The sequence below is a fragment of the Hemitrygon akajei genome, chromosome 1 (assembly GCF_048418815.1).
Source record: "Hemitrygon akajei chromosome 1, sHemAka1.3, whole genome shotgun sequence".
NCBI classification, from domain to species: Eukaryota; Metazoa; Chordata; class Chondrichthyes; order Myliobatiformes; family Dasyatidae; genus Hemitrygon; species Hemitrygon akajei.
Genome location: NC_133124.1, coordinates 167,465,061 through 167,537,149, shown reverse-complemented (window position 1 = coordinate 167,537,149; position 72,089 = coordinate 167,465,061). Strand labels below are relative to the sequence as shown.

Here is a 72,089-nt window from a genome sequence, read left to right as displayed (position 1 = left end):
GACATGTATGGACATATCCGAATGGGAATGTGAAGGAGAGTTGAAGTGGCTGGCATCAGGGAGATCCTGTCTGTTGTGGTGGGCGGAGTGGAGGTGCTCTATGAAGTGGTCCCCCAGTCTGCGTTGGGTCTCGCCGATGTAGAGGAGGCTGCACCGGGAGCACCGGATGCAATAGATGACCCCAGCAGACTGACAGGTGAAGTGCTGCCTCACCTGGAAGGTCTGTTTGGGGCCCTGAATGGTGGTAAGAGAGGAGGCGTAGGGACAGGTGTAGAACTTACGCTTGCAGGGATAAGTGCCAGGTGGGAGATCTGTGGGGAGGGACGTGTGGACCAGGCAGTCATGGAGGGAACGATTCATGCGAAAAGCGGAGAGGGGTAGAGAGGGAAAGGTGTGCTTAGTGGTGGGGTCCTGTTGAAAATAGCGTAAGTTGTAGAGGATAAAATGCTGGATCCGGAGGCTGGTGAAGTGGTAGGTGAGGACAAGGGGAACACGGTCCCTGTTGTAGTGACGGGAGGATGGGGTGAGGGTCAAAGTGCGGGAAATGGAGTAGATGCGGGTGAGGGCATCATTGATGATGGCAGAAGGGAAACCATGGTTCTTAAAGAAAGACGACATTTGAGATGTCCTGAAATGGAAAGACTCATCCTGGGAACAGATGCGGCAGAGACGGAGGGACTGGGAATAGGGAATAGCATTTTTACATTTGGCAGGGTGGGAAGACTGGTATGTCTCTGGATAAAGGATAGGGTACCAGTAGTACACTGTATATCACTAGGGCACAGCACCCATGAAATGCACCTGACACTGTACAACACTGTGGAAAAGTATCTGTGAGGATGTATCTGTCACTGTATAAAATGAGCATACACTAGCCATGGCAACTAGTCTGTTTCTGCTTAACAATTGATGTACAGTACTGGTGGGAATGTTTCTAGCACTACTTAACACCAGGATAGAGCAACGGTTAGGATGAACCTGTCAATGTATAATATTGGGGTATGGTACCAGAGGGGACTTGTTTGTCACTGAGTCATACTGGATGGGTTACACACTCTATAATACAAGGATAAAGTACTGTTGGAGATCTGTCTGCCACGGTGTACAACACCACGGTATGGTACCGATGGGTGCTGGTCTGTCGATGTACAACACCGCGGTATGGTACCGATGGGTGCGGGTCTGTCCATGTACAACACCGCAACACCGCGGTATGGTACCGATGGGTGCGGGTCTGTCCATGTACAACACCGCGGTATGGTGCCGATGGGTGTGGGTCTATCCATGTACAACACCGTGGTATGGTGCCGATGGGTGCAGGTCTATCCATGTACAACACCGCGGTATGGAGCCGATGGGTGCGGGTTTGTCGATGTACAACACTGCGGTATGGTGCCGATGGGTACGGGTCTATTGATGTACAACACCGCGGTATGGTGCCGATGGGTACGGGTCTGTCGATGTACAACACCGCGGTATGGTGCCGATGGGTACGGGTCTGTCGATGTACAACACCGCGGTATGGTGCCAATGGGTGCGGGTCTGTCGATGTACAACACCGCGGTATGGTACCGATGGGTGCGGGTCTGTCGATGTACAACACCGCGGTATGGTACCGATGGGTGCGGGTCTGTCGATGTACAACACCGCGGTATGGTACCGATGGGTGCGGGTCTGTCGATGTACAACACCGCGGTATGGTACCGATGGGTGCGGGTCTGTCCATGTACAACACCGCGGTATGGTGCCGATGGGGGTGGGTATCACGATGTACAACACTGTGGTATGGTACCGATGGGTGCGGGTCTGTCAATGTACAACACCGCGGTATGGTACCGATGGGTGCGGGTCTGTCGATGTACAACACCGCGGTATGGTACCGATGGGTGCGGGTCTGTCGATGTACAACACCGCGGTATGGTGCCGATGGGTGCGGGTCTGTCGATGTAGAACACCGCGGTATGGTACCGATGGGTGCGGGTCTGTCCATGTACAACACCGCGGTATGGTGCCGATGGGGGTGGGTATCACGATGTACAACACCGCGATATGGTGCCGATGGGTACGGGTCTGTCGATGTACAATACCGCGGTATGGTACCGATGGGTGTGTGTCTGTCGATGTACAACACCGCGGTATGGTGCCGATGGGTGCGGGTCTGTCGATGTAGAACACCGCGTTATGGTACCGATGGGTGTGTGTCTGTCGATGTACAACACCGCGGTTTGGTGCCGATCGGTGTGGGTCTGTCCATGTACAACACCGCAGTATGGTACCGATGGGTGCGGGACTGTCGATGTACAACATCGCGGTATGGTGCCGATGGGTGCGGGTCTGTCAATGTACTACACCGCGGTATGGTGCCGATGGGTGCGGGTCTGTCCATGTACAACACCGAGGTATGGTGCCGATGGGTGCGTGTCTGTCGATGTACAACACCGCGGTATGGTACCGATGGGTGCGTGTCTGTCGATGTACAACACCGCGGTATGGTACCGATGGGTGCGGGTCTGTCGATGTACAACACCGCGGTATGGTGCCGATGGGTGCGGGTCTGTCCATGTACAACACCGCGGTATGTGCCGATGGATGTGTGTCTGTCGATGTACAGCACCGCGGTATGGTGCCGATGGGTGCGGGTCTGTCCATGTACAACACCGCGGTATGGTGCCGATGGGTGCGGGTCTGTCCATGTACAACACCGTGGTATGGTGCCGATGGGTGCGTGTCTGTCGATGTACAACACCGCGGTATGGTGTCGATGGGTGCGTGTCTGTCGATGTACATCACCGCGGTATGGTGCCGATGGGTGCGTGTCTGTCGATGTACAACACCGTGGTATGGTGCCGATGGGTGCGGGTCTGTCGATGTACAACACCGCGGTATGGTGCCGATGGGTGCGTGTCTGTCGATGTACAACACCGCGGTATGGTGCCGATGGGTGCGGGTCTGTCCATGTACACCAGGGTACATCAGAAGAGAAATGTCTATCAATGTATACCCTGGGTGCAGTACCAGTAGGAATATGTCTATATTCATATACACCAGTATACTGTACCATTGTGATGTGTATATTGCGGAATAACTCTGTGGTACAAAATCAGAGGGATTAGTCAGTCACTGTTCAACCCTATGTATGGTAATAGTGTGTGCAGATCTGTCACTGTAGAGAACTGGGGAACAATTCCAAAGGGGATGGGTCTGTCACCATAAAATGACAGATGGTATACACCAGTGTACAGTACCAGTAGGGATGTGTATATCATTGTATTACTCTGTGGTAAAAGATCAGAGGGAACAGGTATGTTACTGTGCAACATCATGGTAATGGTTGGTATGAGTTTGGTAGAGATCTGTCTCTCACTGTGTAAACCAGGGTACGGGACCAGTAGGGACATGTGTATCACTGTATAGTTCTGTCAAATGTGCAGAGTCGGAGCTCATCTTGAACTTCTCTGTCACTCATGTGCTGGGCCCTTGGTAAGCATGAATGCCCACACCACCTTCTGAACGGCGCTCACAATCCACCTCAAACAAACGGCTCTCCCACCGGATCGTCTGCTATGACCGGTTGTCCCCTGCATCTTCTCCCTTCATCTCCTGCCAAACATGCAAAAAAAACCCAAGCTTAACCTTATTGTCCCTGGCCTAGAAGACCTCCCGCTAATTGGATGGTACACATTCCACATCATCCCTCATCTTCAACAGTAACCCAAACAAGCTGCTCTGATAGAACTACCAAAATGAAATACATACAGCATAATAGTAAAAATATAAGGCATGGCATTACACTTGTGTAAATGGGAATGTCATGGTATATATATTAGGTACAGTACCGAGGGGGACATGTCTGTGACTGTATAATATCCTGCTACAGTACAAATTGGGACTTTTCCATCTCGATCTAATACTGGGCTGCAGGGTCAGAGGGGATATGTCTGTCACTGTAGGACATCAGGATACAGTATCAATGGGGATAGGTCTTTTGCTGTATAACTCCATGGTACAGTGGGGCTATCACTATTTAATACCTGGAACACCAGTTTCCGTATAACAGCAAGGTACAGTACATGTGGCAATGGATCTGTCATTGTGTATCACTGCAGCAGAATACTGCAGGGACTGGGTCTGCCCTGTATAACACCAGGGTGCTGTAAAGCTGTGGGTGAGCCTGTCACAGTGTTACTGTAGGGACAGTACCAGTAGGGACGTGTCTGGCACTGTGTACCACTGGGTAGAGTACCGGACAGGATGCCTATCACTGTAAAACTCTGTGGTACAGCACTGGAGGCAATGGTTCTGTCACTATATAACGCTGGGAAGCAATCCTGAAAGAGATGGGTCTTTCAGTATAAAACACATATACACAAGGCAGAATACCAGTGGAGGTGGATCTGTCACTGTGTAAAATCTGTGTATATTACCAGTGGGGATATGCCTGTCACTTTGTAAAACCGTGGTACAGTGGCAGTGGGGACAGGTTTGTCAAAGTTTAAAACCAAGGTATGATAATGGTAGGGTGTGTCTGTCACTGTATGACAACAGGATAGAGTTACAGTGAGGAGAAGTCTCTCACTGTGTAACTCTGCGGTACAGTATCAAAGAGGTGGGCTATCACTGAATACCCCAGGGTACAGTACCAGTAGGGATGTTTCTATCACCATACGTACTAAGCTGCAGTATCAGTAGGAAGGTGTCTATGACTATATCCACCAGGTACATTATCAGTAGGACCGTGACTATCACTGTATACCCCAGGGTTCAGTACCACTAGGGACGTGTCTATAATCATATACCCCCAGGTACAGTACCAGCAGAGAGGTGTCTCTCACCTGATAAACCAGGGCATGGTACCAGTAAAAACGTGTTTATTACTGTAAAGACCAGGGTATAGAAACAGTAGGGACCATGTCCATAATCATATTCCCCAGGGTACAGTACCAATTGGGACTTGTCTATAATCGTAGACACCAGGGTACTGTATCAGCAGGGGTGTGTCTTTCACATTATACACCAGCATACAGTAGAAGTAGGGATATGTCTATCACTGTATACACTGGGTACAGTACCAGTAGGAACATGTCTATATTCATGTTGTTATGTACCCTGTAACGGGTTAAAAAGAACCAGCAGAAATGGACACACCTGGAGTCTGAGTCTTCCGTTATAAACTCTATTTTATTAGTAACTACATTAATAAAGTAATATAAAACAAGATAAACAGATTAGCCAAGTATATGCATATATATAGATGAGTAAATAAAGTTCCCAACCTTCCCCTGCTCAGGTGATTGGGTGATACAGTCTTACGGTGGTATGGTAAGTAATCAGTTCAGTTCTGGAATTTGGTTTCAGTCGAGTTGGAGAGAGAGAGAGAGAATTGGTTTGCCTTCCCAATGCCAATGCCGATACCAATCCTCCATGTTGTCCTCCTGCTCCAGAAACTTACAGTTACCGACTGTGACCACAAAAAGAGGATGCCATCTTCTGTGGTGGAGTTATCAACCCAGACCAGGGTTAAACACACCAATAGCATTCCACAGGTCACCCCTTTGTCCACACTGTGAGCAAAACCCCACCCTTGTCGTCGGTACACAAAGCTCACCGGTGTCCTCCTTGACTCTGGATATCAGACTCCAGTTAAGTAACCTGTTATTCTTATCCTTCATTTTCCTCAGAAACATTAATGGATTATGGTCCATGTAAACCACAAGTGGTTTCTGCACAGGATGTATGAAGACATCAAAGTGTTGCAATGCGAAAATGAGTGCTAGCAGCTCCTTTTCAAAAGTGGCATAATCCTTCTGATGCACATCAAATTTCTTTGCGAAATAAGCTACTGGATGTTCAATTTCATCATCATCCTTTTGCAACAATACTGCCCCAGTAGCTTCATCACGAGCATCTACTGCGATTGACAATGGTTTATTGAAATCAGGCGCTTTGAGCACAGGGTGATAACACAGAATGGCTTTCAGGCAGTCAAATGCCTCTTGGTAAAGGTCATTCCACACAAATCTTTCACTCTTCCCTAGGAGTTTTGTTAGGGGGAAGAGCGATGTCTGCGAAGTTCTTACAAGACTTATTGTAATACCCAACCATTCCCAAAAACATTCGTAATGCTTTCAATAGCCTGAACCTTGGCCTGCACAGGTGCCAGTTGGTCCTGGCCCACTACATAACCAAGATACGTGACAGTGGCATGGCCAAATTCACTTTTAGCAATGTTTGCAGTGAGATTTGCCTTGGACAGCCTTTCAAACAATTTCTCTACTGCTGACTCCATACAACAAAGTCATCAATATAAGCTCCTGTATTTTCTAAACCTTTAATCACTGAATTCATCATCCTTTGGAGTGTCCCTGGAGCATTTTTCATCCCAAAGGGTAAAACATTGTACTCATACAACCCAGATGGTGTCACAAATGCAGATATTTCTTTAGCCCTTTCTGTCAAAGGAACACACCAGTAACCTTTCAACAGGTCAATCTTTGTAAGATATTTAGCCTTCCCCACTCTGTCAATACAGTCATTCACTCTTGGGATGGGATATGCATCTGTCTTAGTTACTGCATTAACTTTCCTGTAATCAGTACAGAATCTCATACCTCCATCCAACGTAGGGACAATCACGCACGGTGACGCCCAGTCTGAAGTGGTTGGCCTGATTATGCCGGCTGTTAGCATGTATTCAATTTCCTGTTCAACCATTTTATTTTTGTCTTGGTTCATTCTGTAAGGGTGCTGCTTAATGGGATCAACTTCATCTACAATTAAATCATGCACAGCAGCTGTGCACAGTCTTGGAATGTCAGTGAATAAATCTTTATACTTTTTAATTTAGCTCTTCAGTTGTTTTTCAGGCATCCCAGTACCAGACACCACAATCTCCTCCGTTGTCATAACAGTACTCACAGGTGCAGGTTCGGGGTCATGGTAGCACTTGATCATATTTACATGGACGAGCTGTGTAGCCTTTCTCCATCGGTCAGGAGTTCTAATAACATGTCAGAGAATCAATTTTCTTAATTATTTCATTTGGTCCACTAAATCTCACTTGAAGGGGGTTGGTAAGGAGAGGGAACAGCTTCATCGTTATCTGAGAGTGCTGTAAATTCTGCTTTACAAGGTCACACGCCTTGTTATGTGTGTCTCTGGATTCCAAAACATAACTAAGCATGTTCATACTCACATTCTGATCTGACCATTGCTCTCTGAGTAGTGTAAAAGGTCTCAGAATATGCTTAGCTCTCAACCCTTTAACCCTGGAATGTTTCCAAAGTAAAGTTACTACCCTGGTCAGATCAGATTTCTTTAGGTAGACCTACCAGTGTGAAAAATATTTATAATGGCTTTTACCACAGTCTTGCAAAATTTCATAACATCCTTTCTTAAATTCCTTCATAATCCTGATCATAGACTTTGTCACTCCAAAGTGTCCACCTAAAGGCATACTATGAGCCATGTTTAAAATCTCAGCCCTGTAAACTTTTGGGACCACAACTTGATATTCAATGGCCCAATCCTCACTCGCGGGCACAGTAGGTGGTCTCCACTTCCTCATTAACACCCCATCTTTAAGATAATATCCTACTGACTCTCTCTGAACCTCCTCTTCTGTGAGAGTTGTCTCCTTTAATGCATCAATTTCAGAATCTCGACTTTGTTCCGCTATAAATTCATCCCTGGACAAGGACAAACCTTTCTCATCCTCCTTACTACCCAAATTCTGATGTAACATGGAAGGTAGAAAAGTCTCTCACAAATTCTTATAAGTTAAACCCCATCTTTCATAACTGTGTCAGCAGCCTTATTAGACATGCTTTGGGTCATTGTGCATGCAGTGTACACATCAGTATCTCTGTGTGTGCCATCAGCCACAAGCTTGCTTGTTCGCTGTACTGCTGAACAAATTTCACCCGGGATAGGTGGCAGCCTATCACTTATGTTTACCAAACTCAGTACCATCACTTAGCTTACAAAGACCATGTTAACATTATGAAAATTTCCAGACAATCCATCTATTCTGTTCCTATGACTATTAGCTCAACTCGTCTCCATAGTAATGCAGACAGGTGGCTTCTCAAAACCAAAACAATCCTTTTCCTTCACATCGCAATCGTGAGAAACAACCCTACAACCTTGAAGTTGTTTACTTCCAAAATATAACAAGCTTGCACATATTTCTACAGGCCATTTTCTTGAAAGCAGGGTCAAAGTTCATGAAACCAGTCCAAACTTCACAAGTTCTTTATTTAAAAAATCCAAAAACAGCACCTTTCTCAATATTTTCAATAACATTTACCTCACCAGCTTTCAACTCATCACCAACTCTTAGAACACCGTCTAACACAAGTGACTGAGAATCCTCACTTTCCACTGGCAGCAAGGTTAACCCTTCAATCACAGAACCAAGTCCGCCTGACTCAAAAAGACTGCTTTCCTTTTCAACTGAGTCAGACACCTCAGACCTTGACTGAGTTTCAACACAAGGTTCAGCACCCTGGACATTCACAGGTGCTTCAACAACCTGAACACAGGCAATCGGGACAGCTGCCTCTTCTAGGCTTTCAATACCAGTCCCATTTTCAAATTCCAAGTTCCCCTGATCCTTCCCAGCTACTCTCTGGGAAACTCCCATCCGGAGTAAACTGAAACTTGTGGGTTAAAGCAACCACGTCTGCTAACCTAACAGACTCCCGCAAGGTAGAGGCATCCTTTTCACCTCGGTATGCCCTTACGTCATCGGGAACACACTTCTTAAGTTCCTCAATTACAAACAGCTGGTTCAAGCTGTCCTAACCCTCAATTACCTCTTCTGAGGTATACAAGCGATTGAAGTACACCCGTTTTCCATGGGGAAAATTCCTCATAAGTTTGGCTCCCGGACTTCCTTAAATCTCTGAACTTTTGTCTATACGCCTCCAGAACCAACTCATGGACTTTAAGCACAGCATCCTTAACTGTGGCATAATTCTTTGACTGTTCAAGGGTCAGGGCAGAAAACGCCTGCTGAGCCTTCCCCTTCAACACACTTTGCAACATGACAGCCCATTCATCCCTCGGCCATTTCCGAGTCTGGGCCACCTTTTCGAAGTGTAGGAAATACTGGTCGACTTCAGCTTCATCAAATGGTGGTACTAACTTAATTTCTTGGCTGATATTAAACAGTACCACCAGCTCATTACCACTCCCTAACGCTTGATCCTGTCACTGCCATTTCTCTCTCTCGAACTGTTTCTGTCTTTTTGCTTCTGCTCTCTGCTTTTCTGCTTCTTCGGCCTCTAATTTAACTTTCTCTAACCTCATTTGTTCCAGTTGCAACTGGATCTCCTCTGTACCAAGAGGGAACATTTTTAACTCCTCCTCACTAAAGTACATCGTAGAAATATAGTGCTCGACTATTACCCTTTGGATTTCCCCCTTCTTCATACCCTTCTTAGAGAGGCTAAGTTTCAATGCATCAACAACTTCCCACAAATCAGCCTTTTTAGCTCTCTTCAAAGTCACAAGGTCTGGCCCTGCCAGATTTTCTTCAACATCCATTTCTGCTGTTAATCCACTTACACAAATCGAAAGGGTATTTCCCCAATCAAATCAACTAGTCAATCAAGCCCCCAAAAACTTTTATAGCTCCCACCAATTTTTGTTCATATCCGAGATGAGACCCCAATTTTGCTACGTACCCTGTAATGGGTTAAAAAGAACCAGCAGAAATGGACACACCTGGAGTCGGAGTTTTCCGTTATAAACACTAATTTGTTAGTAACTACGTGAATAAAGTAATATAAAGCAAACCGATTAGGAAAGGATATGCATATACTGTATATACGTAAGTAAATAAAGTTCCTGAGCTTCCCCAGCTCAGGTGATTAGGTGATACAGTCTTACGGTGGTATGGTAAGTAATCAGTTCAGTTCTGGAATTTGGTTTGGTTTGGGGAGAGAGGGGAGAGAGAGAGAGAGAGGGAGAGGGAGAGGGAGAGGGAGAGGGAGAGGGAGAGGGAGAGGGAGAGGGAAGAGGGAGAGAGAGAGAGAGAGAGAGAGAGAGAGAGACAGAGAGAGAGAGAGAGAGAGAGAGAGAGAGAGAGAGAGAGAGAGAGAGAGAGAGAGAGAGCGAGAGAGAGGAGAGAGAGAGAGATGGTTTTTCTGCCCAATGCCAATGCCGATGTCCATCCTCAACGTCGTCTCCTGCTCCCGAAACTTAGTCACCGACTGTGAACACAAAAAGAGGATGCCGTCTTCTGTGCTGGAGTTCTCAACCCAGACCAGGGTTAAACACACCGATAGCTCCCCACCGGTCACCCCTTTGTCCACACTGTGAGCAAAACCCCACCCTTGTCGTGGGTACACAAAGCCCACTGGTGTCCTCCTTGCCTCTGGAGTTGTGTGTCTGATTAAAAAGTCGATTGACCTTGCATATCTCTCAATAGTGCAGAACACCAGCTGTCCATCATATAGCTCCGCCTTTCAGTTTCCAAGGCAACTGGCAACTTTTTTTTTTAAAAGCTATTATTAATGCTTTTTGAGTTAGTGATTTAGATGCATATCATATTATTACTGAGTTAAGTATTGTATGTAAGGAGTTTTTGCTACAACAAGTGTATGGGACATTGGAAAAAATGTTGAATTTCCCCATGGGGATGAATAAAGTATCTATCTATCTATCTATCTATCTATCTCACAGACTCACTCTCTCCCTGCTGCTGAAATAGCACACAAGCTGTTCCCCGCCTTCTCTCTCTTGTTAAAGGAACAGTCCACTAGAATAATCCTTCAGATCTCGTCACAATTCCACTAGTGTACAGTACCAGTAGGTAATTGCGTATTGCACGATGTACGCTCTGATGTACGAATACAGAGGGGATTGGTCTGTCACTGTACAAACCATGGTATGGTAATGCTGGATGCGAGTCTGCCACTGCAGAAAACTGGGAAACAATCCCAAAAGGGATGATGCGTCTCTCACCGTATAATGCCCGGTGGAATATCACTGCAGTTGGGAAAGTCATGGAATAAATAATGGGTTCGGGTACCAGTGGGGTCATGTGTCAATGTGTAATATCCTGCTACAGTGCCAGTAGTGACGGTTCAATCATTGTTTAATATTAGGCTACAGTGTGGATGGGGATGTGTCTGTCACTGTTTAACTTTGGGATATAGTAACGGTGGAGACAGGTCTCTCTATATAACTCCGCGATACAGTGGGGCTATCACTATCTAATACCATGGAACACCAGTTTCCGTATAACAGCAGAGTACTGTACACTGTATATCACTGTCACTGTATATCACTGGGGCCCCTTCCTCCTGATCCCTCCCACGGTGCAAATATCTGCAGCACTGATCACCTGAGGGCAACGGTCAGCGGTGAAGCAGCTGGTCAGGGTCTCTATCCTGGGACTGAGGCACTGATCTGCCAAACGCCATCCTTTGCCCATTCTGCGCCTCTACCGCCATCTACTGGCCAGTCGTCACAATTAAGGTGACGAGTATGCATTATTTGAGAGGGAGAGAGGGAGTGAAAGAAAAGGGAAGGGAGGGGAAGAGGCAGAGAAAACGAGAGGATAGAATCAGAAATCTGTTTATTATCACTGACCTTTGTTGTGACTTTTTTTGTTTTATGACAGTAGTACAGTGCAAGGCATAAATATATTTAGTTTTCATCGGCAATGTGGTAAAAAAATATAAATTAACAATGCAAAAAGATTGCAAAATTCTGAGTAAGCATTCATGAGTTAATGGGATATTCAGAAATTTCAAGGCAGGGGGAAGAGCTGTCCGTGAAGTATTAAGTGTGGGTCTTCGGGTTCCTGTACTTCATCCCTGATGGCAGCAATGAGAGTCTCGGATAGTGAGAGTTCTTAAGGGTGAAGGGAGTGATAGAGAACAAAGGGGGAGAGAGAGAAAATAATAGAGGGAGAAGACAGAAAGGGAGAAGGAGAAAGTGAGTGGGACAGAAAAACGGGAAGTGAAGAGTAAGAAAGAGGGGGTGGAGAGAGGGTGATGGAAAGGGGACAGAGTGTTAAGAAGGAGGGAGAGGAGAAAGCAGAGGGAGAGGGATGGATGGGGTTGGAGAGTGGACAAGGAGAAAAGAAGGGAAAGAGAATGGGAGAGAGAGGAGTGGGTTAAGATGGAGATAGAACAATGGAGTAGAGAGATGGCCAGGGAGAGAGAGTTAGCGGGAGGAGGTGAGAACAGAGAGGAAGAGAGAGTGATGGGTTGGTAGAGAGGAAAAAGGACCGAGAGAGAATGTGGAGTGAAGGTGGTGGGAAGCTTGAGTGATGGAGAGAGAAAATAAGGGGGAGGGATGGAGAGGAAGAGAGACGAATAAATGGAGGGAAAGCCAAAACTGAAGTGAGAGGGGACAGAGAGAGGAGGGATTGGGAGGAACAGGTAGAGAAAATAAGTCAGAAAGAACGTGGGAAGAGGGTGAGGGAGAGTGTAGAGAGAAGTGATAGAAAATGAGAACGAAAAACAGCAAAACAAAGAGAGCGTGAGTGAGAGTGACAGAAGGTGAGATACAAATGACAGACAGACAGACAGTCTGTCTGATCAATATTTTATTGATCCCAAGGGAAACTGGCTTTCGTTACAGCTGCACCAACCAAGAATAGTGAAGAAATATAGCAATATAAGACCATAAATAATTAAATGATAATAAGTTAATCATGCCAGTGGAAATAAGTCCAGGACCAGCCTATTGGCTCAGGATGTGTGACACTCCTAGGGAGGAGTTGTAAAGTTTGATGGCCACAGGTAGGAATGACTTCCTATGACGCTCAGTGTTACATCTCGGTGGAATGAGTCTCTGGCTGAATGTACTCCTGAGCCTAACCAGTACATTATAGGAAATGATTTATTTATGCCTCCCTCTCTCTCTGCTCACTCATTCTCTCTCTCTCTCTCTCTCTCTCTCTCTCTCTCTCTCTCTCTCTCTCTCTCTCTCTCTCTCTCTCTCTCTCTCTCTCTCTCTCTCTCATTTTTACTATACCTACCTGTACCTCCCTTCTCCCTGTTAGTCTCTTTCCCTCTCTCATTCTCACTTTCTCACTCTCTGTCCCTCCCTCCCTATCCTCCTATTCACTCACTCTCTCTCTCACACTTAGCCTCGAACACTCTCTCTTATTCTGTCTCTCTGTCGCTCTCTCCATTGTCATATCTGACACACATACCTGTACAGTGTACAGCATTCATGGGGATGCACCTGTCACAGTAAAACACCAGGATACAGTATCAAGTAGAGATGGATCTGTCACTGTACCACCAGGGTAGGGGTACCAGGGAATGGATCTGTCAAGAATAATACTGGTTACAGTACCATTTGGCATGGCTCTGTCACTGCTTACTCCTGTGGTGCAGAAACAATGGGGATTGGTATGTCACTGTTCAAATGATAGGATACCAGTCGTCCGCAGTATACAACTAGGGCACTGTACCCATTGAATGCGCCTGTCATATAACAATGCAGAAAAGTATCAGTGAAGGTGTGTCAGTTATTGTATAACATAATGTACAGTAGCCGTGGCAATTGGTCTGTTACTGCAAAACAACCATTGATGTACAGTACTGGTGGGAATGGTTCTAGCGCTGCTTAACACCAGGATAGAACACCAGTGGGGACAGTTCTGTATAATACTGGTAGGAACTTGTCACCAGTATTGGAACCTGGTGGCAATGTGTCATTGTATAACACCAGGGTACAGTACTGGTATATCACAAGGGTACAGTACCAGTTACTAGTTCTATATATCTATATTCATATGAACCAGGGTACAGTACTAGTAGGTGTCAATCGCTGTATACACTCGGTACTGTACCAGTAGGAATCTGTGTATCACTGCATACACCAGGATACAGTACCAGTATGGACATGTCTATCACTGTGTACCAAGGGTACAGTGCCATAGGGACATGTCTATCTCTACATTCACAGGGTAGGGTACTAGTAGAGATGTGCCTATAATCATATACACCAGGTACAAGCAGTAAGGATGTGTCTGTCACTGTATACAATATGGTACTGAACAAGTAGGGATGTGTCTGGTTCTGTATACTACATGGTACACTACCAGTAGGGAACATGTGTATCACTGTATAGATCTGTAGTACAAACTCAAAGCTTAGAAACAGGACCTCAAGGGTAGTAATCTCAGGATTTCTGCCAGTGACACATGACAACGAGGATGGGAATAGAATAAGGTGGCAGATAAAGGTGAGGCTGAAGAATTGGAGCACAGGGCCAGGATTCAGATTTCTCAATAATTCAGAGCCCTTCTGGGGCAGGTGTGACCTGTACAAAAGGGATGGGTTGCACTTGAATCAGAGGAGGAGCAATATTCTTGCAGACAGGTTTACTAGAGGTGTTGGGATTGGTTTAAACTAATATAGCAGGGAGATGAGAAGCAGTATGATAGAGCTGGGGATAACCCAGCAGGTTTACGAGTAGTGAGAGGTATAACATGAATGCAAGAAAGGGCAGACCAATAACTGGGTACAAATACAGACAGAGCAAAGAGTTAAATTGTACCACAAAGGCAAACTTCAAAGAGCGAAGAATGCAGGACTGAAGGTACTGTATTTCAGTGCGTGTAGCATTCAAAATAAGCTGGAAGAACTTGTGGCACAATTAGAGATTGGACAGTATGACACTGTGTGCATCACTGAGTCGTGGGCTGAAAGAAGGCCGTACTTAACATCAAAGTAACTATATTATATTAAAAGGACAGGCAGTGGTGTGGCTCTGTTGGTAAGAGATGGAGTTACATCTTTAGAAAGAGGTGACATAGAGTCAGAGAATACTGAATCCTTTGTGGGGGGAGTTAAGAAACTGAAAGGATTAAAAAAATTATAATAATCATACTTGGGCCTCCAAATGGTAACGAAGATGTGGGATAGAGATTGCAAAGGGAGCTAGAAAAGGCATGTAATAAGGGTAATGTCACAATTATAATGGAGGACCTCAATATGCAAGGAGACTGGAAAAATCATGTTGTCAGATCGCAAGAGAGGGAATTCGTTGAATGTCTATGAGATGGCTTTTTATAGCAGCTTGTACTTGAGCCTACTTGGGAAAAGGTTATCTTAGATTGGATGTTGTGTAATCACCCACATCTTATCAGGGAGATTAATGTAAATGATCCTTAGGAAGCAGTGATCATATGACTGAATTCATACTGCAGTTTGAGAGGGAGAAGCATAAGTCACAGGTGACAGTATGTCAATAGAATAAAGGGAATTACAGAGGCATGTGAGAGGATCTGTCCAGGTGGATTGGAGGAGGATACTGGCAAGGATGATGGCAAAGCAGAGATGGCTCAAGTTTCTGGGAATAGCTCACAAGGTGTTGAATAACATGTCCCACAGAAGAAGTAGTTCTCAGATAGCAGGGATAGGCAACAGTGGCTGACAAGGGAAGTTAGGGACTGCATAAAAGCCAAGGAAAGGGCATATAAGGTAGTAAAAGTGAATGGGAAAATGGATGAGTAGAAAGCTTTAAAATCTAACAAAAGGTAAATAAAAAAGCTATAAGAAGGGCAAAATGAAATATGAGGGCAAACTAGCTAGTAATATAAAGTAGGATGCTGGAAGATTTTCAATTATATGAAGATCAAAAAGGAGTGAGAGTTGATTTTGGAGCACTGGAAAATGATGCTGCTGAGATAGTGATGGGGGCAAAGAAATGGCAGATGAACTTAATGGATATTTTGCATCTGTCTTCACTGTAGAAGGCACTAGCAGTGTGCCAGAGGTCTGTGAGTGTCTGGGAGCCTGAGAAGGTGCCATTGCTATTACAAACAAAAAAGTGCAAGGCAAGCTCAATGGTCCTGAGGTGGATAAGTCTCCTGGACCAGATGGACTACATCCCAGAGTCCTGAGAGAGGTTGCTGAAGACATAATGGATGCATTCAAAACATATAGAAACATAGAAAACTTACAGCACAATACAGGCCCTTCGGCCCACAAAGTTGTGCTAACGATGTCCCTACCTTAGAAATGACTAGGCTTACCTATAGCCCTCTATTTTACTAAGCTCCATGTACCTATCTAAAAGTCTCTTAAAAGACCCTATTGTTCCACCTCCACCACCGTTGCCGGCAGCCCATTCCACGCACTCACCATTTTCTCATAAAAATCCTACCCCTGACATCTCCTCTGTACCTACTCCCCAGCACCAAAAAGCTGTGTCCTCTTCAGGCAATCATTTCAGCCCTGGGAAAAAGCCACTGACTATCCACACAATCAATTCCTCTCATCATCTTAGACACCTCTATTGTTCATAATCTTTCAAGAATCACTTGATTCTGGCATGGTCCTAGAGTACAGTTTGCAAATGGTACTCCACTCTTTAAGAAGGGAAGAAAACAAAAGAAAAGAAATTTTAAGCCAGTTAGCCTAACCTCGAAAGTTGGGAAAGTGTTTGAGTTTATTATTAAGGATGAGGTTTTTTGGGTACTTGGAGACTAATGATAAAATAAGTCAAAGTCAGCATGGTTTTTTAAGGGGAAATCTTGCCTGGCAAATCTGTTTGAGTTCTTTGAGGGATTAACAAGCAGGCTGGATAAAGGAGAGGTAGTTTATGTCATTTGCTTGGATTTTTAGAAGGCGTTTGGTAATGTGCCATATGTGAGACTGCTTGCATGAATATGACATGCATCTTTCCTATAGCATTACAGGAAAAATGTAGGCATGAATAGAGGAATGGCAGACCGGCTGGACGCAGGGAGTAAGAATAAAAGGGGCTTTTTCCGGTTGGCTGTCGGTGACTTGTGTTGTTTCTCAGTGGTCAGTATTTGGAATGTTACTTTTCACATTGTTTGTAAGTGATTTGGATAATGCAATTGATGGCTTTGTGGCAAATATTGCAGATGGTACAAAGATAGGTGGAGGGGTAGGTAGTGCTGAGGAAGTGATGCAATTGCAGCAGAACTTAGACAAATTAGAAGAATGGGCAAAAATGTGGTAGATGGAATACAGTGGTGGGAAATGAATGATTATGCATTTTGGTAGATTGATGTCTTTTGAACAATTAGTCGATTAATATTCTCTCTCATATTCACACTTTTTACAATATCTTCAAGTTAGACATTTTTCACAAAAATATTTAAGTAATTTTCCTTACATATTGGAGGCTGACTTGTTAGATTCTGTTATGAATGTAAACCCTTCGATGAAAGGTTCTATTGGAAGAATTTATAATTTATTATTACAATGGGATAAGCGTCCTTTATTTAAGACTAAACAGGATTGGGAGAAGGAACTCAATTTGACTTTTATATGGGAGGATTGAACGCGGATTCTGAAGCTGGTTAACTCTTCTTTGATCTGTGCTAGTCATTCACTATTTCAATTTAAAATTGTACATCATTACCATTTGATGAAGGAGAGACCTTCTAAAATATTTTCCAATGTTGACAAGTATTGTGATAGATGTAAAACTGAGATAGCTACACTGACACATATGTTCTGGTCATGTTCTATACTAAAACAGTTTTGGAAGACAGTCTTCTTGACAATTTCTAAAGCACTCAGAATCAACTTACAACCTAATAAGTCGACTGTGCATTTTGGAATAAATCCTCAAAATATTCATGGTATTTCTGTGTCTGACCAACATGTTATTGCGTTTGTTAAATTGATAGCTAGGAGGGCCATCTTGTTGAAATGGAAGGATATATCAGCTCCTACTTTGTCACAATGGTTCTCTCAAGTGATGTTGTGTCTCAGCTTGGAGAAAATTGCAAGTCGATCCTTTGAACCTTTATTTGATTTTGAGAAGAGTTGGGGCTCATTTGCTCGTTATTATCATTTCAGTTAACTGATAGATTTCCTCCACGATCTAAGTGTAAATTTTTTTTGATATATCTTTCTTTCTTGTTGGTGGTTTGATGTTTATTTTTAGAAGCTTTTTGTATGACACATGGCTCCGGGGTTGTACCTCCAATGGGTTTCTTCTTTTTTCTCACTTTTCTTGCTTAGTAGGGATTTGTTAATTCACAAAAATTTTCAATCTTTAAGATAATTTCTTTTGTTTTGAGGCTTTGTAAGTGTTGTTACTTTGACGTACCTGCATTATTTTTGAATAATAATAATAAAAAGATTTGAAAAGAAAGGAATAGGTCAGTCATTGTACGTATAACACCAGGGTATAGTACCAGTGTGGGTGGGGCTGTCACTGTATTACATCAGGGAACAGTATCAGTGGGGATGGGTCAGTTACTGCAAATCACCAGGGTAAAAGACCAATGCGGACAAGTCTGTCACTGTATAGCACCAGAGTACATTACCACTGAGTATGGATTTTTCACTATAACAGCAGACTACAGTATTGGTGGGAGCTGGTCTGTCACCTTATAACAGCATTGAACGGTAACAGTGGGGAGAGGTCTGTTACAATATAACACTTTTGAATGGTGCTGGTGCAGACAGTTCTGTCATTGTATAACACCAACATACAGTTCCAGTGGGGGCGTGTATGTCACAGTCTAACACCAGGATACAATACATGTGGGGGCAGGCCTATCACTCTGTGGTACTGTATCAAAGTGGATGTGTTGTCCACAGTGTAAAACTAAGGAAGAGTACTGTGGGGACAGGTGTGTCACTGTATAACAGCAGTGTACAGTACTCCTGTGGATGAATCTGTGACATTTTAACATCAATGTAGAGGACTGTCACAGCATAACAATGGGATACAGTACTGGAGAGAATGTGTTTGTCACTGTAGAACGCTGTGGTGTTGTATTCGCGGGATTGTGTCTGTCACTGTAGAATAGTGAGGTACAGTACCGGTGAGGACACTGTCCAACACTAGGGTACAGTACCAGAGGGCTTGAGTCTATCACTGTATAACAACGTTATATGTCCCAGGATATCCATGAGTTTGTATCTGCCTGTCCCACCTGCGCTTGGAACAAGACATCATGCCAGCATCCTGCGGGTCTGTTATGTCCATTGCCTGTACACCCCACCCCCCCACCCCGGTCCCACCTCTCAGTAGGTTACATCACTGGCCTGCCCCATCTGAAGGAAACAGCACCATTTTGGTCGTTGTGAATAGATTTTCCAAAGCTGCCCACTTCATTGCCCTCCCCAAGCTCCCAACAGCTTGAGAGACTGCCACACTCACGGCTCAACATGTGCTCAGGCCCTGTGGCTTTCCTCAAGACATAGTGTCTGATCGTGGACCACAGTTCACCTCCCGCTTTTGGAAAGCTTTCTGCTCTTTTGTAGGAGCCACGGCCAGCCACTTGTCTGGCTTCCACCTCCAATCTAATGGCCAGACAGAGAGAGTGAGCCAGGAGTTGGAGACAACCCTGCACTGCCTTGCCTCTTCCAAACCCATGTCCTGGAGCTGCCAATAGGTTTGGGCAGAGATCACCCAAAATAACCTCCAGTCGTCCTCCACCGGTATGTCTCCCTTTGAATGCCAGAAGGGATTCCAGCTCCTGCTCTTCCCTGATCAGGAGATCGACGCAGGATTTACTGCTGCTGAACAGCTGGTCCAGTGCTACAAGTGCACCTGGAGACGAGCCAGGGCTTCTCTGATGCGCGCCCAGAAACAACGTTCCTGGCAAGCTCATCAGCTCTGTCGACAGGTAAGGCCATTCAAGCCAGGACACGAGGTCTGGTTGGCATCAAGGAATCTTCCCCTGAAAGTCAAGAGCCAGAAATTGGCACTGCGCTACATGGGACCATTTGTAGTGGAAAAGGCTGGCAACAAGGTGTCCTATAGCAACAAGGTGTCCTATAGATTACATCTACCAGCATCACTGAAGATCCACCCTGTGTTCCATGTTTCCCAGCTCAAGCCGGTTACTACTTCTCCCCTGGCCCCAGTCACCCAACTCCCCCTCCTCCCTGCCTGGTAGATGATTTGTCTATACAGTGCGGTGCCTCCTGGCATCTCACCGGGTATGTGGTAGGGTCCAGTACCTTGTGGAATGGGAAAGGTATGGCTCAGAAGAATGTACTTCAAACCCAGTGGAGGACATCTTGGACAAGTCACTGATCCAAGACTTCCAGCGGACACAGGTCTACTGCGCTTCAGGGGCTGCGCCTAGAGACATAACCATGGATTTGGCAGCAGGGTAGATATGGCAATTGTGCTTGTGAATATCAATGCGTCCACTAATTATTACTTAATGGTGACAGTATTTAATGCCATAAGTGTCATCATATTGATGGACGAGACTAGAATACAGCACAGCAATGCTTTGCTGCCCGTCTGCTTTCGGCCATGCCTGAGGAATTGGACGGTCGAGTCAACGGACTCTGAAGACTAGTGGTAATTGTTTTATATTTAGTTGTACTTTTCAGCCCCAGGATAGGTTACATTTTCCATTTAAGAGTTTTAATTAACGGCTCTGTTTGGCCTAGCATTTATTGTTTTCTTTTTCCTTCAACACCATTCGCATTAAAGTCTGTGAACTATTGACCAGTGTCAGTGTCTCTCACTTCACACTTAGGCCATATCTGAACCTGGTGACAGTGGGGACATGTCTATAACAGTATAATACCATGATACAGTATTGGTGAGGCAGGTCTTTCGCTGTATAACACCGGGGTATATTACTCATGGGGATGGGTCTATCACTGTATAGCACAGGGTTAAAGTGATGGTGTGGATGGGTCTGTCTCTGTCTAACACCAGGGTATGGTAGCAGTGGGGGCAGGTTTATTAGTGTATTGCACTTGGTGCAGTGCCAGTGGGGATGATTCTGTCATCGTATAACAGTGTGGTAGGGACAGGTCTGTCAGAGTATTACACAGGGGTGCGGTGCCAGTAGAGTTGTGTCTTGCATGATATAACTTTGTGGTACAGTACCAGTGGAGATGAGTCTGTTGCCGTAAAGCACCGGGGTACAGTACTGGATCTGTCATTGAAATCATATGATTGCATATGATAAAATGGGACAAAGTCAGCATGGTTTCCTTACAGGAAAATATTGCCTGACAAATCTGTTAGAGTTCTTTGAGGAAATAACAAGCAGGCTAGACAAAGGTGAATTGGTGGATATTTGCACTTGGATTTTTAAGAAACCGTTGACAAACCATGAGACTGCTTAGCAGGATAACAGCCCATGGTATTACAGGAAAAATACCAGCAAGGATAGCTTTGGCTGATTTGGTCTGAAAGATGGTGCCCATGTATATCGGCGACTCTACCGGGCTGCTTGAAATGTACCAGTTTCCCTCTTACGTAAACTCATTTTGAACTACTTTCTCTGCGAGCCGCAGCATGTAAATACCCCCTTAACAACTAACTATGAAATTACATCAATGATCTTCAGCTTTCACGGTTAAATGCTGCGCAGTAAAGTGTCAACACCAAGGCCAAAGGCCGAAAATGCGGAGGGATGCGGCCTCCTCTGCCTACCATCTTATTAGCTAATGTAGAGTCACTTGAAAATAAGACTGACGCTCTCAGGGCAAGGCTGCTGTATCAGAGGCAGATCTGAATTGTTTGTTGCATTGAGGCTTGGTTAACAGCGAACACGCAGCATGCAGCGATACGACCAGAAGCTTTTACGATTTTCAGAATGGATAGAACCTCGAATTCTGATAAGGAACCAGGTGGCGGCGTGTGTTTTTTTCCCCAGTGAATTCTCGTTGGTGTATTGATGTTGGGGTTAGTACATCATGGATAAATCCCAGTATGGATGGGAAGCATGCAAGCTGTGGATCAGACACGCACCCGGGACCACTTGCTTCGAAGTCCGGTGCGAATGCCTCTATACCTCTGGCCGGATATCAGCGAATAGAGAGTTCATTTTCTACAGGCGGGTGTGTGTTTTGCTGGCTTCCCGTCTTTTGTCTACTATTCGGAACAGTGAAAGTGGTGAGCAGGGAAACCTCCTTGTCATACCGAAAAACCTATTATATGGTTACATTCCCTCTATATTGTTCCTGGCTACGAAGCTCTGTGCTTTGAAAAGGAGGAAGTGGAATGGAACTGGCAGCGAAAGAGTCATTGGGGAGTGGGTGCTTCATTCAAGGGAGGATGGAAGAGCGGGGCGGGAGAGTAAGTGCTTTAGGAGCAGCTATGAGCAGGAATATCTGCACTGTGGGTTATGCAGTGCAGTAGGAATCGCAATAATTTAAGTATCTCCAGAGAAGATTTCAGCTGCCTGCATTCCTCACTCTCCCAGAGAGCAGGAGTGAAGCATACTCTATTCTGTAGGTGCTCACTCCTCATCTCCCAGTCCTTCCTTCTCACCAACTCTTCCTCCTCACGACACAACAGCCCTCACCCCCTCTCCCTCCTCACATTCCCTCTCACAGCGCGGTGCTCCCTCCTCACTACACCACTGCCCTCACTGTCCCCACACCAATACTCCATCCTCATAGACCCTTCATAATCAATATATATACTGTATAGGAAAGGGGGACTATGAGAAGAATGAGGGCAGCAGAAAAGGCGATGAGAGGAAAACGGAGAAAGTGAGAGGGGAGGGGAGAGAGAGAAACGGAGCAGAGAGAGAGGGAGAATGGCAGTAAGAGAGAGACTGCAAATGCAAGTGTGGGAGATGCTCTCTTTATCTCCATCTCCTTGACTACTCCCACTCTCACACTCCTACTCTCGCACGCTCCCCCCCCCCCCCACTTACTCTCTCCATCACTATCTCCCCCTTGCCACATCTCTCTTGCATCTTATCCTTTATGTGGAGTGGGATATCAGCACTGTTCCATTTATGTTTGGCCGCTGTGGATACGTGCAGTAACTGAAATGTTCCTGTGCACATAGCTTTTGTTGCCGCGCAGCATACCAGAAATATAGCAACTGCCTGAGCAACATTGTGTGACGCAAAGGAGAGACGTGATATTAAACGAGGCATGTAAAAGAAGTGTCAATTATGCGGGATATAAAAATGAACAGCGTTCAGCAGGTCGTTGGTTAAAAGGGGAAAGTTAGATGAATTGGCTATTATATGGAATGTGATGATGTATCATTGAAACCACTAAATGAATTAAGATGGTTTGTCAAGTCATTTTGCTGTTAATATGTCATGAGGAATTACAAAGCTTTGCTGCAGTATAGAGCAAAGGGAAAAAAGAAAGTTAATGAATGTAATGATTCAATCAGCAACTACTGCGAGGAAATCTACAGATGCTGGAAATTCAAACAACACACACGAAATGCTGGTGGAAAACAGCATCTAATGCTGCCTGGCCTGCTGTGTTCCACTAGTATTTTCTGTGTGTTGTTTCTTAATTGTAATACTCTTTGATGTGAACCTTTTCAAGTTATTGTACCTGTATACCCCAGACCTTCCCCTTTTCCATTTTCTTACATAGAATCTCTCTGCGGTCCGCCGATTAGAGAGTATCGATAGATCCTAAGCATTTTACATTTATATTTCTTACTGAAGTTCTCACCGTTGTGACTGTGGATTTCAACTATAACCATCCTGATCGGGAATATTTTATGATTCCCACCGAAGCTGCAAAGTTAAGCTCCCTACCCCTGAAGACGCTGGGATTTGTAAGCAGGGAGCCAGTTATCCAGAGAATAAGAATGATAAGCACAATTCCGTTAGGACAACACCATGGAGTGGGACAAACGAAGTCAAATGTGAACATGGATCTAACCGCACAACCTTCCCCAGATAAACAAGAACTTTCGCACCTGGACCCTGTAGGGAGGAGCTCCCACGGAGCTGTCTGGGGAGTGGGACAGTTATCCCAAGGTTCAGAATCAGCAATGGAGAACGAACTGTAGACAGATTTCTGGGGGAATACGGTAGAGGGGCAATCCTCGGGGTGTGGTGTTCCACTGCTACTCCTGCTGCCCTCGTCTTTCCGGCTGTGCGGGAGAAGTGGGTGTTTGGGAAAGGGCTGTCGGAGTGGCCCTGGTGAGTAACCGCGGTGCGTTATGTAGACAGTGAACACCGTGCGCCGGTGGTAGAGGAAGGGGTGTTTAGCTTATGTGGGTGGCGTGCCGAAGGAGCGGCTGCTTCGCCCCGGATATTGTTGAGAGTTTCCGGAAAAATACAACAGGGAGCAAGTAACTCGGCGGATTAATGTAAGTAATAGCGGGACAGTGAACTTTATCTGACACATCGAGAACAAATCCAGTCCAACATTACAATATTTATTTACATAAAGCAAAGCGTTTTTTAATGCTCGTTTTACAGTGAGATCAAGAGAGAGATGAGAGCGCGGTTAAGTGGAATTAGTTTAGGACTGATACGGTGATGTGGGGAAAGAGCAGTGCAGTGGGATTAGTTCGGGGACTGATACAGGACTGTTGTAAATGGTGTAAATTGAAAGCTGTTGGGGACAGATACGGATCTGTGGGGTTTTGGCATTAACAGGTGAGAGTGGAGAGAAGGATAGTGTAATTAGTTTGGAAATTGACAAAAGGCTGCGGGTGACAGCGGGGAATAGGAATAGTTTGAGGGACTGGATGCAGGCTTGGGCGAGAGCGGGGTAGTGTGGTTAGTTTGGAGACTGATGCAGACCTATGTGAACTGGGGAAACTGGGAGATATTTGGGGCAGATATAAGGCTGCGGAGAATAATCACAGCGAGGGATGTCTGAGATGGGGCATAGTGGGATTATCTTGAGGACTTCCACTCCCCCTGTACCCTCCCGTACCCCACTGGATTAAAGATACTACAAAAGAGACACAAGCTCGGGTTGTGGAGGGGAGGGATGTTGGAGTGTGCAAATGACAGCGGAGAGGGAGAGCGGGTTGTGGGAGAGAAGAAGTCAGAATGAGCGAGAGATGGGGAGGGAAACGGGCGATAGATTCAATGCTCTGAAAGCTGAATCTTCTGCCTGATCCTCTCCTTGAGGTGAGAGTAGGGTTGTGGAATTAGTTTGGAGACTGATACAGACATGCGTAGATTGGGGGAGGCAGAGGGATGTTTGGGGCCAATACAGGCTGAGATGAGCAATTGTGGAATGGGGATTATCTTGGAAAATCAGATATGGAGGCCATTAAGATTCGTTTGAGGACTTCCCTTTCCTCTGCCACTTCCCCTGTTGCCACTGGATAGAAGTTACTTATAAAGAAGCACCAGCTAGGGTTGTGCAGGGGAGAGAATGTAGGCTGAGGAAATGACAGCAGGGCAGGAGAGTGGATTGTGGAGAGGAGGAGATGCGAAGTGCTGAGGGGTGGATTCGAGGCTCTGAAAGCAGAATATCTGCCTCTCTCCTCAACTGCTGACCCCCTTCATGCCCGGCAAGTTGATGTAACTGCCATCAAAATGCAACACTCTAGAGTACAGTCGCCCACAATACCAGCAGCAGGGTGATGAGGAGAGGCTGGGTATTAATGGCAGAAGCAGTGTTATTGTCTGTGACTGTCAATGTGGTGCGTGCTGCAGTGCTCTGCCGTGGAGTGCTGTGAGTTTGTGTGGTGGGCGATGATGTAGTTGTCCCTGGTGTCGTAGTATTAGGGTTATCCTGAAATCCATTATTACACCGGTTTTCCTGGCAACAGGTGACATTGCTGCGTCTGAAACCAAATAATAAATTGATGTTCCGCTCATTGCAGAGTGATTCCGAGGCACAGCCCATGGTGATCTGGCTGGTGTTGCCTATGGTGGGAGAAGGAAACAGGATGTCCATTAGCCACATTCTCACGAGTCAGGTCAACAAACAACGCTCACGAGTTCTTTCCCTCGAACCAAATGAGGAGGAATGACGGGCTCTGAACAGGAAATGTTTCATGGATCCGCAATGGGACCACGGCTGTTTATGATCTATATCCACTATTGGGCTAAAGTACTTAAGGATAAGTTCGTAAGTTTTCAGACAATACAAAGATTGGTGGTCTTATGGATAGTGTAGACGTCTTCCAGTGATACGCACAAGCTATTCGGCATATGTTGGAAATCAAGAGTAACACATACAAAATGCAGGAGGACGATTTGGGAAAGTACCCTATAACAGAATTGGTTGACTGGTTATAATTTTCTATAGATGCTGCCTGGCTTACTGAGAACCTCCTGGTGTGTGTGTGTGTGTGTGTGTGTGTGTGTGTGTGTGTGTGTGTGTGTGTGTGTGTGTGTGTGTGTGTGTGTGTGTGTGTGTGTGTGTGTGTGTGTGTGTGTGTGTGTGTGTGTGTGTGTGTGTGTGTGTGTGTGTGTGTGTGTGTGTGTTGCCAAATTATGTGGTAGGATCTAGATCAGTTGCAGATATGGACAGATAAATGGCAGCTGGCGTTTACCCCAGTCAAATGCAACGTGTTGAACTCTGGAAGGTGAGATATAAAGATACGGAGATAGAAATGACAATGGCAGGGCCCTCTTCAGCATTGAGATGCCGAGTGATTTTAACGTCCCCATCCATGTTCATTGAAAGTGGTTGCACTGGTTGATATGGCAGTAAAATTGACTTGCAAGAGTCCGGAAGTGTCGTTGATTCTCAAAAGGCTGCGTCTGGAGCATTGCATTAAGTTCTGGTCATTCTGTTACAGAAACAATGCGAAGACAATGGAGAGCTTGGAGAAGAGGTTCACCGGGATGCTGCCTGAGATATGAGGAAGGATAGGACACACTTGGGTTGCTTTCTCTGCAGAGTCAGGAGCTGATGGGACATCTCATAGATGTTTATGACATTATCAGAAGCATTGATAACGTATACAGCTGGCATCATTTTATCCCAGGTTAGAAATATCCATTACCAGAGGGTTGCAGTTAAAGTGAGAGAGGGGAATATTCACAGGAGATGTACGGGGCACGTGCATTTTCTACAGAAAGAGTAGGGGCTGCATGGGATGCACTCAGTGATGCTGGTGGGGCAGAGCACGGAGACGTGTCAAAGGGCTGTTAGACATATCGATGAGCAGAGAATCCAGGCATACGGACACTATGTCGGCAGAATGGATTGGATGTCATTAAACTAATGTCGTTTGGTAATGCATTGTAGAACGAGGGACCTGATCCTTTGTTGTACAAAATACCAGGTTGTCAATAGAAGATTGCAGAGAGAGCAGAGAACCCAAAAGATGGGTGGATTGACCAAGTGGTGTAACTTCAGCGGTGTTGTGGATGGACGTGGTGGGGGTAGGGTGGAAGGACAGCACTTACCGATGATACTTGTGGCGTGAATACAACGGTTCTGTTCCCCGTGGCAACTGACAGCGGCCATCGATCGGTTACACGCAGTTTCCGTGAACGTTAAACAACCCTCGCATTCCAGACCATTCAATGTCATATTCTCCTTCTCTGCAAACGGAATGCACACCATCAACAGAGCATGTCCTAACTCTTGATATTCGGTGATGTCCCCACTTTCCGCCTCTTCGCTTGCTTAGATGATCTCTGCTTACAGACTGAGCCGTAAGTGGTACACTCAATCCTTTCCCCATTCCTAGGTTCTCAGTGTGGGTCAGAGATGGGGGTCCTATGAAGATTGACCAATAAGGACCCTCCAGTCTAAAGGGACCAATCAGGATGTGATCGGGCACTCTCCACTTCCTGGGTGGTATTGTCCATGCACTCAATTGGGAGTATTATACAGGCCCCCTGGTAGCAGCAGAGATATCGAGGAGCAGATTGGGAGGCAGATTTTGGAAATGTGCAAAAATGACAGGTTTGTTATCATGGGTGACTTTAACTTCCCTAATATTGATTGGCACCTGATTCGTTCCAATGTTTTAGACGGGACAGAGTTTGTTAAGTGAGTCCAGGATGGATTCTTGTCACAATGTGTTGACAGGCCTACTAGGGGGAATGCCATACTAGATCTAGTATTAGGTAACGAACCGGGTCTGGTCACAGATCTCTCAATGTGTGAGCATCTGGGGGACAGTGACCACCGCTCCCTGGCCTTTAACATTGTCATGGAAAAGGATAAAATCAGAGAGGGCAGGAATTGTTTTAACTGGGGAAGGGCAAATTATGAGGCTATAAGGCTAGAACTTGCGGCTGTGAATTGGGATGAAGTTTTTGCAGGGAAATATACTATGGAAATGTGGTCGATATTTTGGGATATCTTCCAGGATGTTAGGGATAAATTTGTACCAATGCGGAAGATAAAGAATGGTAGGGTGAAGGAATCATGGGTAACAAGTGAGGTGGAAAATCTAGTCAGGTGGAAGAAGGCAGCCTACATGAGGATTTGGAAGCTAAGATAAGAGGGGTCTATTGAGGAATATAGGGTAGCAAGAAAGGACTAAGGCATTCTTCAATTATGTGAAGAATAAAAGGATGACAGGAGTGAAGATGGGACAAATTAGAGATAAAGGTAGAAAGATGTGCCTGGAGGCGGAGGAAGTGAGTAAGGTCCTCAATGAATACTTCTCTTCAGTATTCACCAATGAGAGGGAACTTGATGACGGTGAGGACAATACGAGTGAGGTTGATGTTCTGGAGCATGTTGATATTAAGGGAGAGGAGGTGTTGGAGCTCTTAAAATACATTAGGATGGATAGGTCCCCGGGGCTTGATGGAATATTCCCCAGGCTTCTCCACGAATCGAGGGAAGAGATTGCTGAGCCTCTGGCTAGGATCTTTATGTCCTCGTTGTCCACAGGAATAGAACCGGAGGATTGGAGGGAGGCAAATGTTGTCCCCTTGTTCAAAAAGGGTAGTAGGGATGGTCCGGGTAATTATAGACCAGTGAGCCTTATGTCTGTGGTGGGAAAGCTGTTAGAAAAGATTCTTAGATGTAGGATCTCTGGGCATTTAGAGAATCATGGTCTGATCAGGGACAGTTGGCATGGCTTTGTAAAGGGCAGATCGTGTCTAACAAGCCTGATAGAATTCTTTGAGGAGGTGGCCAGGCATATAGATGAGGGTAGTGCAGTGGATGTGATCTACATGGATTTTAGTAAGGCATTTGACAAGGTTCCACGTGTTAAGCTTATTCAGAAAGTCAGAAGGCATGGGATCCAGGGAAGTTTTGCCAGGTGGATTCAGAATTGGCTTGCCTGCAGAAGGCAGAGGGTCGTGGTGGAGGGAGTACATTCGGATTGGAGGGTTGTGACTAGTGGTGTCCCAGAAGGATCAGTTTTGGGACCTCTACTTTTCGTGATTTTTATTAACGACCTGGATGTGGGGGTAGACGGGTGGGTTGGAAAGTTTGCAGATGACACAAAGGTTGGTGGTGTTGTGGATAGTGTTGAGGATTGTCGAAGATTGCAGACAGACATTGATAAGATACAGAAGTGGGCTGAGAAGTGGCAGATGGAGTTCAACGCGGAGAAGTGTGAGGTGGTACACTTTGGAAGGAGAAACTCCAAGGCAGAGTGCAACGTAAATGGCAGGATACTTGGAAGTGTGGAGGAGCAGAGGGATCTGGGGGTACATGTCCACAGATCCCTGAAAGTTGTCTCACAGTTAGATAGGGTAGTTAAGAAAGCTCATGGAGTGTTAGCTTTCATAAGTCGAGGGACAGAGTTTAAGAGTCGTGGAGTAATGATGCAGCTCTGTAAAACTCTGGTTAGGCCACACTTGGAGTGCTGTGTCCAGTTCTGTTTGCCTCACTATAGGAATGATGCGGAAACATTGGAAAAGGTACAGAGTAGATTTACCAGGATGCTGCCTAGTTTAGAGAGTATGCATTATGATTGGACATTAAGGGAGCTAGGGCTTTACTCTCTGGAGAGAAGAAGAATGAGGGGAGACATGATAGAGGGGTACAAGGTATTAAGAGGAATAGATAGAGTGGACAGCCAGCGCCTCTTCCCCAGGGCACCACTGCTCAATACAAGAGGACATGGCTTTAAGTTAAGGGGTGGGAAGTTCAAGGGGGATATTAGAGGAAGGTTTTTTTTACTCAGAAAGTGGTTGGTGTGTGAAATGCATTGCATAAGTCAGTGGTGGAGGCAGATACACTAGTGAAATTTAAGAGACTACTAGACAGGTATGTGGAGGAATTTAAGGTGGGGATTTATATGGGAGGCAGGGTTTAAGGGTCGGCACAATATTGTGGGCAGAAGGGCCTGTATTGTGCTGTACTGTTCTATGTTCAACATCCGCCACATTATGGTGCTGCCCTCTACAGGTCAGGTGTTGTGTGTGACTCTCTTTAATTTGCTGGGTGAGTGCACTACATAAACACACAAGACACGTGGCACTGTCTGGTATAAAGCAGCCGGCTCGATCAGCAGCAAACCCTCCCAAAGATTGGCTGGAGACAAAAAGTGGTAACAAAAATGGCCTTTTCTGACTGGTTGCTGGTCAGTAGTTGTGTGCCATAGACGCCGCTGTCGAGACCGCTTCTTTTCATGTTGTATGTCAATGATTTGGGAAACGGAATGGAATTTTTTGCGGCTAAGTTTGGGGAGGATCTGAAGATAGGTGCAGGGGCATGTAGTGATGTGGAAGAAGAGAATCCACAGAAGGACAGGCAAGTTAGGGGTGTTGACAAACGAGTGGCAGATGGAAGATAATACAGGAACGTGTATGGTCATGCACTTTGCTAGTAGGAATGAAGGTGTATACTGTTGTCTATATGGAGATAAGGGTCAGAAGTCAGAGATACAAAGGGACTTGGGAGTTCTCGTGCAGGTTTCCCTAAAGGTTAACTTGCAGATTGAGTCAGTGATAAGGACTGCAAATGTAGTGTTGTCATTCATTTCGAGAAGACTGGATAATAAAAGCAAAGGTGTAAAGCTAAGGCTTTACAACGCATTTTTTGGACCGAACTTGAGGTATTCTGCGCTATTTTGCACCCTTTTTCTAAGAAAAGACGAGCTATCATTGGAGAGCAGGTTCAGGAAAATGATTCCGTGAATGAAAGTGTTTACACATGAGGAGCGTTTGGTGCCTCTGGGTCTGTACTCGTCTGAGTTTCGAAGAAACACTGGAGAATCTCTTTGAAACCTATCGGATGTTGCAAGGCTTAAAAAGACGGGGTATGCAGAGTACAGTTTTTATGCACCAGAGGATAATATTAGCGGCGTCTCCATCATGAGTCTGTACGGGATACAAATTGAGAATAGATCTGCCTTAAATATTGTCAGTACTGTTGGATGGGCAATGAGGATGGAGTGCAGTTAGAAGATTGGTGAGGAGAGATCGCCGTGGTGTGGAAAGGGTGGTGACGGGCCGAAGAGAATCTACTGGTGGACTTGTTCTTGGGCCTGGCCAAAATGGCTATTCACGGGTCTATGCGGCGAATATTCGAGGGCTCTGCCAGAGCCGACAGCCTGCTCTTCTTCTGAGGGTACGTTCGTGCCCGGCTGTTGTTGGAGAGGGAGCATGCGGTTACAATGGGTACGGTGGTGAATTTCCGGAAGCGGTTTCCTCTCCCCCCGCCCCGGGAAATTGACTGTTTTATAGACAATATATAGCAATATTTTAGTTTGAATTTTATCACCGTCTTGCAAAAATTGAATATTTGTATTTTGTGTACGTCATGTGTAAATAAAGATTTATCGTTTTTTTAAAAGAAGAAAAGGACAGAGTGCTGAAGGATTTCACTTGAGGTGAGACTGCAAGCCGCAGCTGGTGCGATGAGGAAGGGGCACACAGAGAGTGCCAGTGATGAGGGAGTGCCACGGTGTGAAAGGGTCGGCGCGGAGGGATCGTCATGTTATGGGTTCTTGCTGTGCATGAAAAGAAATTAGAACGTCTTTACAGAAAGGGTCGGTATCAATTAATTGACAGCATGCGGCATGTTTATACAGAGGCAGAAACTGTGAGGGAGAGAAACAAGAGAGTGTGAGGGAGAAGGGAACTGGGGGTCGCGAAGGAGAGATGACAGCAGAAAGGGGTGGAGAGAAAGAAAAAATGGCGGTAGAGGGACCGCGAAGAGAGCGCGTGTGGACCGTCCTAGCAACTCCGCACCTGGTTCCACCTGACTGTTGCACAGGTCCGAGTTACAACAGGCAGAGTGCACGAAGACGGAAGTGCGGCCGCTGTTGAAGGAGATGACATCGGTGCAGATTCCGCAGCCAAAAAGCGTTTGCTGGACCTCAATGAATCCTGTGGAGACATCTCTTAGCGTTACACTAGCCCCTGGTACATCCCGTCGTGCTCCCAACACCTATCCAATCTCACCGTCTGACATTCCCTCACAGTCCTCCTGCCCACTTCGTCTCTCAGCTCTCTCGTTCTTCCTTCCTCACCCCGTCACCTTCTCACTCTCTCCCTGACCCGTTTGCCCCCTGTTCAATTTGACCACCTCAATATCCCTTCCCCCACTGCTGCTCCGATGACTCTATCCGCATCTGCCATCTCATTCTCCTACCCTTCCTTTTCTCTCCATCGCCTACTTGCCCCCAACGCTCCCCTGACCCTGCTCTTTTCTCTTCTTATCCTACGCTCGCCTTCCCCTCGCACAGTCCACCAGTCTTCCTTCTCAATCCCCCTATGATGCTTTCAAGTTGCATGCCATCTTGGACAATTACTCCCATCCACTCCATAAAGTACTGGTTAGGCACAGGAGTACATTCAGCCAGTGACTCATTCCACTGAGATGTAACACTGAGCGTCATCGGAAGTCATTCCTGCCTGTGGCCATCAAACTTTACAACTCCTCCCTCGGAGTGTGAGCCAATAGGCTGGTCCTGGATTTATTTCCACTTGGCATGATTAACTTATTATTATTTAATTATTTATGGTTTTATATTGCTATATTTCTACAGTATTCTTGGTTGGCGTGGCTGTAACGAAACCCAATTTCCCTCGGGATCAATAAAGTATGTCTGTCTGTATCCATTTCCTCATTATTGTGTCTATTCACTTCTTTGTTCGCTTGCCGGTGCCACGCCTACCCCTCAATTGTCCACTCCACCTGTTATACTCCAAATAGCTGTTGGGTGGTCCTGGTACTACCTGAAGTCGGTAAAAGCAACTTTGTCCGGATGGTGAGGGTGATGCAAGTGAGGTTCAAGGTGTCGTTACAGGTGACGTTTCTCTGACCCAGGCTGCAGTTCTCTCTGGAACTGTCGCAGTCGTAACACTGGAGAGGGTGGGCTGAAGTGAGGAAAGGAGTCAGAAACATACCATTAGAATACGTCCTGGGATGCTCCTGAGATCTCTCACGGCTAAATGGCCGTGAAAACCCACCAACTTCCCCTTCACTCCTCTCTCCCTATAAACACTCCACCCAATCCCCTCTCCCACCCTCTCTCCCTTGAAACAATCCACCAGCTCCCATCTTCTATCATCTCTCCCCAGTCCCACACTCTCTTCTCGATATCCTTCCCCCAAACCTCCAACATCATCCCGTCCCTTTAGCCTACCTCTACCCCTTAGCTCCCCACTCTACAGCCACCACCAACACTATTCATGGAGTTACAATTTAAACAAATCTGTGCACAGAGCTTCCTCTAACTGTATCTACACCCATTTCACTCTGTAACACCATCCTGCCTCTTCGCACTTCCCTCTCACTGTGAACCCTTTTGGCCCTAAAGACCTCCCTATTTCTGTAACCTACTCCAATTTCATCACCACTGTCTCTGACCCACTCACCCCCATGCATTTCACAGAGTAATTTGTGTGATGTTGCCGTCCGTCCATTGGAAGAAATCCGATCCCCGTTGCTCCCCTCTTTCGGGTAGAATAAACCCCAGATGATATGCAATCCTACCGCTTTCAAAATACTGACTATTTGGCAAACCCCTCACCCGATTCCCAACTTCGTTTAAATTCCACAAAACTGCTACACTACTGCATAGCATCTTTTAAAAAGAAGATTAAACGCGGTTGGTCTGGGATGGTTATTAATGAAAGACCCAACCAATAATGTAGAGAAGGTGGGGCGGATGTGCTGCATGGTACAGGCTATAGGTTTTTGTCATCCACATACATCTCGCACCGAAGAACACAGCACACAACAGCTCTGGGAGCTGCAGTTCACTGTAATCGGCCACTGGAAAATGATAGTAATAGGTAATTAACTCACAGTGAAAGAAGCAATAATGGACAAGGACATGTTGGAAGAACTGAATACGTCTTCACTGTGCAAAGCACTAGCAGTATGCCGCAGGCTCTGGAATGTCAGAGGGCAGAAGTGAGTGAAGTTGCGATTGCCAGGGAGATGATGCTTGGGAAAGTGAATGTTCTGAAGGTGGATACGTCACCTGGTTCAGATAATCTACACCCCAGCGTTCTGATAGAGGAGGCTAAAGAGATTGTGATGGCATTAGTAATGATCTTTCAAGAATCAGTGAATTCTGGCATTTTTCTGGAGGACTGGAAAATTGCAAATGTCACTTCACTCTTCAAACAGGAAATTGTAGGCCTGTTAGTCTGACCTCAAAGGTTGTGAAGATGTTGGAGTCGTTGCTAAAGATGTGGTTTCGGGATACTCGGAGCCACATGATAAAATATGGTGAAGTCAGGATAGATTCCTTCCATTGGAATTCTTTGAAGAAACAACAAATAGGATGTGGAAAGCAGAATATGAGGATGTCGTGAACTTGGATTATCAGAAGGCCTTTCATAAGATGCCACACACGAGTCTGCTTCATAGCTTTAGAGCCCATTGTATTACATGAAAGATGCGAGCATGGATAGAGCATTGGCTTATTGGCAGTGAAGGAATAAGGGGAGATTTTTTTTCTCTCTGGTTGGCTGTCGGTGACTACTGGTGTTCCACTGATGTTGTGTTCGAACCACTTCTTTTTACGTTATATACAATGATTTAACTGAGGGAATTAACGGCTTTTTCTTTTTACAATATTTTTATTCAGAAGGAAAAAAAACAAGATTTACAGAGTGCAACACATAGATACATCTCAACATAACTTGTGTACATTCATATATTGTAATAAAATTGATTAAAATGTTATAGCATAACACATAAAGGTATACCACTATGTAATCAAAAATTTAAAGATAGGTCATACATCATAAAAGAATTTTTTTATATAAAAAAGTCAACCCCCTACCAACTACCAAAGAAAAAAGCTGATGGATGATAATGGATAAATTAGAAAAGAAAACATATTCGCTTAAGAAGAGAGGATAAAAATATACATAAAAGACTGTGGACTGTTAAACTTTATAAATTGGAAAAATAATTTAGGAAAGGTCCCTAGATATCATAAAAAGATTGTTTCGAATTTAAGACTGAGCAGCGGATCTTTTCTAAATTTAAATAAGACATAATATCACGTAGCCATTGAAGATGTGTAGGAGGGGTAGACTCCTTCCATTTAAGCAAGATTGCTCTTCTTGCTAAAAGAGAGGTAAAAACTAAAACCTGTAGGTTAGAAGTATTTAAAGTTATATCTTCATCTGCAATAATACCAAACAAGGCAGTAAGGGGATTTGGGTCAAATTGGACCCTAAAAAGTTGTGAGTAGGTATGGAAATCTTCCCGCCAAAACTTTTCAATTTTAGGGCAAAACCAAAACATATGAATTAAAGAGGCATCAGCAGAGTTGCATTTATTACAAAGTGGAAAAACATTCGGATAAAAACTGGACAGCTTCTGTTTAGAAATATGAGCTCTATGAACCACTTTAAATTGTAGAAGAGAATGACGAGCACAAAAAGATGATTTATTAACCCGTTTAAGAATTTTATCCCATCTATCATCAGAAATCTCACAACTTAGGTCATCCTCCCAAGATTTTTTTATTTTATCTAAAATGTCTTGTCTAGATTCAATCAACAAGTTATAGATACTGGTAATAGAACCATTAACAAAAGGTTTTAAATTTAAAAGATCGTCCAGTAAATTTTTATCAGGACCTATAGGAAAAGTAGTTAATTGGAAACGTGAGAAATCTCTAATTTGAAGGTATCTGTAAAAATGTGTTTTTGGGAGTGCAAATTTAGTTGACAATTGGTCAAATGAAGCAAGAGATCCTGAGATAAACAGGTCCCAAAAACACTTAATACCTAGTTCTTCCCAATCCTTAAAGACTTTGTCAGTCATGGAAGGGATAAAAAAAGTAATTTAGGAGAATGGGAGATGATAATGAAAAGTTCGCTAAACCAAAAATTTCCTAAATTGAGACCAAATCCTTAAAGGTTGCTTAACAATTACGTTATCTGTTATTTTATTTGCTGAAAAATATGATCCAAGAAGAGAGACAATAGAGGATTTTTTTTACAGAATTAACTTCTAAGGAGACCCATGATGGGCAATCTTTACGATAAATATAATAAGACCAGAAAGTAATATTCCTTATATTGGCAGCCCAATAGTAAAACCTAAAATTGGGTAGGGCTAATCCACCCATCTCTTTATTTCTTTGTAGGTAAACTTTACCTAAACAAGCTTGCTTATTATTGCAAATATAAGATGTTAAAATTGAATCTAAGGAATCAAAGTAGGTCTTAGGAATAAAAACAGGTAAGGCCTGAAAAAGATATAAAAATTTAGGAAGAATCTTCATTTTAATCGAAGTAATTCGGCCAATTAGAGATAAAGAAAAAGGAGACCATTTAGAAAGCATCTTTTTCACATAATTCAGTAAGGTGTTTAAGTTTTCTTTAAATAAATTCTTGAAGTTTTTAGTAATTGTTACACCTAGATATGTAAATTGACTTGTAACAACTTGGAACGGAAATTTGGCATTTGATGACATTAGGTCATTTAAAGGAAATGACTCACTTTTATGTAGGTTCAGCTTATATCTTGAAAAAAACTAAACTGGGAAATTAAAGAAAGATCAGAAGGCAAAGAATTTTCTGTGTTAGAGATAAAAAGTAAAATATCATCAGCGTATAATGAACTTTTATGAGTCATACCTTCCCTTAGTATACCAGAAATGTCCTTAGATTCTCAAAATGCTGCTGCTAATCGTTCTATAGCTAACACAAAAAGTAAAGGACTAATAGGGCAACATTGTCTAGTTCCCCGCTGTAATTCCAAGGGCTTAGAATTTTGAGATTTAGTAATAACCTGAGCGGTAGGAGACAAGTAAATTAATTTAACCCAGTGAATAAAATTAGGCCCAAAATTAAACTTTTCTAAGGTCTTAAAAAGATAATTCCACTCAATCCTATCAAAGGATTTTTCTGCATCTAAGGATAATATACACTCTGATATTTTTTTGGATGGTGAACATATCACATTCAGTAACCGACGTATATTAAAATGTGAGTAACGATTTTTAATAAATCCTGTCTGGTCATGTGATATAATAGATAGTAAAATATTTTCAAGTCTTCGAGCTAAGATTTTGGATAAGATTTTTGCATCAACATTTAATGAAGAGATCGGTCTGTATGAAGAACATTCAGCTGGATTTTTATTATTTTAAGATAAGAGAAATAAAAGCTTCATAAAACGATTGAGGGAGTTTACCCGATTTAAAGGATTCTGATAAAACAGAGGATAAAAAAGGTGTAAGTAACGTAGTGAAAGTTTTATAAAACTCCCCAGGAAAGCCATCAGGTCCTGGGGTCTTACCAGAATGTAAAGCACGTATAGCCTCAGTCACTTCTTCATTGGAAATAGGCTGATCTAACTGTGTTAGGCTATCAGCAGACAATGTAGGAATGTTAATATTACTAAAGAAAGCATTCAAATAGGTATCATCTAAAGAAGAGTCAGACTGATTCAACTTAAGATAAAAGTCTTTAAATACGTTGTTAATTTCAGAATGATCAGATATCTTAGTATCATTGTCTTTAAAAATTTCTGTGATTTGACGATTAACTGTAAAAGATTTTAAGCGATTGGCTAATCCTGTTCTATCCCCGTGAATGTAAAATTGAGTTTTATCTCTCAACAGCTGTCATTCAATTGGGTAAGTCAGCAGAAGATTATACTTGGATTGGATTTCAATACGCTTATTATATATAGTTGGATCCGGAGATAGGGCTCCTCCTATATTATAGTTGGATCCGGATACTTTCCAGATCCGGATAGGGCTCCTCCTGTATTATAGTTGGATCCGGATACTTTCGATCAAGATCTTTGAATATCACTGCTAGATCAGACCTTTCTTTATCAGCTTTTTTCTTTATATAGGTAGAGTAAGGATAATTTCACCACGAATATATGCTTTAAAAGTATCCCAGACCATAGTACCAGCGGTATCTCTTTTAAAATTTTCTTTAGAGAAAAAAGTAATATGGTTTTCCAAAAACTTTAGAAAATATTTATCAGATAACAATGATAAGTTAAAACGCCAACTTCTATTTGATACAGAATGAACAGGTAATCTTAAAGCCAGACATACAGGTGCATGATCAGACAAAGCAATCTCCTTATAATCACAGGATCGAACCAGTGGAAGCAAGTTTCTATCTAAAAAAAAGTAGTCAATCCGAGAGTACATATGATGAAGCTGAGAGAAATATGAATATTCCTTTTCTTGGGGGTGTAAAAAAGGCCACACGTCGAGAATACCACGTTGAAATAGAAAAGATTTAAAAAATAGGACTGATTTATTAGTGACAGGGGTTTTACTTGAAGAGCGATCTAATATAGGGTCAAGCCAAAAATTAAAATCTCCACCCATCACTAAGGAATACTGATTCAAATCAGGCAGAAAAGAGAAAAGATGTTCAAAGAACAAGGGGTCATCTATATTTGGAGCGTATACATTCGCAAATACGATTAGTTTATTCTCAAGACTACCCAAAACAATAACAAAGCGGCCATTTGTATCAGAAATTACATTATGTTGAATAAATGATACATTCTGATCAAACAGGATAGAAACGTCTCTCGATCTAGATTGAGAGGGTGAGTGAAAATGTATACCCTTCCTTCCTTTGAAAAAGCATGAAATATCATCTTTACGAATATAAGTTTCTTGGAGAAAGATTATACGAGATTTAAGTTTCCTGGTATAAGAGAAAATATTATTTCGTTTAACAGGGTTATTTAGACCTTTCACATTAAAGCTGAGTATATTAATTAAAAGATCCATCAAGTACCCTTTAGTAATGTATAAAAAGGTAATCACAGACATGTAGATAGCGAATAAATAAAACAGTAAAAACCTCCAATCAGCTTTCTGGAAGAAACCATTTCCCCCCTCCCACCCCCAAAGAAAAAAATCAACCAAGGGAGACTGAAAACTACTTCTAACGTTCGCAACCCAAAACTCCGGTGGCTCCAAAAAATATATATGTATAGCTGTACTGAATAATCGATTGTAAATATATGTATACAAAAACAAACTATCAAAGTAAATAAGTTCCTATTTACGAGAAAAATACCATGGGAAAATTTAAGTATTAGTCTCGGTGAAAAGGAAAGACAGATAAGGAAAATCAATAAGTAAAACAACATATACTCGCGGGTGCAAAAAAAGGGTAAAGAAACAAATAGAAAATAATTAGAAAGGGAAGCGGTTTAGATAACTTCCTACATGACTAATTTAAGGCATTCAAGGGAGAAAAAAAAACCAAAATGACAAAATGTAAAATAATGAAAAAAAAACAAAAACCAGCAATAGAATATTGTATACTATTGAAAAACAGTAAAAGACCGAAAAGTGTATAAATAATCAAAAGACAGGAAAAATCTGAATGAATTTAAAATAAAGCAAAACACCCTATAGTTTCATTCCTCAGTAATTACTACATGTACACCCTAAATAATTACTTTCAGTCAAATTACTAAAAAGAAGGTAAAAATAAAAAGAACACTGAGAGAATATAACGTTTTGTTTAAAAAGAGCTGCGAGAAAGTAACATTAGAGGACCCAAATAAAGGCGGAAAACAACAAGAGAAAATGAATTCAAAGGCAACATGTGAGAATTTCGGTCCGAAACGTCGTCACTACCTCCTCCCATAGATGCTGTCTGGCCTGCTGAGTTCTGCCAGCATTTTGTGTTTTTTATTTGAGAAAATGAATGCAGTCTGCCTGTATATTTTTCATAGTTTGAAAGATAACAAGGCGCCAGTTACTTAATCAAACAAATGATTACAACTTCGTAAAACAATGAAACCTTGTTATCAACAAAGCTTGAACAAAGCTATCAACAATTCCTTGATTGAACACCTGAAATTAAAACATTTACCATAAAGCAACTCAAGGTTGAATGTAAGCATGGAGACTATGTAAAAATTTCTTAGCTTCTTCAGGCTTCGTAAACCAAGAAACCTTATTATCAGAAGCAATAACCTTGAGTTTACACGGATCTCTGAGAGAAAGGCGACAGCCAAGCTTAAAAAGATCAGACATGACCTCTTTAAAAGCCTGACTAGCTCTTAAAACTTCCGGTGGATAATCTTGAACGATCCGAAACTGTTGATCACGAAATTGTAATATGCGTTTCTTCCTTGATTCACGAAGGATCTGTTCTTTAATCTGATAGTCATAAAAGCGAATGATAATAGAGCGAGGTTTGGCAGGATCCCAATTAGGCGGGGTAACTCGTTGAACGCGCTCAAATTTTGGTAGTTCCGATAGTATATCAGGGAATAAATCTTCCAGCATTTGAGCACAAAAATCAATAGGTTGATTACCCTCCAGTTTTTTAGGAAGCCCAAGAATTCTGATATTGCACCTTCGGTTCCTGGTCTTCAAATCTGTAAGTTTCTTAAGTAACGCGTCGTATTTTTTAAGTTGTTCCTTAGAAATTTTCTTGAAACCTTCGATATCCTTCTGCAACACCGGCAGAGATTCTTCATGTAGCTTAATACGAATTTCATGGTCATTCACAGTCTGTTGTATAATTCCAAGTTTCCGATTAAGCGTTTTCAGTTCAGATTTAACCAGGTCGAAGGAATTCTGTAACAAGTCAAACTTGGATTCCAAGTCATCCAGTTTATCCAATTTTTCGAGTCTCTCTGACATTTGTTGAGACATTTCAGCCAAAGTCTCTAAAGTAACCTCTTTTCTAGAGTGTTTTCTACTCATGGTGCTCTCACTGAGATAGATTTAAACAGCAAAGTAAGCGAATAATTTCGGAGCACGTAGCTACTGCAACCTCCTCCATTACAGCCACCGGAAATCGTCACCACCAACGGCTTTTGGCCATGTTTGTTGATGATACGTAGACAGTTGAGGAGTCAGGTATGTTTGAGGAGATACAGAGACTACAAAAGGACTTGATCAGAATATGAGAATGGACAAACAAGTGATAGATGAAATACTGTGTCGGGAAATGTATGTAATAAAAGGGTAGAATTTCTTTCTGAATGGTGAGAAAATTCGAAAATCTGAGTTGCAAAGGAACTTGGGAGTCTTCGTGCAGGATTCCCTAAAGATTAATTTTTAGGTTGCGTCGGTGGTGAGGAAAGCAAATGTGATGTTAGCATTCATTTCATAAGGACTGGAATATATAAGAGCAAGTATGTAATTTTGAGGCAATATGTGGTACTAGTGAGGCATCCGATGAAGTATTGTGAGCAGTTTTGAGCCCCTTGTCTATAAAAGGATGTGCTGACATTGGAAAGGATTCAAAGCAGTTTCAGGAAATTTATTCCTGTTTGAAAGACTTATCATATGAGGAGCGTTTGATGGCTCTGGGACTTTACTCACTTGAATTCAGAAAAAAATCAGGTGAATCTCATGGAAACTAATCCAATGTTTAAAGTTCTCGATAGAATGGATGCCTAGAGTATGTTTTCTATGCTGCGAGAGTCTAAGACCAGAGGGCACAGCCTCAGAATACAGGGTCGTCCTTTTAGAACGGAGATGAGGAGGAATTTCTTTAGCCAGAGTGTGGAATCTGGGAAATTCGTTGCCACATGTGGCCGGGGAGGCCAAGTCATTGGGTGTATTTAACGCAGAGTTTGATAGATTCTTGGTTATTTAAAGGCATGAAGTGATACAGGGAGAAGGCAGGAGATTGGGGCTGCGAGGGAAATGGGTCAGCCATAATGAAATGGCGGAGTAGACTCGATGGGCCAAGTTAATTAATTGTGCGCCTGTACTTTGTGGTCCTGTGGTCTTAAGGGATCGGAGACAAATCCTTCCCAAATAGTCCCAGGCCCTCCGCACCGGGTTCTGGTCAATTTAATTTTTGCGGAATTGTGTACCCATTCCCCGCCCTCCTCCCCAAAAAAGGAACAATTTCTGGGGCTAAAAAAAAGCTACTACACAAAACGCTAACAACACTTGCCAGTCAGGGCAACGTCATGAGAAAGGCATCTGACCTCCGGGACCTGTCGCTGAAACATTCAACCGACAATCTTTGACTTAAAGCCGTTCCTTCCCCTACTGGGGTCCCAGCTGATGGAGGGGAAACGGCCTCTCGGCTGGGGCTGGAGCGGAGAAATTTCCTCACCGTTAGCCGCACGGCGAACTCGCCGAAAAAGCAAGGTAGCGCTTGGGGTGACCGTACTATGCCGGAGCACTTTTCTCAGCGCGTCAGATCCCAGTGTCATTCCGAGTGCAGCCCCACACCTCTTCCCTTAGAGGAGCACAATAACACAGTTAACAGCGGGGGGCATCGTAAGAACACAATTCCCAGGGCAATGGGCACTAGGATACCCCGTTCAAGAAGGTTCCCGGGATCCAGCGAGCACCGCACGGAGAAGGTCACTTCGTGTGCGATCGTCAACACCGTCGCCCCTATGTCCACTCTCAGGAATGGACAGGAGCTCGATACGCTCTCGACCCCGGGGAAAGTTGTGAGGTACGAAGGCGGGTGCAGTTGACTTACCCTGGGCGATCAATCCCAGAAACAGGGCGAGTGCCAGCAATGTCCTCATCATTGCGTGCAACGCAGCAACTGCCCGGCTTAGGTCCTGTTCCCTATTTCAAGGCGTCCTCAGATGGGAAGGGCATCTTGCTGGTGGAACCCGGTGCTAGCCTACGGCTGGGTCCGCCCAGTAGCGAACCGAAACCAGGAAATGGTGCTAACATGTTCCCATATACGGCAGGATGGGAAGCCAAGGGGAAGATTGCAGAAAGTCCCCGTGATGGATTGATGTCCTTCCTTGATGTTGATGTGACCGAACCCATTCATCGACTGTTACCCTTCCTCCTCCCTCTCCTCACTCTCTGCACATTTATCGCTCCCGTGCGCTTTCCTCTAATCACCCGTCCTATTCACCCACTCTCTCCTGAACCATCACTCATGCCACCCGACAGACCTCAGCCGTCACACGACTGTCACTCTGTTCTCTCCACTTTTCCCAGCTGTCTCTTCAATCACCCATCCCTATTGTCCACTTTCCTCCCTCTATGCTACCCCTTCTTTTCCCACTCCTCTCCTTTATCCTTGTTCATTCTTTCTCTCCATTCACCTTCCTTTGATATAGTGCGGACGAATTAAACTAATTAATGAAATGTCTAACTAAGCCGATCACTTCTGCCTTCACAATGCCCCTATCTCTTCATATTCTGTCCATTACCACTCTCAGTTTGGAGAAACAAAACCTCAAATTCCGTCTGTAGAGCTTTCAGCTGACAGCATGAACGTTAATTTAACTATCTTACAGTAATGCACCCCTCATCTCTTTTTTTTCTATTCCCTGTTCTAGTTAACTTCTCATCCCTTCTCCTCACCTGTCCAAATCCCTTTGGTGCTCCTCCTCTTTCCCTTTCTCCCATTGTCCAGTGTCTTCTATCAGTTCGCTTGTTTCAGTTCCCATTACGTTTTCCAGCTATCACTTCCCAGTTTCTTACTTCATCCGCTTTCCCCCACACACCCACCCTCCAGCTCACGTGGTCACCCCTACCACCTGCCAGCTCGTACTCTTTCCTCTCCCCACCAATTCTTATTCTGCCTTCTGTCCTTGTCTTTCCAAACCTGATAAAATGTCTCGGCCGAAAGTATCGAATTTATTCCCCTCCAAGACGCTGCAAGACTTGCTGACTTCCTTCAGTATTTAGTATGTGGCTCACTATCCTTTAAAACCCTTTAAAACTCTTTCTGTCTCTCTCTCTTTCTCTCTCTCCCCCTATATATATATATATGTCCCCTCTCCTCCATGTCTCTCTGGCCTGTCTGGGGAACTTCAGAGAGCAGACACAGACTGCAGGTGTCAGTAGTAACAAACTGAGTACACCACCAGAGAGTGGATACCGGGAAGGGGCGAGGTGGAGGAAGGGACAGGGGTGAATTCGAGGCGAGATGAGCTAATCATCCCAAGATGTAAAACTGTAGATTACAGTTGCCCTCAGTGTCAGCTGCAGGCCTTTGAGCAGATGGTAGATATTGATGCCAGAGTCTGTGTTGTTGTCAGTGTGTACCAATATTGTGGGCACTGGTGTGGCAGGCGCCGGAGTGGTGCGCGATGGGTAGTGGGCCCTAGAGTAGGGTGTACTAATGTAATGGGCACTGGAGTGGTGGGCGATGAAAGATGAATGCTGGTGTGGTCTAGAAACTGCCTGGTATTTTGCCACCGCATATCCCTCTATTTTATGTTGGTTTAAAAACATTGTGGCATTGGGGAAGATGCTGTTTCTGAAATTTGAGAAACTTCAGGAACTTCCTGACTGTTGGAAGTACTGGACCACAACCCAGGTGGTCCATGCTAACTTTCTGAGACATAAGTCCTTCAAAATGTTGACAAACAGGAGCTTGCTTTACTTTCTCTCTACCCATGGCTAATGGCTAGGTATAGCTGACATGCCATCTATAAATTTGTTGATGATACATCAACAAATTTGTTGGCAGAACCACAGATGGAGATGACAGGGTGTATTGGAGTGAGTTATATCAGCTAGGTGAGAGGTGTAGCAGCAACAACCTTGCAGTCAATGTCTGTAAGACTAAAAACCAGATTGTGGACTTCCGAAAGGATAAGATGAGGGAACATCAACCAATCCTTATAGTCGGATCAAAAGTGGGGAGAGTGAGCAATTTCAAGTTCTTGGGTGTTCTCTGAGGTTCTAATCTGGTCCCAACACTTCAATACAGCTATAAAGAAGGCAAGATATTGGCTATATTTCATTAAGAATTTGAGGAAATTTGGTTTAGAACATAGAACATAAACATAGAAATCTACAACACATTACAGGCCCGTCAGCCAACAACACAACCTACTCTAGAAACTGCCTAGTATTTTGCTAGCGCATATCCCTCTACTTTTCTAAGCTCTATATATGTATCTAAGAGGCTCTTAAAATACTCTATCCACTTTCAACACCACCGACTGCAGTGCATTCCATGCACCCACCACTCTCTGTGTGAAAAATTTACCCCTGACATCCCCTCAATACCTGTTTACAAGCACTTTAAAACTATACCCCATTGTGTTAACCATTTCAGCCCTGGGAAAATGCCTCTGGCTCTCCACACAATTAATGCCCCTCATCATCTTATACACCTCTATCAGGTCATCCACCGTTGCTTCAAGGAGAAAAGGCCAAGTTCACTCAACCTGTTCTCCAAAGTTAGCCCTCCAATCCAGGCAACATCCTTGTAAATCTCTTCTGCACTCTCTCGATAGTATCCACATCCTTCCTGTAGTGAGCTGACCAGAAGTGAACACAGTACAGTGGGGTCCGCCCAAGGCCTTATATCGCCGTAACATTACCTCATGACTCTTCAACTCAATCACACAGTTGATCAATGCAAACAAACCATACCCCTTCTTAACACTGTCAACCTGCACAGCAGTTTTGAGTGTCCTATGGACATGGACCCCAACATCTCTCAGATCCTCCACACTGTCAAGAATCTTACCATTTATATTAAATTCTGTCTTCAAATTTGACCTACCAAAATGAGCCAGTTCATACATATCTGGTTTGAAGTTCATCTGCCACTTCTCAGCCCAGTTCTGCATCCTACTGATGTCTCACTGTAACCTCTGACAAACCTCCACACTATCCACAACACACCTAACGTATATGTCATCAGCAAATTTACTAACACACCCTCCTACTTCATCATCCAGTTCATTTATTAAAATCACAAAGAGGAGGGTTCCCAGAAGAGATCTTAGTGAAGTGCCACTGGTCACGTACCTCCATGCAGAATACAAACCATCTACAGCCACCTTTGCCTCCTGTGGGCAAGCCAATTCTGGATCCACAAAACAAGGTTCTTTGGATTCCATTCCTCCTTACTTTCTGAAGGAGCCTTGCATGGGGACCCTTATCAAATGCCTTAAAGAAACCCATCTACACTACATCCACAGCTCTACCTTTATCAATGTTTTGATAAATCCTCAAACAACTCAATCAGGCTCACAAGGCATAACCTGCCCTTGACAAAGCCATGCTGACGATCCCTAATCAGATTATGTCGCTCAAAATGCTCATAAATCCCGCCTCTCAGGTTCTTCTCCAACAACCTGCCCACCACTGAAGTCAGACTCACTGGTCTATAATATACTGGGTTATCTCTACTCAATTTCTTGAACAAGGAAACAACATTTGCAACCCTCCAATCCTCCGGTATTTCTCCCCTCTTATTGCTGATGCAAAGATTATTGCATGATTCTCAGCAATCTTCTCCCTCACTTTCCACAGTAGCCTGGAGTATATCTCATCTGGTCCCGGTGACTTATCCAACAATGGTTTTCAAAAGCTCCAGCACATCCTCTTTCTTAATGTCGAAATGTCAGCTGTAAGGCATCCCCACAATTGCCAAGGTCTTTATCCCTGATGAAAACTGAAGTATCCATTTAGTACCTCTGCTACCTCCTCCGACTCCATGTACAGGTTTCCACTATTGCACCTGATTGGTCCAATTCTCACATGACTTATCCTTGGCGATGTTCTCAGGGCGAGGAAGAATGCCTTGTAGAATGCCTTGAGGTTTTCGTAATTCTGCTCCCCAAGGTCTTCTCAGGGCCCCTTCTGGCTCCCCTAATTCCATTCCTAAGCTCCTTGCTAGCAACTTAATAGTACCTAGAGCTCTAAAAGTACCTAGTTTCTTCAACCTTTCATAAGCTTTTCTTTACTTCTGAACAAGATTTTCAACATCCTTTTTACACCATGGTTCTTTAACCCAAACCTAATTTCCCTGCCTCGACAGAACATACCTATACAAAAATCCATGCAAATATTCCCTGACCATTTGCCATATTTCTGCTGTTCATTTCCCTGAAAGCAACTGCTCCCAAGTTCCTGTCCAATAGCATCATATATTCTCCTAACCTAATTAAATGTTTTCTTAAATTCTCTGCTTTTATGCCTCGCCAGTGCTATTGTGAAGGAAAAAGAGTTGTGGTCACTAACTCCAAAGCACTCTCCCACTGAGCCATCTGACACCTGACCAGGTTCATTTCCCAATCCCAGAATCAGTACAACCTCTCCTTTAGTTGGCCTATCTGCATATTGTATCAGGGAACCTTCCTGAACACATCTAAAAAACCTCCATCCCATCTAAACCCCTTGCACTAAGGAGATGCCAAACAATATTAGGAAAGTTAAATTCTCCCATCATAAGAACCTTATTATTATTGCTCCATTCCTGAATCTGCTTCCCTATCTGCTCATCAATATCCCTGTTATTATTGGGGGGATCTAAATAAAAACACCCAATAGAGTTATTACAAACACAAGAAAATCTGCAGATGCTGGAAATTCATGCAATACACACAAAGTGCTGGTGGAATGCAGCAGGCCAGGCAGCATCTATAGGGAGAAGTACAGTCGATATTTCAGGTCGAGACCCTTCGTCAGGACAAACTGAAAGAAGAGAAGAGCAAGTAAGAGATGTGAAAGTGGGAAGGGGAGGGGAGACTGTAAATGATAGGAAATGACAGGAGGGGGAGGGATGAATCTAAGAGCTGGGAAGTTCATTAACAAAACGGATAAAAGGCTGGAGAAGGGGGAGCATCAGAGGATGAAGGCCTGTGAAGAAAGAAAGGGGGAAGGGAGCACCAGAGGAAGATGGAAAACAGGCAGGGAGTTATTGTGAGAGAGAAAGAGAGAAAGAAAAAAAATCTTAATTTATAAAAATTAGGGACGGGGTAAGAAGGGGAGGAGGGGCATTAATGGAAGTTAGAGAAATCAATGTTCATGCCATCAGGTTGAAAGCTACCCAGATAGAATATAAGGTGTCTTTCTTCCAACCTGTGACTTCATCAAAGAAACATTGATTTCTCTAACTTCCGTTAATACCCCTCCTCCCCTTCTTACCCCATCCCTAATGATACGCCTTGCATTAAAATAGACATATCTCAAACACTAGGCTGAGTGCATCTTTGTTCTGACATCTGCCTATTCTTCCTCACAAACTCCCTATGGAGTACTTATTGTTAAGGAGTACAGCAGCAGGGGTGCTCTCCACTACCTGACACCCTCCCTTCCCTCTTCTGATGGTCACCCACTTATCTGTCTCCAGTGGCCCCAGGTTGACTACTTGCCTGCAGCTCCTGTCTATCATCTCCTCACTCCAAATGTCATTGAGCTGCAGCTCCAGTTCCCTAACTCGGTCTCTAAGGAGCTGCAGCTCGATGCACCTGGCGCAGATGTGGCCATCAGAGAGGCTGGAAGCCTCCCGGACATCCCACATCTGACATCCAGAACAGAAAACTGGACTCACAGTCATACCCACTACTCGAATGCACCGAGCTCCATGAGACGCTCCATTTTAAAACTCTGTTCCCCTACCTGTGTGAAGCATACCATCTCTTCAAAATGATTGGTCTGCCACTAATGTGCTAAACGCTCCTAAAAACTTCTACAGATGTACCATGGGGAGCTTTCTGACATGCTGCCTCACTGCCTGGTACGGGGGTGCAGGAAGGAGGCAAAGGCTACTGCACAGGATTAAAAGAAACTACAGAAAGTTGTACAATTATTCAACTCCATTGTGGGTACTAGTCTCCATAGTATCCAAGATATCTTCAACGAATAGTACCTCAGTAAGGCAGCATCTATTTCTAAGGACCAGCAAACCTGGACGTGCGCTCTTCACATTGTTACTGTCAGGAAGTATGTACAGAGGCATACACTCAGAGATTCAGAAACAGCTTCTTCCCCTCTGCCATCCAATATCTAAATAGACATTGAACCCATGAACACTACCTCACCTTTTAATTATTTCTGTTTTACTTTAACTGTTTAATATCCAGTGTGTGTGTGTGTGTCTGTGTGTGTATGTATGTATATGTGTGTGTGTATGTATGTATATGTGTGTGTGTGTGTGTGTGTGTGTGTGTGTGTGTGTGTGTGTGTGTGTGTGTGTGTGTGTGTGTGTGTGTATATATATATATATAAATTGATTTGTTGATTTTTGTTCTATATTTTTCATGAATTAAATTGTACTGCTGCTGCTAAATTAACAAATTTCACAACATATGCCGGTGATATTTAACCTAATTCTGAAGATGCTCACCATTTCCACTGCAGACCCTCAATGAGGACGTGTGTGTGTTCTCCCAATTTCTCCTTGCCGACCACGCTTCAGAACAATGGGAATGGGGGTGACCTTAATGGCAGATTGAGGAACCTGGCCCCATACCCTCACAGTTAAATCCCACCCACCAAATTTTCCCAGGCATGCAATGAGAATTCTTGGGTCCTGCAATCTGCACAGTCCTGGTATTGTATTATCCATGCCTGTAGCTGTGGATTTCAGCCATACCAGTCTAAAATAAGAATATTTCATTATTTCAAAGATCTGCTTGCACAAGTCACCGCAACATGGCAGCAGTGGGATGAAGCCGTTGTTGAACATTCTCCAGGCACTTCCTGCCTGATGAAGGTTTGGAGCACGACCCAGATGATGGATGTCACCTTCCTGAGATAGAGCCTCTTATTGATAGATGTCCTCCAGAGTGAGGAGCAATGTCTTCATGATAGAACTCGCTGAGTCCGCCGCTCTCTGGAGCCTCTTACCATCTTGTGCATTGGAGTACCAGTTCCTGATACAACTAGTTAGAAAGTTCTCCCTGTGGAACTTTGTTAAAGTCATCAATGAAATCCTGTAACTCCATAAACAACTCTCAAAGTAAACGTGCTGGAATGCCTTCCTCATGGCGGCATTGTTATGTTGAGCACAGGATAGATCCGTCAAAATGTTGACACCCAGGACCTTGAAGCTGCTGACCCCTCAGTGAGGACTGGTGTGTCTTCTCCTGATTTCCCCTCAGCCAATCACACTTCAGAGCAATGGGGGTGGGGGGGGGGGGTGCGAGGAAACCTTAATGTCACATTGAGAAACCTGGCCCTCGCAGTCACATCCTCCAAGTTATTCCAGGCATTGAAAGAGAATTATTGGGTCCTCCACATTGGAAAAGAGTTAAGTGGAATGGGACCAGCAGTGAAAGGGTTACTAGGGAGTGAATGCTTCACAAAACAAAGCACAAGGGAGGCTGAAGGCTGGAGGAGGGAGTTTTACCACTGTGGGAGGGGCAGAGAGAAGGGACCTCTGCACTGTGGGAAAGGCGGTGAGCAGGCAACACTGCTGTGAGATGGGCGGTGAGGAAGGAGCACAGCGTTGTGTTGAAGAAAGCTCTGCACTGTAGAAGGGACTGTAAGGAGGGACCTCTCCACATTAGGAGGGATGAAAAGGAGGGAGAGCTGGATTGGGAATGAGCAGTGAGCAGGGAGTTCTGCACTGGAGTTTACATAGTGCAATAGAATCCCAATTGTTTACACAGCACCAGGTCCAAATTCATCAACCTGGGTTTCTCTCTCTTCCAGAATGCAGGGCGGACACACAGTTCACCTTGTCTTTACAGTGCTGCCTTCCCCCTCGTCCCTCCCACGGTGCAAACGTCCGTAGCCCTGACCACCTGATGGGGAATGGTCAGCTGTGAAGCAGTTTGGCCAATATGTCCGTCCTGTGGCCCGATGAAGCCGTGTCCAGGGACTGAGGCTACACCCACAATCCGCCACACATTCTGGGCCTCTGCTGCCATCGACTGGCCTGTCATCACAATGAAGGTGACAAGAGTGTGTTTGTGAGATGGAGGAAAGGAACAAAATGGAGGGAGAGGACGTAGGGAGTCCAAGCGAGAGAGGGAGGGAGTGGGGAAAAGGCCAAGAGAACGAGCAGAAAATCAAAATTAGGTTTATTATCGCTGACATGTTGTGACATTAGTTGTTTTATGACAGTAGTACAGTGGAAGACAAATATTATTAGCTACCAGAAGCAACATAGAAAAAATATAAATTAATACCACAAAAAGATTGTACAATCATGAACAGGTATTCATGGGTTCATAGACATTCAAAAATTTCAAGGCAGAGGAGAAGAACTGTCCCTGAAACATTAAGTGAGGGTCCCCAGGTCCTGTACTTCATCCTTGTTGATAGTAGTCAAAAGAGGGTGAGGGAGAGAGAGAGACAGAGAGGGAGAGGGGGAGAGAGAGACGGAGAGGGAGAGAGAGAGATGGAGAGGGAGAGGAAGATAGAGAGAGATGGAGGGGGAGAGAGAGACAGAGAGGGAGAGGGAGGGGGAGAGAAAGACAGAGAGGGAGAGAGAGAGATGGAGAGGGAAAGGGAGGGGGGAGAGAGAGAGAGTTTGTTTGGTGGGATGAGTTATAAATGCTTTGAAAATGTCTGCAGCATCAACACAGGACATCAAACACAAACATGAGTTAGCATACATTTAAATTAACATAAACAGGAGAAACTCTGCAGATGCTGGATGTTCAAGCAACACATGAAAATTGCTGGAAGAACTCCCACAGAAGAGAGTAAACAGTCAACATTTCAGGCCTGAACCCTTCATCAGGACCAGAGAAAAGAGATGAGATGTCAGTGTAGGATGGTGGGGGGAGGTGGGGAAGAAGTACAAAGTAGTGAGAGTTAGGTGAGATTGGGAGAGGGGAATAATGAAGTAAAGAACTGGGAAGTTAATTGGTGAAAAAGGTAAAGGGCTGGAGAAGGGGAGGAGAGGAGGCCATGGAAGAAAGACAAGGGGAAAGGAGCACCAGAGGGTGGTGAAGGGCAGGTAAGGAGATAAGGTTCGAAAGCTGTGCTTGGTGGTGGGATCCTGTTAGAGATGGTGAATTTAAGGAGAATTATGTGCTGGACACAGAGGCTTGTGGGATTTTAGGTGAGGACGAGGAACCCTTGCAAGGATACGTACCAGAATGGAACTTCACAACATGTTAGTCCATGGCCCCCTGTACTGCTGTGATGAGGCCACAATCAGGATGGAGGAGCACCACCTTACATTCCATCTGGGTAGCCTCTAACTCGATAGAACGAACTTCAATTTCTTGAATGTCTTAATTGACCGCCCCCCATTCACCATTCCCCATTCCCATTTCCTTCTCTCAATTTATCTCCTCACCTGCCCATCACATCCCCCCAGTGACTCTCCCCCTTCCCTTTCTTCCATGCCTTTCCATCCTCTCCCATCAGATTCCGCTTTATCTCATCCACCAAACAACTTCCCAGCTCTTTACTCCACCACCACCCCCTCCCGGTCTCACCTATCACCCCCTGCTTTGTACTTCTTCCTTCCCTCCCCCAACATTCTCATCCCTTTTTTTTCAGTACTGATGAAGGGTCTTGGCCCAAAATATTGATTGTTTACTCATTTCCATAGTTTCTGCCTGGCCTGTTGTATTCCTCTAGTATTTTGTATGCATTGCTTTGATTTCCAGCATCTGCAGTATTTTTTTGTTTATGGAAATGAACAGAGAGTCAATATTTTGTGCAGGGACCCTTCTTCAGGACTGAGAAGGAAGGGGGAAGATGCTAGAATAAAAAAGTGGGGTATGGGAAGGAGCCCAGCTGAAAGGTGATATGTGAAGCCAGGTGGGTGGTAAAGGTCAAGGACTGGAGAAGAATGAATCTGATAGGAAAGGACAGTGGACCTTTCGATAAATGGAGGGAGGAAGCGACCCTGGAAAAAGTTATAGGTAGGTGAGCAAAGCTAAAACGTCATAATGGAAAATAGAGATAGTACCGGGGGTGTGGGGGAGGCATGCAAAATATGTTTACCAGAAGGAGAAACGAATATTCATGCCATCAGGTTGGAAGCTTCCCAGACAAAATATAAGGTGTTGCTCCTAATCCCTGAGACTGGCATGGACTGACACTTTGGAATGGGACTGAAAATTTTTGCTGACAGGGAAGCAGTCCTCCAATTTAAGACTGTACTCACCAATGTAGAGGAGGCCGCATCGGTAGCACCGGACACAACAGACAACCCCAGCAGATCCACAGGTGACGTGTTGCCGTACCTGGAAGGATTGTCTTTGGCCCTAAATGGAGGGTGAGGGAATTAGTGTGTGGGCAGCTGCAGGGATAACTGCCAGGAAGGATATTAGTGGGGAGGGACGAATGGACAAGCGAATCACAGAGGGAAGGAACTCTGTGGAAAGCAGTGGGAGGGGGATATGGAGATAAACTTGTCAAAATGTTGACACTCAGGAACTTGAAGCTGTGACCCCTCAAGAAGGACTGACATGTGTTCTCCTGATTTCCCCTCAGCTGACCACGCTTCAGAGAAATGGGGGGACGTGATCTTAATAACACACCGAGAAACCTGGCCTCCTGCATTCAGGGCTATATCCCCATCAAATTATTCCAGGTAAAGAAAGGATCTTGCAGTTGGGAAAGAGTTAATTGGAAAGGAACTAGCACTGAAAGGGTTACTGGGGAGTGAGAGCTTCACAACGCAAAGCACAAGGGAGGACGGCAGAGAGAAGTGTATAGTAAGGAGGGAATTCTGCGGTGTAGAAGGTCAGAGACAAGGACGTACTTCGTAGAAAGGATGGGTGATAAAGAGGGAGCACAGTGCTGTGGAAGTAGCATAGAGGTTTGTTATTACACACTGCAATATGAATCTCAATCATTTACAAATGTCTGGATCCAGTTTCATCTACCTGGGTTCCTCCCTCTCACAGAGAGCAGGGGTGAGGCACAGTTCAACATTCCTGTCATGGTGCAGCACTCCCTTCTTCTACGTCCGTCCCAAAGTGCAAACATCTGCGACCCTGACCACCTGACGGGGAATGGTCAGCTGTGAAGCAGTTTGGCCAATATGTCCGTCCTGAGGCCCCATGAAGCCGTGTCCGGGGACTGAGGCTACACCCACAATCCGCCACACATTCTGGGCCTCTGCTGCCATCGACTGGCCTGTCGTCACAATGAAGGGGTCAAGAGTGTGTTTGTGAGATGGAGGAAAGGAACAAAATGGAGGGAGAGGACGTAGGGAGTCCAAGCGAGAGAGGGAGGGAGTGGGGAAAAGGCCAAGAGAACGAGCAGAAAATCAAAATTAGGTTTATTATTGCTGACATGTAGTGACATTAGTTGTTTTATGACAGTAGTACAGTGGAAGACTTACAAATATTATTATCTACCATAAGCAACATAGAAAAAACATAAATTAATACCGCAAAAAGATTGTACAATCATGAACAGGTATTCATGGGTTCATAGACATTCAAAAATTTCAAGGCAGAGGAGAAGAACTGTCCCTGAAACATTAAGTGAGGGTCCCCAGGTGCTGTACTTCATCCCTGTTGATAGTAGTCAAAAAAGGGTGAGGGAGAGGAAGAGGGAGAGGGAGAGGGGGGCAGAGAGAGAGAGATGGAGAGGGAGAGGCAGAGGGAGGGGAGAGAGAGAGAGGAGAGGGAGAGGGAGAGAGAGAGAGACGGAGAGCGAAAGGGAGAGGGGAGAGAGAAAGAGTTTGTGTGGTGGGATGAGGTATAAATTCTTTGAAAAGGTCTGCAGCATCAACACAGGACATCAAACACACAAACATGAGTTAGCATACATTTAAATTAACATAAACAGGAGAAAATCTGCAGATGCTGGATGTTCAAGCAACACATGAAAAATGCTGGAAGAACTCCCACAGAAGAGAGTAAACAGTCAACATTTCAGGCCAGAACCCTTCATCAGGACCAGAGAAAAGAGATGAGATGTCAGTGTAGGATGGTGGGGGGAGGTGGGGAAGAAGTACAAAGTAATGAGAGTTAGGTGAGATTGGGAGAGGGGAATAATGAAATAAAGAACTGGGAAGTTAATTGGTGAAAAAGGTAAAGGGCTGGAGAAGGGGAGGAGAGGAGGCCATGGAAGAAAGACAAGGGGAAAGGAGCACCAGAGGGTGGTGAAGGGCAGGTAAGGAGACAAGGTTGGAAAGCTGTGCTTGGTGGTGAGATCCTGTTAGAGATGGTGAATTTAAGGATAATTATGTGCTGGACACAGAGGCTTGTGGGATTTTAGGTGAGGATGAGGAACCCTTGCAAGGATACGTACCAGAATGGAACTTTCCACATGTTAGTCCTTGGCCCCCTGTACTGCTGTGATGAGGCCACACTCAGGATGGAGGAGCACCACCTTACATTCCATCTGGGTAGCCTCTAACTCGATAGAACAAACTTCAATTTCTTGAATGTCTTAATTGACCCCCCCCCCATTCACCATTCCCCATTCCCATTTCCTTCTCTCAATTTATCTCCTCACCTGCCCATCACATCCCCCCAGTGACTCTCCCCCTTCCCTTTCTTCATGCCTTTCCATCCTCTCCCATCAGATTCCGCTTTATCTCATCCACCAAACAACTTCCCAGCTCTTTACTCCACCACCACCCCCTCCCGGTCTCACCTATCACTCCCCGCTTTGTACTTCTTCCTTCCCTCCCCCAACATTCTCGTCCCTTTTTTTTCAGTACTGATGAAGGGTCTTGGCCCAAAATATTGATTGTTTACTCATTTCCATAGTTTCTGCCTGGCCTGCTGTATTCCTCTAGTATTTTGTATGCATTGCTTTGATTTCCAGCATCTGCAGTATTTTTTTGTTTATGAAAATGAACAGAGAGTCAATATTTGGTGCAGGGACCCTTCTTCAGAACTGAGAAGGAAGGGGGAAGATGCTAGAATAAAAAAGTGGGGTATGGGAAGGAGCCCAGCTGAAAGGTGATATGTGAAGCCAGGTGGGTGGTAAAGGTCAAGTTCTGGAGAAGAATGAATCTGATAGGAAAGGACAGTGGACCTTACGATAAATGGAGGGAGGAAGGGACCCTGGAAAAAGTTATAGGTAGGTGAGCAAAGCTAAAACGTCATAATGGAAAATAGAGATAGTACCGGGGGTGTGGGGGAGGCATGCAAAATATGTTTACCAGAAAGAGAAATGAATATTCATGCAATCAGGTTGGAAGCTTCCCAGACAAAATATAAGGTGTTGCTCCTAATCCCTGAGAGTGGCATGGACTGACACTTTGGAATGGGACTTAAAATTTTTGCTGACGGGGAAGCAATCCTCCAATTTAAGACTGTGCTCACCAATGTAGAGGAGGCCGCATCGGTAGCACCGGACACAACAGACAACCCCAGCAGATCCACAGGTGACGTGTTGCCGTACCTGGAAGGATTGTCTTTGGCCCTAAATGGAGGGTGAAGGAGTTAGTGCGTGGGCAGCTGCATGGATAACTGCCAGGAAGGATATTAGTGGGGAGGGACGAATGGACAAGCGAATCACAGAGGGAAGGAACTCTGTGGAAAGCAGTGGGAGGGGGATATGGAGATAAATTCGTCAAAATGTTGACACTCAGGAACTTGAAGCTGTGACCCCTCAAGAAGGACTGACATGTGTTCTCCTGATTTCCCCTCAGCTGACCACGCTTCAGAGAAATGGGGGGACGTGATCTTAATAACACACTGAGAAACCTGGCCTCCTGCATTCAGGGCTATATCCCCATCAAATTATTCCAGGTAAAGAAAGGATCTTGCAGTTGGGAAAGAGTTAATTGGAAAGGAACTAGCACTGAAAGGGTTACTGGGGAGTGAGAGCTTCACAACACAAAGCACAAGGGAGGACGGCAGAGAGAAGTGTATAGTAAGGATGGTATTCTGCGGTGTAGAAGGTCAGAGACAAGGATATACTTCGTAGAAAGGATGGGTGATAAAGAGGGAGCACAGTGCTGTGGAAGTAGCATAGAGGTTTGTTATTACACACTGCAATATGACTCTCAATCATTTACAAATCTCCGGATCCAGTTTCATCTGCCTGGGTTCCTCCCTCTCACAGAGAGCAGGGGTGAGGCACAGTTCAACATTCCTGTCATGGTGCAGCACTCTCTTCTTCTACGTCCCTCCCAAAGTGCAAACATCTGCGACCCTGACCACCTGAAGGGGAATGGTCAGTGGTGAAGGAGCCGGGTCAAGGACTCTGTTCTGAGGCTCCGTGCAGTGGTGTCCTGGGACTGAGGCACTGACCTTCCCTCCACCATCCTCCGCACATTCTAGGCCTCTGCTGCCATCTACTTCTTCTTCTTGTGTTGTTTGATGGCGGTTGGCACACCAACTTTAAGGTGCATTACCACCACCTGCCTGACTGGAGTGTGGATCGTTTGATAAACAGGAGGAAGGATAAGAATTGCATTCCCTAAATTCTATATAATAAACTTTCAGATGCTTCATGATCTAGGTCTGTATTTTCTCATGAAATCCCACTTAAAATGTCTTTTATACCCACAGCAGATTTTTGTTTATCTTAAGCACACCTATCATCTTCTCTTTGGCACTTCTTACATTTTATCAATACATGTTCAACTGTTTCTGGTTGATTACAGTATTCACACAACCCTTTTGAATGTTTCCCTATTTTATGTAATATGTAATGTGTAAGACTTGTGTGACCAATTATTAAATGACTGATGATCACTTCTATCTTTCTATGTCACTGGATATTCTTTTGTATCTGACTTGCCTTTGTATTTTGTACAGTTGTTTCCCTGTTTCACTCTCATCCCAGTGCTTCTGCCATGTCTCCTTAATACGTGTTTTTACAATACTTTTGACTTCCGCTTTGCATAGAGGGATTTGGACCTGTATTATAGACGATTTGAGTGATTGTTTAGCTATAATGTCCACTTTTTCATTACCTTCCACACACAATGAGCAGGAACCCAAAGGAAGCTTACTTCTACCCCATTTTGGTCAGTGTATTTAACTTGCATAGAACCTCCAATAAAATATCCTGTCTACCTTCTGATTTTCTTGATTTGATAGAGATTAATGCAGACAAACCGTCTGAACAAATTACAACCTTTTTGACATTATTTTCTATCCAAGATAACGCACTCAGTATTGCCATTAATTCTGTTGTATACACTGATAAATGGTTTGATGTTCTTTTCCTGATACTAGTTTTGCACTGAGGAATGTAGACTGCAATACCTGTGCGGCCAGAGCTAGGTTCTTTGGAGCCATCTGTAAATATTACTAATTTGTTTCTAAAATGGAGGTCTATATATTCCTGTACTATCAATTTGATTCCACAGTTAGACTACTTTTTTAAAAGTTGTTGCAGGTTTATATCCACTGTATGTATTGTAAAGAGCCATGGAGGAACATCGGGTAATGGAACTGTAGGGCTATATTCCAGCTCGTGTAGACCATATTTTTGTGCTACTGCATCCCCGATCCATCCAAAGCTATTATAATTTGAATTATTATGTTCCCAGCGGTCTTTTAATATAGCTTTAGCTGGATGTGAGTAGTTATGTCCCATGGTGTTAACCCAGTAATGTAGCATTAGCTTTATTCCTTTAAGTCTAAATGGTATTTCCCCCGTTTTGACTTGAAGGGCTGATACAGGTGATGCACCACTACATATCGTGAGGGCCTGAGCTCGATCTGATACGTATTCAGGCAACAATAAATATATATGAGTTAGGCAAGGGTTTTTATAACAAATAACACGTTTATTAAACACTGAAAACCAACCCCCCAAAAGTAAACAAACATTAGCTTAAACGGAACTCAGCTGCTGTGCGGCTGTTTAAACAGTTCTTAATAGCGTTGCAGTCCAAACAATCCTTAAAGCGGTATTGAAAAAAAACAGTTCTTTAAAGCGGTATTGAAAAAAACAGTTCTTTAAAGCCGTATGCCGAAAGTTCAAAAGCTCACAGTCCATTTAAAAGGAGAGACTTTTTAAAGAGATTTAAATTCTCTTCCACGTCGTTGTCCTTTGATTCCCCGGCGTCGAACTTTCCCATGAAGAACTTTTATGAAACGTAATGGTTTAATGGCACTAACCTCTTCTTCCACACTCTGTCCTCAATCTCCCGCTATCCCAGCGGAGATTAACACGAGAACAGTCAACGAAATCCTTCCGAATGAGGATCAAATAAGGTCGTAACCAATCCACCGTCGAAAATCGATTCTCCTCGATTTTTATCTTCCAAACTTTTATCTTCACTCTCCACAGCAAAGAAACTGTTGGCGAGGACCTTTTAAACTTTAGGCATTATATAAAACTTCATTTTTCAACTAAACTGCGTCATCACATTAAATCACGCAGTGACATGAAGTCAGCTTGGCAAATCCCGCCACGAACTGCCCCACCTGACAGGGTGGGTCTTCCTTTTATACCCTGTAAAAAAAACCTGTCACATGACCTCTACTGGCGGGAAAATGACGTCACTCCACCACCACAAGACCATTACCTCAAGTCCAGTATAACTTCAACCCCAGTCACATGACAAGGGTACCACTGTCACGTGTCACGGGTACGTAACACCTCCCTCCAAAAAAAAACATTTTTGGTCTGACAAGAACAAAATTTTTTAACAATTACTTACAAGAAAAACCAAATGTATAAATTATGACATACACAATATACAATACCATCATATAACATCTTACAACATACAATACAGTAGGAGTGTTACAATTTTAAAAAAACCACTCCATAAAAAAAAATTACATTGTACATTCAACATCGAGATAGACAATCAGCAACCACATTATCTTTACCTTTAATATGAGTTATCACAATATTGTACTCTTGTAACATCAAACTCCAATTTAATAATCTTCTGTTTTTGTTTTTCATCTTACTCAGAAAAACTAACGGATTATGATCAGTGTAAACAATAAGTGGTTTTTGAGTTGTACCAACATATACCTCAAAATATTCCAAAGCTAAAACAAGAGATAACAATTCTTTCTCTATTGTTGAACAGTTTCTTTGATGCTTATTAAATTTCTTAGAAAAGTAAGCTACTGGATGATCAACCTCATCATCCTCATTCCTTTGCATCAATACTGCTCCCGCAGCTTCATCACTAGCATCTACAGCTAATGAAAAAGGTTTTTCAAAGTCAGGTGCCTTAAGCACAGTTTGTTGACATATCATTGTTTTCAATTTTTCAAATGCTTCCTGACAAGGCACTGTCCACACAAACTTCACATTCTTCTGCAGAAGGTTAGTTAATGGAAGGGCAACATTTACAAAATTCTTACAAAATTTTCGATAATATCCTACCATTCCCAAAAATCTTCTGAGAGTTTTTTTTCCCCGTCGGAGTGGGAATCTCTAAAATTGCCTGAACTTTTGCCTGAACAGGAGCTACCTTACCTTGACCTACAACATAACCAAGGTAAGTCACAGTGGCATGTCCAAATTCACTCTTGGCTAAATTAATAGTCAAGTTAGCTTTTGAAAGCTTTTCAAACAATTTCTCCACCGCAATAATGTGTGCTTCCCAAGTATCATTTCCTGTCACTAAATCATCAATATAAGCATCAGTATCTTTCAATCCCTGAATCACAGAGTTAATCATCCTCTGGAAAGTACCTGGGGCATTCTTCATCCCAAATGGAAGAACATTATACTCATATAACCCAGATGGAGTTACAAATGCAGAAATCTCTCTACCTCTGTCCGTTAATGGAACACACCAATACCCTTTCAATAAATCAATCTTTGTAAGGAACTTTGCTTTCCCAACCTTATCTACACAATCATCTACTCTAGGAATTGGATATGCATCTGTTTTCGTTACAGTATTCACCTTCATATAGTCTGTACAAAACCTAATACTACCATCAGGTTTTGGCACCATAACACATGGCAAACTCCAATTCGAGTTAGAATGTCTAATAATATCATTCTCTAACGTGTATTCAATTTCTTTCTCAGCAAGTTCACATTTTTCCATGTTCATCCTATATGGATGTTGTTTAATAGGTTTGGCATCTCCAACATCTACATCATGTGAAGCTATAGTAGTCCTTCTCGGAACATCTGGAAACAAATCCTTATACTTAAAAATCAATTCCTTCATCTGTTGTTTCTGCTCTAGCTGTAAATGTGCTAATTTCTCATCCATATTTTCCAAAATGGTCGAATTAGGTAACCTAACAGAAACAATGTTAGATTTAGAATGAAAGTCAGATGAATCATCTATCATGTTCCCAGTTAAATCAAACTCATTCTCACTAACCACAACAGTCACAGTATCAGATTGTTTCTCAAAATATGGTTTAATCATATTTATGTGGCAAAGTTGTGTTGACCTTCTGCGATCTGGAGTTTTTATTCCATAATCCACATCATTGATTCTAGACACAATTTCATATGGACCATGAAATCTAGCATGTAAAGGATTTGTCTGCACTGGGAAAAGAACCAACACCTTATCTCCAGGCTTAAACATCCTCATCCTAGCTTCCTTATCATACCAAGTTTTCATTTTCTCCTGAGCCAACTTTAAATTTTCCTTGGCTAAACTACAAGCTTTATGTAACCTGTCCTTAAATTTCAAAACATAGTCCAACAAATTAGTATGCACTTCCTTACTAATCCACTGTTCCTTCAATAAAGCTAAAGGTCCTCTAACTCTGTGCCCAAACACAAGTTCAAATGGACTAAAACCCAAAGATTCCTGTACCGATTCCCTTGCTGCAAATAAAAGTAAGTTATACTCTCATCCCAGTCACTTTCATTTTCCACACAATATGTCCTAATCATATTCTTGAGAGTAGAATGAAACCTCTCCAAGGCACCTTGCGATTCTGGATGGTATGCAGACGAAGTGATTTGCTTAGCTCCCAATTTATAAACTATCTGTTGAAACAATCCAGACATAAAATTACTGCCTTGATCAGTTTATATTTCCTAAGGCAATCCAAAATAAGTAAAGAATTTTATAAGAGCCTTCGTCACAGTTTTAGCTTTTATATTCCTAAGTGGTACTGCCTCTGGAAACCTAGACGAAGTACACTTGATAGTCAACAAATACTGATAACCAGTTTTTGTCTTTGGTAATGGACCAACACAATCTACAATAACTTTAGAAAACGGTTCACCAAATGCTGGAATAGGTTGTAATGGAGCTACTGGTGTAACCTGATTTGGTTTACCCACAATTTGACAAGTATGGCACGTCTTACAAAACATCGCCACATCTTTTCTTAGACCAGGCCAGTAAAAATGTTTTAAAATCTTGTCCACAGTTTTCCTTACCCCTTGATGTCCACCTAAAGGCACACTATGAGCTAAAGTCAAAATCTCATTCCGATAAACTTTAGGAACAACTACCTGGTAAACAACATTCCATTCCTCACTTGCAGGAATTGTAGGCGACCTCCACTTCCTCATCAACACTCCTTTTTCCAAATAATATTCTACTGACACCTTCTCAATTTCACTACCTAGTAAAGCTTGTTCCCTTAATTTTATAATCTCAGGATCTCTATTCCGCTCTGCTATCATCTCCTTCCGAGACAGAGATAAATCTTCATAGTCAGACTTACTCCCAGAATCTTATTCAAACAACGAAGGTAAGAAAGTCTCTGACACATCCTCAAAACTCAAATCCTGAGTTGAACAGTCATGAGTAACAACCTCATTCTGCACATCAATCTTTCTAGCCATAGCTCTAGTCACAACACAGGAAGAATCTGTGTTGGAATTCACCTCTGGTTCCTCTGACTCCATTGTCAAATGCACTTCAGGAAAAACTTGTCCACCGGCCAAGTCATTACCTAACAATAAAGAAATACCCTTCACAGGTAAGCTATGCTGTAATCCTACTTTAACAAATCCTGTAACTAACTCTGACTTTAAATTTACTTTATGTAAATGTACAGGCATAAAATCACTTCCAACACCTCTTATGTAATTTACCTCACCAGTATCACTCTCTTCATTAAACTTCAACACACTATCTAACATCAGTGATTGAGAAGCTCCAGTATCCCTAAGAATTTTTATTGGCACCAGAGTAGATCCTTCTTTCAAGGATACAAACCCTTCAGTTATAAAATGAACATATCCCTTTCTAACTTGGTCAGACTCTAACAAATCCTCATTTGTGTTTACCAAACCCTGTAACTTTACAGGTGCTTCAGTATGTTGCACACAAGCATCTGGAACTGCTTCCTTCTCTTTCTTTTTCAATTTGAAACAGTTAGCTATTACATGGCCAGGCTTCTTACAATAGTTACAAATAAGACCAAACTGTCTTTCCTTCACAGGTTTTCCTTCCTCCTTACCTTTCTCATTAACCTCTGATTTAATTTCTGATTTACTTTGAGTCTCCATATTATTTTTCCTCTTAAAAATTCTACCCTGAGGAAATTTATTCTTATGGATTAAAACATACTCATCAGCTAATCTAGCACAGTCCTGCAATTTATCAGTATCCCTCTCATTTAAGTAGGTCCTTACTTCAACAGGAATGCTTCTTTTAAATTCCTCCATTAAAATCAGCTCTTTCAATGTATCATAGTCCTCATTTACATTTTTAGAAGAAACCCATCTCTCAAAACACATAGCTTTATCATAGGCAAATTCCACATATGTCTTTTCCACAGACTTTTTCAAACACCTGAATCTTTCCCTATATGCTTCTGGGACCAATTCATATGCTTTGAGAATATTCGTTTTCACAATATCATAATCTAATGCTTGCGCAGCAGTTAAAGCTGTGTAAACTTGCTGTGCCTTGCCTTTAATCACACTCTGTAACAACACTGACCATTTATATTTCGGCCAGTCTGACATCTGAGCAATAGTTTCAAAATGTTGAAAATATCTTTCCACTTCTGTTTCACTAAATGGAGGGACCAATTTAATTTCTTGGCTAGCAACAAACGGTTTTTTAGAATCAGAAGACTGATTCCCAGACCTTAATTTCGCCATTGCATATTCAAAATCTCTCTGCTTTTGTTCAGCTTCCAATTTACACCGCTCTAACATCATTTGTTCGATTTGCAACTGCATCTCCAGATTACTTATTGGAAACGATTCTAAAATCGATTCATCAAAATCACCCGAAGCCACAAAATGTGATGCGATTTTCCTCTGGATTACAGCTTTTGAAGTAGTCGTCAAAATACCTTTAAGTTGCAATCTATTAGCAATCTCAGATACTTCATTTTTTTTCACCTTCGCTAACAAATCCGCGGCTGGCGAATCCAGAAACTCATCAATATTCATCGTTGCCGAATACCACTCACAAGCCAATCAAACAAAAGAATCGAGTATTCCCCGTTACCAAAACACCGACTAAAAATTCAAAAAGCATTTAACTCAAACGATCCAAATCCCGGAATAGCCCCCATAATTATGTTACGTATTCAGGCAACAATAAATATATATGAGTTAGGCAAGGGTTTTTATAACAAATAACACGTTTATTAAACACTGAAAACCAACCCCCCAAAAGTAAACAAACATTAGCTTAAACGGAACTCAGCTGCTGTGCGGCTGTTTAAACAGTTCTTAATAGCGTTGCAGTCCAAACAATCCTTAAAGCGGTATTGAAAAAAAACAGTTCTTTAAAGCGGTATTGAAAAAAACAGTTCTTTAAAGCCGTATGCCGAAAGTTCAAAAGCTCACAGTCCATTTAAAAGGAAAGACTTTTTAAAGCGATTTAAATTCTCTTCCACGTCGTTGTCCTTTGATTCCCCGGCGTCGAACTTTCCCACGAAGAACTTTTATGAAACGTAATGGTTTAATGGCACTAACCTCTTCTTCCACACTCTGTCCTCAATCTCCCGCTATCCCAGCGGAGATTAACACGAGAACAGTCAACGAAATCCTTCCGAATGAGGATCAAATAAGGTCGTAACCAATCCACCGTCGAAAATCGATTCTCCTCGATTTTTATCTTCCAAACTTTTATCTTCACTCTCCACAGCAAAGAAACTGTTGGCAAGGACCTTTTAAACTTTAGGCATTATATAAAACTTCATTTTTCAACTAAACTGTGTCATCACATTAAATCACGCAGTGACATGAAGTCAGCTTGGCAAATCCCGCCACGAACTGCCCCACCTGACAGGGTGGGTCTTCCTTTTATACCCTGTAAAAAAAACCTGTCACATGACCTCTACTGGTGGGAAAATGACGTCACTCCACCACCACAAGACCATTACCTCAAATCCAGTATAACTTCAACCCCAGTCACGTGACAAGGGTACCACTGTCACGTGTCACGGGTACGTAACAGCTCAACATCCAGCAATTTTAAATTACTTTCAGCAGCTGACATGTATACTGCACATCCATAATCCAAGGTAGCCCTCATTAGAGCTTGATAAATACTTAATAGTGATAAACTGCTCGCACCCCAATCCTGTCCAGCAAGACACCTCAAAAAGTTTTTTTTTAAATATTTGTTTTTTTTCTCGATTTGCTTTTTCCATGTAAGTTTCTCATCAAATAACAAAACAAGGAACCAATGGGGAGGACATTAATGACACTGAGGAACCTAGCCCTCATGGTTACATCCCCACCAAATGATTACAGGCATTGCAAGAAAAGTATTGTGTCCTGCACATTGGAAACGAATTAAGTGGAATGGAACTGGCAGTGAAAGGGTTACTGGGCAGTGAATTCTTCACAAAGCAAAGCACGGGGAGGCAGGAGGCTGGAGGAGGGAGGTTTGCACTGTGGGAGGGGCGGAGAGATGGGACCTCTGCACTATGAGAGGGGTAGTGTGAATGGACGTGGCGCTGTGTGAAAGGACATGAGGAGGGAGCATTGTGTACTGTGAAGGGTGGTGAACGGAGTACATTGTAGAAGGGGCCCTAAGAAGGGAGCATTCCACGGTAGGAGGGGTGGTAAGGAGGCAGAGCTGCGCAGAAAAACAGCAGCGAGCAGGGACTTGTGCGCTGGTGTTTACATAGCGCAATAGAATCTCAGAATAGAATTGTTTATAAAGCAGTTAAATATATCTGGATTTCTTCCACTCCAGAAAGCACAGTTCACCTTTACTTACATGGCGCAGTATTTCCTTCCTCCTCATCCCCCCGCCCCTTCCCTTCCCCACGGTGCAAACATCAGCAGGCCCCACCACCTGAGGGGAAACAGTCAGCGATGAATCAAACACGAGGAAATCTGCAGATGCTGGAAATTCAAACAACACACACAAAATGCTGGTAGAACACAGCAGGCTAGGCAGCTTCTGTAGGGAGAAGCGCTGTCGACGTTTCAGGCCGAGACCCTTCGTCAGGACTAACCGAAAGGAAAGATAGTAAGAGATTTGAAAGTAGTGGGGGGAGGGGGAAATGTGAAATGATAGGAGAAGACCGGAGGGGGTGGGATGAAGCTAAGAGCTGGAAAGGAGATTGGCGAAAGTGATACAGAGCTGGAGAAGGGAAAGGATCATGGGACGGGAGGCCTCGGGAGAAAGAAAGGGGTGGAAGCACCAGAGGGAGTTGGAGAACAGGCAAACACCTAAATATGTCAGGGATGGGGTAAGAAGGGGAGGTGGGGCATTAACGGAAGTTAGAGAAGTCAATGTTCATTCCATCAGTTTGGAGGCTACCCAGCCGGTATATAAGGTGTTGTTCCTCCTACCTGAGTTTGGATTCATTTTGATAGTAGAGGAGGCCATAAATAGACATATCAGAATGGGAATGGGACGTGGAATTAAAATGTGTGGCCAGTGGGAGGTCCTGCTTTTTCTGGCGGACCGCGCGTAGGTGTTCCACGAAACCCAATCTCAGGTTGGAGGAACAACACCTTATATACCGGCTGGGTAGACTCCAACCTGATGGCATCAACATTGACTTCTCTACCTTCCGTTAATGCCCCTCCTTCCCTTCTTACCCCATCCCTGACATATTTAGTTGTTTGCCTGTTCTCCATCTCCCTCTGGTGCTCTCCCCCTTTCTTTCTCCAGAGGCCTCCCGTCCCATGATCCTTTCCCTTCTCCAGCTCTGTATCACTTTCGCTAATCACTTTCCAGCTCTTAGCTTCATCCCAGCCCCTCTGGTCTTCTCCTATCATTTCGCATTTCCCCCTCCCCCCACTACTTTCAAATCTCTTACTATCTTTCCTTTTGGTTAGTCCTGACGAAGAGTCTTGGCCCGAAACGTCGACAGTGCTTCTCCCTATAGATGCTGCCTAGCCTGCTGTGTTCCACCAGCATTTTGTGTGTGCAGCGATGAAGCAGCTGGGCCAAGGTCACTGTCCGGGGCCTGAGGCACTAATCATCCGGCCTCCATGCTCCGCGCATCTGCTGCCGTTTACTGCCCTGTTGACACAATGAAGGCGATGAGAGGCAGAGAGTGCATTTGTGAGAGGGGGGAGGGAAGGAAAGCGAGGAAGAAGTCGTAACAAGAAAAAAAAACGACAAAGGAAGGAGAGGGGAAGAGGCAGAGAGAATGAGAGGAGAAAATCAGAAATAGGTTTATTATCACTGACTTTTCTTGTGGCATTGTTTTATGACAGCAGTACATGCAAGACATAAAAATATTACTGGTTACCATAGGTAATACAGAAAAATATAAATTAATAATGCAAAAAGATTGCAACATTCTGAGTAAGTATTCATGGGTTCATGGACATTCAGAAATTTTATGGCAGAGGGAAGAACTGTCCCTGAAGTATTAAGTGTGGATCTTTGGGTTCCTGTACTTCATCACTGATGGTAGCAATGAGAAGTGGGCCTGTCTCAGATGGTGAGTGTTCTGAAGGATGGAGGGAGTGATAAAGAATGAGGGGGAGGGAGAGAAACCAATGAGGGAGAAGAGGAGAAAGGGAGAAGAGAGCACAGAGAGGGTGAAGCAGAGAGTGAGTGGGAGAGGAAAAGGAATGAAGAGGAAGAAAGAAAGGGAATGAAGGAGAGAGGATGAGGAAAATGGGACAAAGAGTATCAAAAAGGAGGAATAGTGGAAAGCAGAGGGAGAGGGATGGATAGAGTTGGAGAGTGGACAAGGAGAAAAGAAAGGGGAGAGAGGGGGTGTGTTGAGATGGAGATAGAGAAGGGGAGTAGAGAGACAGTGAGGGTGAGAGAGATAGGAGAAGGAGAAAGTGAGAGAAGAGGAAGAGAGAGAGGTGGGTTTGCTGAGAGGAAAAGAGACCGAGAGAGAACGTGTAGTAAAGGTGACAGGACGTACAAGTGTGATGGAGAGAGAAAATAAGAGGGAGGGACAGAGAGGAGGAAATGGAGGGAAAGCCAAAACTGAAGTGAGAGGAGACAAAGAGGGAGGAGGGAACAGGTAGAGAAAATAAGTGAGTCGGAAGTAAACTGGGAGAGAGGTGAGGGCAAGAGAATGTGGAGAGACAGATGGTGGAGAGAAGTGATAGAAAATTAGAAAGAGAAACAGCAAAAGGAGACAGGATGAACAAGAGTGACAGAATTTGAGAGAGAGACAGCAAAGGCATATTCGGCAATATTCTATTTGTGTCTGCCTCTCTCTCACTCTCATTGTCTCATTCTCCCTCTCCCTGCCCCTCCCCTCCCTCATCCTCCCTCAAACTCCCACCCTCTCTCTCTTATATTCTCCCACACTCTGCCTCCCCTGCTTCCCTTTTCCTCTCTCTCACTCCCACTCCTTCCCTCGCCCTCCTCACATTCTCTCTAGCTCTCTCTTTTCTCTCTCTCTCATTTTCTCTCTCTCACACATTCTCTCTCAATCTCTCATACTCTTTCTATCTCTCTCTCCCCCTCCCTCTGTCCCCTCTCCCACTATTCACTCACTGTCCCTCTCACACTGACTCTAATTTTCTGTCTCTATTTCTCTCTCCATTGTCATACCTCACACACATACCTGTCCAGGGTACAACATCAATGGGGAATGTTTCTGTCACAGTAAAACTCCAGGCTACAGTACCAAGTAAGGTTGGATCTGACACTGTACCAGAGAGACTGGATCTGTCATGAATAACATTGGGTTACAGTACCAGTTGGCATGGCTCTGTCACTGCATACCACTGTGGTGCAGGAACATTGGGACTGGTATGTCAACATGTACAGCAAGCTAGAGGAACTCAGCAGGTTGGGCAGCATCCATGGAAATGAGCAGTTAATATTTCAGGCTGAGACCCTTCATCAGGACTGAAGAGGGAGGGAGCAGGGGCCCTATAAAGAAGGTGGGGGATGGTGGGAAGGAGAAGGCTGGTAGGTGCCAGGTGAAAAACTAATAGGAGGAAAGATCAACGAGTGGGGGGGGGGGGGAAGCAGGGAAGGGATAGGCAGGAAAGGTGAAGAAGGAATGTAAGGGGAAAGCACTATGGGTAGTAGAAGAAGGCAGAATCATGGGAGAGGTGATAGGCAGCTGGAAGAGGAGGCAGAGTGAAAGTGGGATGGGGGAAGGGAGGGGGAGGCGATTACCAGAAGTTGGAGAATTCGATGTTCATACCAAGGGGCTGGAGACTAGCCAGACGGTCTATGAGGTGTTGCTCCTCCAAACTGAGTTTGGCCTCTTCATGGCAGTAGAGGAGGACATGTATGGACATATCCGAATGGGAATGTGAAGGAGAGTTGAAGTGGCTGGCATCAGGGAGATCCTGTCTGTTGTGGTGGGCGGAGTGGAGGTGCTCTACGAAGTGGTCCCCCAGTCTGCGTTGGGTCTCGCCGATGTAGAGGAGGCTGCACCGGGAGCACCGGATGCAATAGATGACCCCAGCAGACTGACAGGTGAAGTGCTGCCTCACCTGGAAGGACTGTTTGGGGCCCTGAATGGTGGTAAGAGAGGAGGCATAGGGACAGGTGTAGCACTTACGCTTGCAGGGATAAGTGCCAGGTGGGAGATCTGTGGGGAGGGACGTGTGGACCAGGCAGTCATGGAGGGAACGATTCATGCGAAAAGCGGAGAGGGGTAGAGAGGGAAAGGTGTGCTTAGTGGTGGGGTCCTGTTGAAAATAGCGTAAGTTGTAGAGGATAAAATGCTGGATCCGGAGGCTGGTGAAGTGGTAGGTGAGGACAAGGGGAACACGGTCCCTGTTGTAGTGACGGGAGGATGGGGTGAGGGTCAAAGTGCGGGAAATGGAGTAGATGCGGGTGAGGGCATCATTGATGATGGCAGAAGGGAAACCATGGTTCTTAAAGAAAGACGACATTTGAGATGTCCTGAAATGGAAAGACTCATCCTGGGAACAGATGCGGCAGAGACGGAGGGACTGGGAATAGGGAATCGCATTTTTACATTGGCAGGGTGGGAAGACTGGTATGTCTCTGGATAAAGGATAGGATACCAGTAGTACACTGTATATCACTAGGGCACAGCACCCATGAAATGCACCTGACACTGTACAACACTGTGGAAAAGTTTCTGTGAGGATGTATCTGTCACTGTATAAAACGAGCATACACTAGCCATGGCAACTAGTCTGTTTCTGCTTAACAATTGATTTACAGTACTGGTGGGAATGTTTCTAGCACTACTTAACACCAGGATAGAACACTGGTTAGGATGAACCTGTCAATGTATAATATTGGGGTATGGTACCAGAGGGGACTTGTTTGTCACTGAGTCATATTGGACGGGTTACACACTCTATAATACAAGGATAAAGTACTGTTGGAGATCTGTCTGCCACGGTGTACAACACCGCGGTATGGTGCCGATGAGTGTGGGTCTGTCCATGTACAACACCGGAGTATGGTACCGATGGGTGCTGGTCTGTCGATGTACAACACCGCGGTATGGTGCCGATGAGTGTGGGTCTGTCCATGTACAACACCACGGTATGGTACCGATGGGTGCGGGTCTGTCCATGTACAACACCGCAACACCGCGGTATGGTACCGATGGGTGCGGGTCTGTCCATGTACAACACCGCGGTATGGTGCCGATGGGTGCGTGTCTGTCGATGTACAACACCGCGGTATGGTACCGATGGGTGCGTGTCTGTCGATGTACATCACCGCGGTATGGTGCCGATGGGTGCGTGTCTGTCGATGTACAACACCGTGGTATGGTGCCGATGGGTGCGGGTCTGTCGATGTACAACACCGCGGTATGGTGCCGATGGGTGCGTGTCTGTCGATGTACATCACCGCGGTATGGTGCCGATGGGTGCGTGTCTGTCGATGTACAACACCGTGGTATGGTGCCGATGGGTGCGGGTCTGTCGATGTACAACACCGCGGTATGGTGCCGATGGGTGCGTGTCTGTCGATGTACAACACCGCGGTATGGTGCCGATGGGTGCGGGTCTGTCCATGTACACCAGGGTACATCAGAAGAGATATGTCTATCAATGTATACCCTGGGTGCAGTACCAGTAGGAATATGTCTATATTCATATACACCAGTATACTGTACCATTGTGATGTGTATATTGCGGAATAACTCTGTGGTACAAAATCAGAGGGATTAGTCAGTCACTGTTCAACCCTATGTATGGTAATAGTGGGTGCAGATCTGTCACTGTAGAGAACTGGGGAACAATTCCAAAGGGGATGGGTCTGTCACCATAAAATGACAGATGGTATACACCAGTGTACAGTACCAGTAGGGATGTGTATATCATTGTATTATTCAGTGGTAAAAGATCAGAGGGAACAGGTATGTTACTGTGCAACATCATGGTAATGGTTGGTATGAGTTTGGTAGAGATCTGTCTCTCACTGTGTAAACCAGGATACAGGACCAGTAGGGACATGTGTATCACTGTATAGTTCTGTCAAATGTGCAGAGTCGGAGCTCATCTTGAACTTCTCTGTCACTCATGTGCTGGGCCCTTGGTAAGCATGAATGCCCACACCACCTTCTGAACGGCGCTCACAATCCACCTCAAACAAACGGCTCTCCCACCGGATCGTCTGCTATGACCGGTTCTCCCCTGCATCTTCTCCCTTCATCTCCTGCCAAACATGCAAAAAAAACCCAAGCTTAACCTTATTGTCCCTGGCCTAGAAGACCTCCCGCTAATTGGATGGTACACATTCCACATCATCCCTCATCTTCAACAGTAACCCAAACAAGCTGCTCTTATAGAACTGCCAAAATGAAATACATACAGCATAATAGTAAAAATATAAGGCATGGCATTACACTTGTGTAAATGGGAATGTCATGGTATATATATTAGGTACAGTACCGAGGGGGACATGTCTGTGACTGTATAATATCCTGCTACAGTACAAATTGGGACTTTTCCATCTCTATCTAATACTGGGCTGCAGGGTCAGAGGGGACATGTCTGTCACTGTAGGACATCAGGATACAGTATCAATGGGGACAGGTCTTTTGCTGTATAATTCCATGGTACAGTGGGGCTATCACTATTTAATACCTGGAACACCAGTTTCCGTATAACAGCAAGGTACAGTACATGTGGCAATGGATCTGTCATTGTGTATCACTGCAGCAGAATACTGCAGGGACTGGGTCTGCCCCTGTATAACACCAGGGTGCTGTAAAGCTGTGGGTGGGCCTGTCACCGTGTTACTGCAGGGACAGTACCAGTAGGGACGTGTCTGGCACTGTGTACCTCTGGGTAGAGTACCGGACAGGATGCCT

General features: G+C 44.1%; 1 protein-coding gene across 1 annotated transcript; it reads right to left on the bottom strand.

Moving 5' to 3' along the window:
* Positions 1–24,080: 24,080 nt before the first annotated feature.
* Positions 24,081–42,565, bottom strand: LOC140732176 (urokinase plasminogen activator surface receptor-like). Its single transcript, XM_073054424.1, has 5 exons — positions 42,440–42,565; positions 32,738–32,878; positions 31,748–31,885; positions 27,041–27,178; positions 24,081–25,546 (listed from the first exon to the last, which is right to left on the bottom strand). Exons 1-5 carry the CDS (start codon positions 42,489–42,491, stop codon positions 25,224–25,226), a joined length of 792 nt encoding a protein of 263 aa, XP_072910525.1. The 5' UTR covers positions 42,492–42,565; the 3' UTR covers positions 24,081–25,223.
* Positions 42,566–72,089: the final 29,524 nt, after the last annotated feature.

Coding starts and splice junctions, on each gene's coding strand:
- LOC140732176 (XM_073054424.1), bottom strand. CDS start 42,491: ATGATGAGGACATTGCTGGCACTCGCCCTGTTTCTGGGATTGATCGCC. Junction 32,879..42,439: donor TCTGGGATTGATCGCCCAGG/GTAAGTCAACTG, acceptor TCCTCACTTCAG/CCCACCCTCTCCAGTGTTAC. Junction 25,547..27,040: donor TCACGCCACAAGTATCATCG/GTAAGTGCTGTC, acceptor CTCCCACCATAG/GCAACACCAGCCAGATCACC.